Here is a 63306-nt window from a genome sequence, read left to right on the forward strand (position 1 = left end):
GTTGGGCTGCGATGCGCATGACGCCGTCGCGTCGCCGACTGAGCCGGTCGCGTTAACGTCGTATGACGTGCGGCACCACCATGCCGCTGGCTTCTTTGACATTAAGACAGATGCTACCAGACAGAACGCTACGACGGTCTTCATGGAATGGATCAGGGCGGACATGCGCCATTGGAAACGTCCGCACCCGCCAATCTCTTCAATGATCTTGTCTGCACCTACTACACCGCTTTTACCCTCCATGACTATCGATATAATGTGATATTGATACTTGGCAATGAAAAATATAATTGTTCACTAATAGATTTACTAGTTTAACAAAATACTATAGACCTATGCATATTCAAAGTTGAAAGAGATGGATGCCTCATCCGTGAACACCGGCGCGATAGGATTTAAAGTATGGTCCGTGGATCTAAATATTTATACTACAAAATGTATTCAATGACATGCGTTGACTTATATAAGTGTATTTGGTATATCACGTTTTACCCTTACGTATTGAAGCCACATACACGTGCATCTGTAGTACAATTTCGTACAAAAAGTCGTAACCTAAAGGCTTCCACATACGCATCAACTGTCAGTCAATGTAACTAAATGTTGAACCACGTTGTTTGAATTTAAAATATTTAAAACATGTTTTTCGTGCACGTTTTTATCTCCACGCTTTTTGAAAAGCATGGGGATATTGTGGTTATCTCCGCCGTCTATCCGTCCGTCCTGGCCACTATTATCTCTTACACTATTAGCACTAGAACCTTGAAACTTACACACATGGTAGCTATGGGCATATGTGAGACGGTGCACTATTCGGAATTTTGATCTGACCCCTGAGTCAAAAGTTATGGGGGTTGGGGCGGGGCCTGGTCAGAGATTTTTACACATTTTTTTAGGTTATTTTACTATAATTTCTCCATTTCTACACTGATTGTCTTTAAATTGATACTGAACCTCTCTTATGACAATACGGTCAATCTCAACTATGCATGGCCCATTACCAACCCTGGGGCGCCCGCCCACATAGGCCACGCCCACCCAAAATTGCCTTTTACTATAATTTCTTTATTTCTACACCGATTCACTTCAAATTGATACTGAACCTCTCTTATGACAATACGGTCAATCTCAGCTATGCATGGCCCCATTACCAACACTAGGGCGCCCCGCCCACATAGGCCACGCCCACCCAAAATTGCCTTTTACTATAAGTTCTTCATTTCTACACCGATTCATTTCAAATTGATACTGAACCTCTCTTATGACAATACCATTAATCTCAACTATGCATGGCCCCATTACCAACCCTGGGGCGCCCCGCCCACACAGGTCACGCCCACCCAAAATTGCCTTTTACTATAATTTCTTCATTTCTACACCGATTCACTTCAAATTGATACTGAACCTCTTTTATGACAATACAGTAAATCTCAACTATGCATGGCTCCATTACCAACCCTGGGGCGCCCCGCCCACGTAGGCCACGCCCACCCTAAATTGCCTTTTACTATAATTTCTTCATTTACACACCGATTTACTTCAAATTGATACTGGACCTCTCTTATGACAATACGGCCAATCTCAACTATGTATGGCCCCATTACCAGCGCTGGGGGCGTCCGCCCACATAGGCCACGCCCACCCAAAATTGCCTTTTACTATAATTTCTTCATTTCTACACCGATATACTTCTAATTGATACTGAACTTCTCTTATGACAATACGGTCAATCTCAACTATACATGACCCCATTACCAACCCTGGGGCGCCCCTGGGTCAAACATGCGGCGTGGTTATTCACGTCGGCCTCTGCCGCGCCATTTCTAGTTTGATACAGAGGTCGGACTTCTTCAGCGGTTCATCTCTTAGTTCACTTCACGGATGATAAAATATTAAAATTGTTAATTTAAACTGGTTGGTTTCTTGTTACAGATATATTATATATATATAAGTGAAAATAATGTTTTTACTAAAACAATGCAAACGTATGTCCATATAAGATAAGTATTAAGGTTTGATGAGAAATTTTACATTTAAGAACTTTGACCAAACAAGAGCCTTTACCTTTAGAGATATAACCATGTTTAAAAAATCAAATATTACTTTTTTTTAACTCTTTTTATATAAATTGTTAACTTTTATGTACAATTTTACTCTCCACATATATCAATCGTTTCGCGCTGCATATAATGGATTTTTAAAGCACGGTAAATATTCAGTATTACTGTTTCTCACAAATATCATAAGTACAACGAAATTTTGCGAATCTGAAACTTTTTTCACCCCATTCATTAACGAACACTCAAAAAGAGTGGGCGGGCTGTTATCTTACTCGTAGGCCTAACGATGGCTAGCGCCCCGTTAGGCTTCGGGAAACAGTGGGGCAGTGATGCGGAAGACGCCGCCGCGTCGTCCATTGGGCCCGTATGGAGGTCGGAACCACCAGGCTGCAGGCTACTTGGGCATGGTGTCTGAGGCGGCCACACCGAACGCTATGACGGTGGTCTTGGAATGGATGCGCGATTGGAAAAACGTCCGCGCCCGCCTATCTCCTTCAATGATCATTTTTGCACTTGTAACTCAACCTTTACTTTACATGAGTCTCGATATAAGCTTATTTTTATATTAAGGAATTTTCATTAAATATTCAGTTGAATGTATGCATGTTTATATCGCAAAATACCATTACTGTATGAATACTCGAAAGATGACATAGACGTATGCTTCATCCTTATACATTAGCGCGATACGTAAGTATAATTCGTGGGTTTGCATATTAATATTACTATTATATTATATTAAATTCATATATATTCAAATATATGCATACGTGTCTTGAAATTAAATCATATTGAAGTATGAATATTTTCTCCTATTGGCCTCATCATTTTCTTATCGATAGTTTGTTAGATTTCCCAAATGAGTGTTCTCAAATGGCTGTACGGGGCCTGCGTCCAGATCCGTAAGGATTATAAACATATTCTTAATCACGTGTATTCCATATGAAAATGCGATATTATTTACATACACTTATATGTAGTGACGTTGCTTATTAAATAAGTGGTTTTGCAGCTCGTACGATAAACGTCCGCTATAATTTCAAAGAAAGATATGTACCTCCAATGTTTCAGAAACAAATTTAACAATGTTGGTATTTATACGTTTTATTTTAATATATATGAAAAACATTTACTTTACGGGGTATGTAAAACTTGTCGGTGCTTGAAACGACAGCAGCACATAGCAAGATCTCAGCTGTAAAACGGTTCGTTATTAAATAAAATGGGCCGTGCTCTGTGAAAAGAGGGCTTAATGCATGTGCGTTAAGTGTCGTCCCAGATTAGCCTGTGCAGTCCGCATAGACTAATCATGGACGATACTTTCCGCTTTTATGATATTTTATTCTTAAAGAAAGTCTCTTCTAAGCAAAAATCCAGTTTAGACGGAAAGTGTCGTCCCTGATAGGCTACTCTGGGACGACACTTAACGAACATGCATTTACCCCCCCCCCCCCCCCTTTTTCACAGAGCATGGGCCAAAATGTTATTAACTTCAAAAGTCTTCAGCAATACAATTGGATGTGTAAACTGCTAAATGCAATATGGGTTTACGTCCGTGTTTCATCCGAACCTTTTTGATTCTCTAGGCAATATTATGGAATGCATCTTAAATATATTGTGGCGTAGTCACTTCAAACGAGGCTAAGACATTGTCAACTTTCCCCACAACTTTTTGGTTAATAAATGTTGTTGTGAAAAACCCAATGTCATTACTTAACCTAAACGTAGAATTCAAATAGTTTTAACGACAGTGCTCCTTCTACAATCCGCGCAAATTTCTGTTATCTTTATTTATTGAAAACATTATATGCATTTATAATCGGAACATATTAAATTTCAATTAAAAGTTTTATTGAATGAAAGATGTCACCTGATGCTCGCGTAGTCAGTCTTTTACGCTCTGCACTTGTCATAAAACAGGTTGCCTAGATACTATGACACCTGAAATGCCAGGCGCAAAAGTGTTTAAATATTTCTGCAAAGAATATACTTCGAAAAAAGTGTTTGAGTTAATTAATCACTTATATAATTGTCGGATTTGCAATGAATTAAATAACTTAATAAAGATACTGTAAAATTGATCTACGAGCTCGCGAATTACGATTATTCTCAAGTTTTCATGATTAAGATCGATTTGAAAAATTATGGCGATATAAAGACTGTTAAAATGCAAATATAAGCAGTAATTATGTATCAGAAGCGAATGAAAGCAATTAAAGCAGTCAACTGAAATGAACTCTTGCATGTTTATGAATTCATTAATGTTGAAAGGTTATAAAGGGTGACTTCTGATAATAGTTTGCTTGACGGGTGATCTTCAACCCAGGGTAACAAGAGTACACGTAAACTACAAGGGAATGCGTGTACATCGGTGGTGCATTAGTCGAGTGGTAACACTCTGGTCTACGTACCATTCCAGAGGTCCCCGGTTCAATCCCTGGCCGGGGCACTGGAAATTTCAGTAATGCTTCAAGTGCTTCCCACCCAACTAGAGATGTACGGGTATGAAACCCAGGTAATTCTCGCGTGTATCGGTGCTACACACTGAGCACGTAAAAGAACCAAGGGATCTATTCACAAAGAGCTAGGGTATCGCACCCGGATTCCTTGTATCACAATGCTGTCTCTTCTGCTTGCTGTCTCTTCAGCAAAACGAAAGGACCCCATTGGAAATAAGTGCTTGCACTTTCATGGGTTATCCTTGACTGCAAGGTCAAAAGAAATGTTTCTACTACTAAGATGCAAAAAGTGGCATACTTACGTGTACCCCGGATACCGAAAATATACTAAAACTTACCCGGGAATTCTAGATAACGCTAAATTGGTCGTTGTCTTGAAAAAAAAAGTATGTTCATATAATATATACATCGATATTTTGTAAAATGGCCTCTATACTATCGAAACTCATACTCAGAAAAGTATGTTGAGGCAGATTTTGTTCAAAGAAAATTTGTTTCGTATTCCGTAGCACGTTTTACGACATCAGTTTTTTGGCGGGAATAAAATTCAGTTAGAGTCTAAATTTGACGGGTACGTTTCGCTGTATTATGCGTACCCGGGGTACATTTAAGCATACTTAAGAGTACCCGCTGTACATTTAAGTATGACCCGAGCCGACAATGATCAATCGAGCATTACTAAGAGGATAATACACGGCTGTGCCGGGCCGGGCCGGGCAGTGATAATCGGCCCGCAGGGAGCATAACGGCCCGAGGGCCGTTTGCGACCTGGGGCCGATTATCACTGCCCGGCCCGGCTCAGCCGTGTATTAACGTCTATAATATATATCTTACTTTTATACCACATTATAGTTGGGCACAGGTTTTGACTCATACTATCATTCTATTTTGGTCCTTCACTAATATTTATGAAGAACCAGCTTTCCGTACTTTTATTTTCATTCAATTGTTTACGCAATTTACTGTATTACGTATCTCATGTGACGTACTTCAATGACGAAACTAGCTAGACGATTTGGATTTAAGGACAACAATTCGGACCTGGAGGGTTTTTATTTAACAGTTAAATATTTTTTAAGCATCGAACGATTCCAAAACGTATTTCGGATTGTTTTTTTGTCGTGCATAATTGGGAACCTCGAAGGAAATAGAATGATTGTAATCGCTTCGACATTCGATTTCGTAAATCGTGTTTTTCTTGACAGTTAGATAGATATTTGTATTATCCAAATTGTGTGCTACGTGTCATAATAACTTTGTTCGATTCTTTCGTCGAGTTTTGGCTTAATGTTATTGATCATCGTTGACTAAGACGTCACGCGCACACATTCTGAGGGTCGACAAGCCCTAGGGCCGAATATTTATAATGACCCCGCAACGGGCATGAAAAACATGAAAAAACGGGCATGAAAAACATGCCATTATAATGACCCCACATAATGGCATGAACAACTGTACAAATTTGTTACTATATATAGTAAGGTATGTATTATAAACATATACACACAGACCGGGTTAAATTCATCACGAACTTGAACTTTTACATATATATTTATTTGAATAAAATGCTAAATTAAACGTATAGAATCTACTAGTGTGTTATACATATTGCAATAACGAGATAAACGTTATTTAATATGAGTTAACAAAATTTACATATCTTTAATGAACTAACTCAAATATGCGTTATATTTACAGCGTGTTGCACATATAGCATTTAATAAGAGATATCAGACAAAAAGATTATGGCTAATACTATTTTTATGCCCCCCCCCCTTCGAAGAAGAGGGAGTATATTGTTTTGCACATGTCGGTCCGTCCGTATGTCCGTCCGTATGTTCGTCCGTCCGTCCACCAGATGGTTTCCGGATGATAACTCAAGAACGCTTAGGCCTAGGATCATGAAACTTCATAGGTACATTGACCATAACTAGCAGATGACCCCTATTGATTTTGAGGTCACTAGGTCAAAGATCAAGGTCACAGTGACTCGTTCTTGGATGCAGTTCAGGACCACATTTGCAGATTATATTATGTACTGGTGTCGTGGGGTCTATCTACCTAGGCTAGCGCTTTCCCAAAATTTATTTGAGCCAACCACTTTTTTATGCCCCCCTTCGAAGAAGAGGGGGTGTATTGTTTTGCTCATGTCGGTCCGTCTGTCCTACCACAAGATGGTTTCCGGATGATAACTCAAGAACGCTTAGGTCTAGGATCATGAAACTTCAAAGGTACATTGATCATGACTGTCAGATGACCCCTATTGATTTTCAGGTCACTAGGTCAAAGGTCAAGTTCACAATGACTCGAAATAGTAAAATGGTTTCCGGATGATAACTCAATAATGCTTAGGCCTAGGATCATGAAACTTCATAAGGACATTGATCATGACTGGCAGATGACCCCTATTGATTTTCAGGTCACTAGGTCAAAGGTCAATGTCACAGTGAATCGAAATAGTAAAATGGTTTCCGGATGATAACTCGAGAATGCTTACGCCTAGGATCATGAAACTTCATAGAACATTGATCATGACTGGCAGATGACCCCTATTGATTTTCAGGTCACTAGGTCAAAGGTCAAGGTCACAGTGACTCGAAACAGTAAAATGGTTTCCGGATTATGACTCAAGAATGCTTACGCCTAGGATCATGAAACTTCATAGGAACATTGATCATTACTGGCAGATGACCGCTATTAATTTTGAGGTCACCAGGTCAAAGGTCAAGGTCACAGTGACTCGAAATGGTAAAATTGTTTCCGGATGATAACTCAAGAATGCTTACACCTAGGATCATAAAACTTCATAGGTTCATTAATCATGATTGGCAGATGACCGCTTGTAATTTTCAGGTCACTAGGTCAAAGGTCAAGGTAACAGTGACTCGAAACAGTAAAATGGTTTCCTGATGATAACTCAAGAATAATTAGGCCTAGGATCATGAAACTTCATAGGTACATTGATCATGACTGGCAGATGACCCCTATTGATTTTCAGGTCACTAGGTCAAGGTCACAGTGACAAAAAATATCTTCACACAATGGCTGCCACTACAACTGACAGCCCATATGGGGTGCATGCATGTTTTACAAACAGCCCTTGTTATGACAATTTTCTTTTTGAAAAGACTGTTCATAGGTCCTGGAAGCAACCACAAACAGAAACATTCGTTTGGTTGTGAACTCGTGTAAAACATGTACATCAGAGAGGATGCAATCTGGGGTAAAATATGTATATCAGCGTGGATGCAATCTAGGGTAAAACCTGAATATTGATCTTGTTATAAAACCAAATCAAATTATGCGTAGATTGCTTTGCCAAGTCATGTTTGTTAGCGTGCATTCAATCAGTCGAGTGCAAAAACTGGCGAAACCATTAATTCCGTGCAAGCGTTCTTGAAAGTGTACTTTGCTGAGAATATAAATTGGTTAATATTTGCGCTGGTAATAAATTCGCGCAATTGCAAGAGCGCAAATGGCGCGAAAGTTTTAACTGTGCGAAAATGCGTCATTCCACAATAACATTAATGTCATTGTACATCGAATCGTATGTGCTACAACAATACATTTTATATATGTTTTATCGCAAATTCAAATTGCTAGATACGTATGATCTATAGTTTAAGTTCCACATCATATGTGATAAAAATGGAATCAAAGTCATTTTCATACGTGCGTACTTTGCAGTTGCTGTGTCGTCCCGAATGACCGAATAAAAATAAAACTTCTGCAGCTATAAAAATATTATTATCTTCTACAACTTTATCTTTATTTATTTCAGATTGTTTTAAAAAATACAACTTTAATTAAAATGTAATTCTTGTTATTATTTTGTTGCGTAACATGAACATAATAGCGAAGGTAAATTATGGTAATGAACATTGTGTTGTGTTGCCCCTGGTTGCCATATTTTTCAAAGGATCAGAATTGTGTTCGATTTCGGCACAGTTATTATAAGAACCCACGTTCTGACCGAATTTCAGGACGATTGAATCAAAATGATTCCACCACAGTCAAACAATCGAAACTGCCCGCCACCTAGTGAGCCTATTTTTCGACGGAATTGAACCATTTTCGTAATCGGCTGAGATACAATACGAACTAATTTTCTGACAAAGTTTCATCAAGTTTAGACTTAAAATGTGACTTCTAGAATGTTAACAAGTTTTTTAAAAGTAGATCTAGTGACCTTGTTTTCGAACATGCGTTACTCCATTTTGAAATTCGTCGAGATATAATTGGGGCAATATTCTGACCTAGATAAATGAAATTTCGCATGTTTTGTCTATTAACACGAACCCCGCTATCAACAGGGGGGTTGAGATGCATGCACTGCCCCTTATTATCTTAACATCACTTAGAGCAGGAGGTTGAGATGCACTAAGTCCCATACTGCGATTAACACCGTTAACCACATAATCACAATGCTGTTAAAATGCATTCATCCCACAGTGCGCATAATACCATTGAACCCACCAAAACCAGGGACTTATACCCGATAGAAGGGTGGTTAGGGTGGGCCGTATGTTGACAGAATGGGACCAAAATTGGTATTCAAAATTTTGTCATGGATTAATGAAAGACGCATCTACGTGGATCTAGTATGAATATTTGGACCCGTGTACATGCGCCTTGCGTGATTCTGTGACACAATTTCGAATTCGCATTCAGGGAGTCGGCCAGAGTACATGTATATACACGCACACACATTGTTATACTTCCTAAAACCTGTTGAATGAAGAAGGATAGCCTGGGTGGTTTCTTAATCTGTATGTTATTTTTCTTGTTTACGCACAGGCATTGTTATATTGCGGCAAATGTGTTGGGCCCTTTGCACTATTTAAACAGAATGTAAAACGCACACCATATAAATCCACCGATAAGCGCTAAGATTTAAAAACAAAATTGGTGAGTTTTTTTACAGTGATGCATAGTGTGATTGATATTGGAATTCAAACTTTGATCATGTGTTCGGTTTACTTAGACGGAACAGAGTATAGTGAACCATATGAGTGAATCAGTGTGCAGAAGTTCGAAACGGAGTATCAGTTGCATTGCATGTACGTAGTGCATAGGGACCTCGTACTCAACTCTCAGTGGGACAACATTGGCTCGGATATACGGAACTGCTGCAGTTGGCAACAACAGCGGAATGCAAAGTCCTGTCAAAGGTCTACCTTAGCAGTGCTTCTGACGCTTCTGAATGCGGTATTCACAAATGTGCCGGTGTGTGTTTTACCGAACATTCTGACAGAAAGCATCATTTGGGTCAAATCGGGACTAATACTAATGGTCACGAAATCATACGAAATGCATTTACTTGGGTCCGTCTCAGCATCTTGCATAAATCCGTGACAAACATTTCTAATGCGAATATCTGTCCAATGCAAGCTACCGGTATCCACCATGTACACAGAATGGGGCCAATATTTGGATTTGAACTTTTTGGTCATAGGACTTTGAAGATGCATTTACTATGGTCTGATAAGCATAGGCGTACCAAAGTAAGTTAATCTTGCATGATATCGAGACCAAACGTTTGAATTCTTTTATCGGTCTTATATTGCGTAGTGTATTATGGCCTATAGGGGTCTCACACGGTAGCCAACAAAGAACTGAAGAAAGAAACAAGAGATCTGTTTGTCAGAAACACAATGCCCCCTACTGCGCCGCTTTGATTTATTGTTTTTTATCATTTGGCAGGTACAAATAATTATCTCCCTTTGAAGCTTATTACTTCCCTTGGATTTGTTTTTTTTTACCTTTGACCTTGAAGGATGACCTTGACCTTTCACCACTCAAAATGTGCAGCTCCATGAGATACACATGCATGCCAAATATCAAGTTGCTGTTGCAACATAAGTCAAAGACCTATAGAATACTGTATTCTATAGGTCTGTGCATAAGTCAACGGCCCATCTCAGCCATTCTATCCTTAAACTGTATGCTAATTTGTACATTGTACATGCTTTACATAAAGTCTAGCCCACATTCTTAACCGAGTCAAAATTGAGACGGGCACGGAATCATGCAAGATGCATAATACTCGGGTCGAGTATGTATATTGTAAGCTACCTTACATGTAAGATACAATTGCTCATCTCTATGCGCTCAATTGTTGTTTGAGATTGAGTCCAGCAACAAACTCTAAGTAAGACGGAGACCGTTTAACATTTTACATACTAGTAATGCATCTTTATTCAGACAAGCATTAAACATTATAGAGTACAATAATATCTCTAAACTGTTAGAGTTGACTTAAAAAGGATGGGCGTTTGGTGAACAGTTGCTCTGCTTTAAGGTTGTCAATATCATAAGATAGTACTGATGAAATACTAAAAACGTTCGTTTTACTTAAATACCAGTAGTTAGAAGTTAATGTAACAAACAAATTCTGATTATTACTTTTAATTCGTGAAATGAAAATGTTTTATGAAGTATAACTGTTTGTTTTTTACCTCTTGGAAGGGTTTTCAATTGATCGAACAGTGATGTTTGTTGTAAGCAACTGTTGCCAAAACTGTGCGGAGAACCTCCTTATATACCCTTCGGATGCTGCAGATTTGGCTGCAGCCAAAGATTCAGCTGCAGCCAATCACAATCCTGCAGCATCCTGCACCATATATAGAAGTAATGCGGCTACATGTAAACAAGAATATTCTTCTAATTATAATAAATCGACAATAATCATAAATATCACATCTTAATCAAAGAAGGCAATAAGTTTGATGACTTGAAACAATAGACACCTTTAAATATGCATGTATAACAATACAATATTGAATGCTGCAGCATGAAAACTTAAGAAATTCTTACGAAGTCAGCGTCTCAAAGGGTGTCACCAATTCACCCCCAAGAAAATTCACCCCCAGAATTTGATTTCCTTGGACAATTCACCCCCAAAGACAATTCACCCCCAAGACATTTCGTCCCCATATTTTTATATGAGATTTTATTGTCATTTGCTTTTGTCATATTTGAAAATACGTTGTGAGCAGATGTTTTGGGTTTATAATTTTGATTTTGCAGCACAATTTTGACGTGAAAATAATAAATGTAGTATATAATGAAAGATGACATTGTGATTTTTGTCAAATGCAATTCAACCAATGTATTTTTCAATAAACTGTGTTACAACATATACAATTAAAATAAATTAAGTATTTTGTATAACATTTGTGCATTTGTTTTAAATAATATTATTAGGTTACTATTTTATTATTAGTACTTTTTCAAATAATGAAGTCGATTCATTAGTTTCATTGAATTCTTAGAATTTTACATTATCATAATTACTTATTTATTCATGTTAGATATGATAATTAATTTAATAAAATGCAATGGTTTAATTTATAAGAAAGCCTTTATTAAAGAAAGGAAATTTAATCTGGTTGGGAGCGTGCCATTAATGGGTATTACAATCAAGCATTCACACCCCTGATGAGGCTTTATCAGAGTGTCAAAACAGATTAATCAAAGTGTCAAAACAGATAAACAAAGACAGTTACACACATTGACAAATAATTATGTTGGGCTGGGCAATTCTAATACCTGGTAATACCTGTATTTAAAAAAATGCCATTTTTGTTCACCTGATATTTTGATTATTATTTTTATGTAAAGGGGCCTTTTCACGTTTTGGTAAATTGACAAAATTGAAAAATGTTCTGAAATGTATTTTTTACAAAAATTGTACTCAATTCAAGTCCACTTCAATCATACAGTATGTTAACTCATTCCATACTACAGCCTCATCTACGTCTCTGCTCTAAGCAACCCCTATCAGTAATAGCCATTTCTACCACTAGATAATCAAAGTGCTGACAGTACTGGTGTGACGATGCTTTTGAAGAGGATGGATATAAAACATCAATTTAAGTCTATCTATATCACCACAATTGTGTATGTTGATACGAACATTTGGGTACGATAAAAAATTTGGGTACGAAAATTTTGGGTATGAAAAAAAATTTGGTAGGAAAAAAATTTGCGTACGAAACATTTTTGGTACGAAAAAAAGTTTAGGGGTACGGGGAAGTAGTACCCGTGGGTAACTTGACCCATTTAGCGAAACTGGGAGGCGGGTCACATTCTTGTTCATTAAGTATGGCAATACCTTCATGATGATTCTCGAAAGTAGGTATGAGCCCATAGCCGGACCATGTGAACTCAATCGTATGAGCACTTGACTATCCGAGTTCGCCCACGAACATATGGATAAGTTAACCAATAGCAAATTGACCTTATACATGTATATGCTGAAATCTAACAATCGAACGAAATATCAAACATGGTATGTACACTTAGGTGGTTGTGTAATTTCTGTTAGAATATCGTATTCAATATGTAAATTTTAAATGATTGCGACCGCATTTGAGTTAGTTTGCCTTGTTTGAGTCTATACGCGCCTAGGCTGCACCCAGTCTGTGTATTTGTGTTTTTCCAAGGTAATGAGTTACCTCCGCGCTGAGGCTGCATAATGTTGGGACCCGGAGTGTGTCATGCACTCCTACCTAATAAGATTAGATTGACGACAGTTGGGACGAATTTTGAATAATAGCAGCAATTTCCAGCTATTTGTTTTGTACTGAAATACTTTTTAATTTTTTATATGGTCAAATGCTGCGGGGGGGATGAGATTATCCGGAAAAAAAAACACCTGTCCGGAATGGTGACCACAAAATAGACAAAATATAACATTGCGCCGGGAGCGGGAATCGAACCGGTGTCGTAAAGGTGAAAAAGCGAACGTCCTTACCACTGCGCTAGCGGGGTGGACAATTACGCAAGCAAATGTTGTTATATCTATATATATCATAGCAGTGCAGCGTTTACAATTTGCAGGTTCGAAATTGTTCGCATTCTTTAGTTTTGTGATCACGTAAAAAGTTAATATTACATGTTTTATTCGCAATTTATTTACTAAATCGAGAACAAATATCAAACAAAATAGAGAAAATATATAGTTGTTTCATTGGTCCATAAAAATAAAATGGTTGTAAAATTACTAATTTTAAATTAACGTTCTGATACACTTATTGAATCTGTTTCCCAAAAATATGCTGTTCTATTAATATTTACCTTTATCAGCACGAACGACAACTCTGCTATGAGAATGTTATCAATGAAAATCAACGAGCAATCTCCTACGCAGTGGCGAATGCCAATGGAAGTAACTGAAAAATAGAGTTATCTCAATCGGACTGGCTCGGTCTTTTACATAGGTTCCCATTGTGAAGATTTTTTTTACTGGTTATCAAACCTTAGACGACGCTGTTCCAGCATCGTCAAAAAGTACCCTCATCAGCTCTGAATGCCTGACCGATTATATGTTTATTGTTACCTTTAGTGGTGTGAAAAAGGTTGTTTTAGGTGTTGTTACTTTGTAGAGTGATTATGTGACAAATATTTTATTATTATATTTCCCATTTAAAAATAAATAAAGTAATATTATGAAAATTTCGAAATCTTGCATAACTTATTAAATAAAAAACATTATTTGAATTATTTCCAAATAATCTATCCAATACCATTATTACTTATTTATACACTTTTTACAAATATAAACTGTTTTAATTAATTAAAACATTATTAAATAAGACAAAAACAGATAATAAATTATTTAATGTCATAAAAACAATAATAAGATATTGTTAATAATAAAAACAAACATCAATAGATAAAAAGCACACTTATGTTTCAATTGCAAGTAATTTTATGGAAAAAAAGAAAGACATTCTGAGAACATCTTTATATGCTTTTATTAGAACTTTATACAAAATAAATAGAATACAAATAACTTTTCTTAGAAAACAGTTATTCGTAATTACTAAATCCTAAACAAACAGAAAAAGAAAAAATATCTGGGGGTGAATTGTCCAGGGAGCAGGGGTGAATTGCCTAGGGGGTGAATTGTCTTTAGGGGGTGAATTGTCTTGGGGGTGAATTGTCTCGCTTCCGTCTCAAATAGTTCCCTGCAAACTATTATGTTTTAACAATTAATATAAATGAACAGTTTGCAAGTTATAATAAATATAATCTTTTTATACAAATAGAGGAGTGAATATTATAATTGTACTGCTTATTTTAAAGTCAAATGCATGCATAACACTCCACCATATTCTTACGTATGACGTCACCAATATACATTGCTGCAACGATTTTGACAGTGCAGGAATTTCGAATATGTTGGATTATTCTCACAACAAACAACATATAATGGACTAAACACAGATAAATACAAATACATAAATATATTAGATCTTGGAGAGCATTATCTTGCTAAATGCAGTGCACTGTATAGACAAAATGTGAACAACAATAATGTGCACCGGTATTTGGATGAGGAATGAATTCGGATGATAATACATGAAGTATACATTACAATATACAGACCCGAGTAAAGGCATCTTGCACGATTTACTAACATTTAGAATCCATATTTCGGTCATTTTCTGTGTACATAGTGCATAAGAGCCCACATGGTTTATATGATGTACGGTAGCTGTATGCGCTACGGTGAATGCAATGACACCTTGTTAACCATTCAAACGTTAAGGGTTCTCAAGCAGCATTCTAATGTGCGTTTGCATTTACTATAAATTCTTGAAGTCAGCCACAATTGGGTCAAAATTAGGACTTTTGATCGTGGAATCATGCAAGGCGCATTTACTGAGAACTGTAATCATCATCATTATTATTCCTTGACTGCCTATTGCTGACCCAGATATCTGACATAGAGGTGAATCCAGGCCCCCAGGTAAAAGAAAATAAAAATACCTCGAGATATCCTTGTGGTATTTGTGATACAGAGGTTACTTGGGAACATCAAGGTATTGCCTGTGACCAATGTTACGTCTGGTATCATGCTCATTGTCAAGGGATAGGAGATACAACTGTTACAGGTCAATAATTGAATCTTTTATAAATAAAATGTATAAATGCTTGAAATGATTTTGTTTTACTTTACATCACCTAATTTATACAGTTCAGGTCCGTCCGTCAAGTTCATCGTATTCGTAGATGTACGTAGGCGTAGGTTGACATATACAGTATCAGGTAAACTAACATCTATATTTATCTTCACCTGTCCATCTGTCCACTCTCCTTTGTTATGCTAATTCCCCTCTAGCGCTGACCAATCGTATGTATATAACATCAATCGTTGATGCTATGCCTTGTTGATGTTGTATACATACGATGAACGGCATTCTTTGATATTCATTAAATATTTAGTATTTAAATATATATTTGCAGGTAAATTGCTTTAGTAACATTGTTTTATGTTTATGTATGTTTTTAGCCATTTTCATATTGTATTTTATGTAACATGTAAGTAAGATTGAATTACCTGTGCGACCTGTATTCAAGTATTCATAACATCCATCGTCGCCATTGTTAGTTATGTTTACGTTGTTTACATTGTCGTCAAGTATGGATATAACATCAATCGTTGATGCTATGCCTTGTTGATGTTGTATACATACGATGAACGGCATTCTTTGATATTCATTAAATATATAGTATTTAAATATATATTTGCAGTTAGTTGTATTTTACCTGCCGTCAGACCAGCCTAAAAGAACCACGTACTGTAACACAACTTACGTCTGCCTTTCCGACTCTCGTTTTATCTGGCACTGTACTAAATGTGGCAGCTCAAACTTTTCGCAATCCCCTATCTGAATCCCTAAATAGCCTGAGTGTAAATACCATATATTCTCCTCTGCATTCCCTTAGCTCAGAAGAAAGCTCTAAAACTAGCGGTCATATGCTTGACACTAGCCATCCAAGCCCTAGAACAAGGCCAGTTGCCACATCAACACCCAATGCTAAGAATAAAAAGGTTAAACCCCCTAGGCCTCCTAAAACTTAAACCTTTGGAACGCCTCACCATCTTAAATATAAACTACCGCTCCGTCAAAAATAGATCCAAGAACTGCAACAGGTAATCTCCCAGACCAAGCCAGACATCCTGTGTCTCACAGAAACATGGCTTAAACCCGAAATAAATTCCTCGGAAATCTTTCCGGATCATCTTAACTTTAATGTGTACAGGGATGACAGGTTAAACAGCCAAGGAGGAGAGACCCTGTTAGCTATCTCCCGCTCCATCACCAGCCAGGAACAACCCGACCTTAACTCTAATAGTAATGCAATCTGGGCAAAGATCTCCCTTAAAGGTATCAGAGACATATATATCTCTTCCTTTTACAAACCTCACGAGAACGGTGAGGAGTCGCTTAATGAGTTATGGTCAAGGGTAAGAAAGATTCCCAGGAATAGCTCAATCTGGATCTTGGGTGACTTCGACATGCCCAGTATAAATTGGACAATAGAATCCATTATAGAAGGCTGCAGGCATATGAATATCCATATCGCCCTTCTGAAAAATCTATTAGACCTAAATCTCCAACAAATGGTCACTTCCCCCACTAGAGGCAATAACACCCTAGATCTTTTCTTCACAAATACGCCCGGTCAAGTCCATAGCACCACTACATTGCCCCCACTGGGCTCATCAGATCACGACATTGTATTTCATGAGATGAAGGTTAATAGAGGCCGTCCCCTACAAACTGTCAGAGAAGTCGAAAGTTATAGGAAAGCTGATTGGTCAAGCCTCAAAAATGACTTTAATAAATACGCAAAATCCTTTCTAGCCTGTTGTTACTCTGACCTGAAATCTGCTTGGTTGTCCTTTAAGAATGAGCTTACGCGTCTTAGCTCCATCCATATCCCATCAAAACAAACTAAGGTACGTCGTGACCTGCCCTGGATAAATCCTTCCATCATACGCCAAATTAGAAAACGTAACCCCGTAATCGACTGTACTCCAAACTTAAGAAGTCAACAACCAACTCACCTGACCTACTACAGAAATTTAAGAAGCTTAGAGGCCAAATCCAAAAGCAAATTAGAAACTCCTACTGGTTGTATTTAGACAAGGTTATTTTCTCAAATGACTCACAACCAGGGGTAAATAAGAAATTTTATTCTTTCGTCAAGTCAAATAAAACAGAAAATTGTGCAGTAGCCCCCCTCAAGAGTGATGGTAAAACTTTTACAGATCCAAAGACTAAGGCAAACATATTAAACAAACAGTTTGAGTCAGTCTTCTCTCGCCCACAGCCACTAAGTCTCTCTCAGTCCTGTAAACAAATACTCACCGCACAAAATCATCCAAAGATGCAAAATATCACTATCACCGAGGATGGAGTTCAAAAACTCCTTAAAGGTTTAAACCCCAGTAAAGCCTCAGGACCCGACCAGATCTCCCCAAGGTTATTAAAGCAACTTTACCATCAAATAGCCCCTGTCCTGACCCATATCTTAAGAATTTCTCTGAAATCAGGTATTGTCCCCAATGACTGGAAGCATGCAGTCATCGCTCCAGTGTACAAGAAGGGCCCTAAATGTAAACCCTGTAACTACAGACCTATTTCCCTAACCTGTATTGCCTCTAAGCTTATGGAGCACATACTAGTCTCAAATATCATGTTTTATTATGATGAACATGATAGAACATCATATCTTAAGTGCATTCCAACACGGTTTCAGGTCAAAACACAGCTGTGAAACCCAGCTCATTAGTTTTTCCCAGGACAGGGGTTTTTTTTACTAAGAAAGTGACGCCGATATTCGGCGTCTTCCCCTACCAGAATTTTTCCCCTTAAAATACAATTTCCCCACCAAAAATATCATTTTTCACCAAAATATAATATTTTCTCTCAAAGAAATGTTTATTTTTTCCTTGGGGCATTCGACAATTATCCAATGTGCACCATGTACAACGAATTCGCGCTCTCCTCTCTCCAGACGAACACACAACATCTGGGAATCCCAGTTATTCTAAATATAGCTCTTAAATAACGTCATGTAAACTGGGCAACTAATCGATATAATCATGTGACTATTTTACTGGATACCACTCTTGCGCGAGAAGGGTGTTTCGTCAATTAATTACCGGAAACCAGTCGAATTTTCATCCGGGCTATGTGCAAGCCGAGGTATAAACGTGAAAACAGAAAAAAATGTCTCACAATTAGCGTTCTTACACAAACAAAATAAAACATTCGAACTCGGAAGATACTGAACGCATCGAGGCATTTTTTAAGAAAGAATCATCGAAAACCGTTATAACCCAGCAGGATTCCGAGGTAATCAACATCGAACATTGTGAAAGTGAAAGTAGACAATCGGCAGCTGCCGCTCCTTTCCCTTCCAATACTGTAGCAAATCAAGATCGTCAACCCATTCATCATGAAATTGAAATCACAAAATTGACATCGTCCCCCGGCCCCAGTACAAAAATATAGTTGAAAACATTTCCCATTATTAGATCTACACCTGCAACTTTATTAAGGACTTTTGACTTTAATACCTGTTAAATGTGTTTAAGAACAAAAAGGACAGAGACAAGTCTCTTTTGATGAGTTATAGACATAGTCATTGAAATGAACAGTTTTTATTTTTTCCCCTAATATCTCTCGTTCGCACTCTTTTTTTCCCCTTTCACCCAGCGTCCAGCGTCTTCCCCTTTCTCTAAAAAAAACCCCTGCAGGAAGTCTATGACAATCTTGAACAAGGTCAACAAACTGATATAGTTATGGACTTCAGCAAAGCTTTTGATAAAGTCGATCACCCAAGATGCACAAACCCTCCAAAATGATCTCTTAAATCTTGAAAACTGGGAATCCGATTGGTCCATGGAATTTAACTCCGACAAATGTGAAATTCTTAGAATCAGCCGCAAGAAACATCCTGTCCTTTTTCCATACAAACTTCATGGCATAGAACTTAAGACCACAGAGGCTGCAAAATATTTAGGTGTCACCATAAGTAACGACCTGTCATGGACCAATCACATAAACAATATAACATCTAAGGCCAGCAATTCACTCAGACTCATCAAAAGAAATATCAAAACTTCAAATAAACAAGATGCGTTTGTGAAACACAATGTCCCCCTATATGACGTTTGACTTTGAAGGATGACCTTGAACTTGTGAAGGATGACCTTGACCTTTCACCACTCAAAATGTGCAGCTCCACGAGATACACATGCATGCCAAAAATCAAGTTGCTATATTCAATATTGCAAAAGTATTCATAAAATAAGCGATTTGGGCCACATATATTTGACCTCTGACCTTGAAGGATGACCTTGACCTTGACATTTCACCACTCAAAATGTGCAGCTCCATGAGATGCATGTGCATGCCAAATATCAAGTTGCTATCTTCAATATTGCAAAAGTATTCATAAAATAAGCGATTTGGGCCACATATATTTGACCTCTGACCTTGAAGGATGACCTTCACCTTTCACCACTCAAAATGTGCGGCTCCATGAGATACACATGCATGCCAAATATCAAGTTGCTATCTTCAATATTGCAAAAGTAATCATAAAATGAGCGATTTTGGCCATATATATTTGACCTCTGACCTTGAAGGATGACCTTGACCTTTCACCACTCAAAATGTGCAGCTTCATAAGATACACATGCATGCCAAATATGAAGTTGCTATCTTCAATATAGCAAAAGTTATTGCAAAATGTTTAAGTTGGCGCAAACAGACAGACCAACAGACAGACCAACAGACAGGGCAAAAACAATATGTCCCCCACTACTATAGTGGGGGACATAAAAAGTTAAAGAGACTGCCTACAAAACGTATGTAAGGCCCCAGTTAGAATACTGCTCCACGGTTGGGCATCCTTGGCAAAATATCTAATCTACAAAATCGAACAAGTCCAATGATCAGCTGCCAGGTATGTCTGTAATGACTACAATTTCACCAGTAGTGTCTCCCAAATGCTGAATAATAACCAATGGCAAACTTTAGAACAGCGTCGAAACATCAGTAATGTCATCCTATTATACAAAATCCAAAATAATCTTGTGTGGGTTGACCATCACCACCTGACACTCACCAGAAACCTGAACTACCTTGTACCATACTCAAGGACACAGTATCACTCCAATTCATTTTTCCCACGTAGTATTCGTCTGTGGAATAGGCCTGCCTGTGTCCTTACAAGCTAGTCCCAGTTTAGGTATCTCTACTGGGCAGCTGCATCCTTTCCACCAGTTCTAAGTCTACTCTGATTTTAACCTTTCATCTTAGTCTTGTAGCTTCTTTTATCTTTTTATCTGCACTTAACATACTATTAACAGCTATTTTCTGACAACGCGCCTGCTTCTGATAATCATTCATACGATTGTATAGCAGTATCATGAAGATGTAGAACTGCCTGCACTTAACGGATGCAAGTGTATGCGTTTTGCATGAATCCATGTCCATAGGTTGGATTCCCCTTAAAGGTAACATTCAGGCTGTCGGCATGCAAAATGTTCACTACTCAGAATGGGACTGATAGTTGAATGTTAACTTTTGGTCACCAAATCAGCAACAATTCTTTAATGGTCATCTGGCACAATTCAAATGCGTGTGATGATGTTTTACCATACATTGTGGCCGACAGCCTCAATGGGATTCGAACATTTGGCAAGGAAATACTGCAATATGCAATCAATCGGATTTGTGACTGATAAAAATAATGGCAATATCAGTCTCATTGTGTATACGAAGTTCATGGGGATCTCACACGGTGGCCAAACGAGAACAGCATTGGATGAAGCTATGCATACCAGACCCAAGTTCATGTTGAATGAATCCGTGATCAACAAGAGATGTGTTTGCCAGAAACACAATGTCCCCTATTGCGCCGCTTTGAAGGCATATATTTGACCTTTGACTTTGAAGGATGACCTTGACCTTTCAAAACGTGCAGCTCCATGAGATACACATGCATTCCAAATATCAAGTTGCTATCTTCAATATTTCAAAAGTTATGGGCATAGTTAAAGTTTTCGGACAGACAGACAGTTCAACTGCTATATGCCACCCTACCGGGGGCATAAAAAGTTCAAATCTCAATATGTCTACGTCTACATGTTACTCCCCAGCAATCAATTCTGACTAACTCGGAGGCGCAGTCAAGAAAACTTTCAAAATGTGCAGCTCCATGAGATACACATGCATGTCAAATATCAAGTTGCTATCTTCAATATTTCAAAAGTTATGGGCAATGTTAAAGTTTTCGGACAGATGGACAGTTCAAATGCTATATGCCACCCTACCGGGGGCATAAAAAGTTCAAATCTCAATATGTCTACGTCTACATGTTACTCCTGAGCAATCAATTCTTACTAACTGGGAGGCGCAGTCAAGAAAACTGTGTTAAAATGAAAATCAATAGGGGTCATCTTCGAGTCATGATCAATGTACCTATGAAGTTTCATGATCCTAGCCATAAGCGTTCTTGAGTTATCATCGGGAAACCATTTTACTATTTCGGGTCACCGTGACCTTGACCTTTGACCTAGTGACCTGAAAATTAATAGGGGTTATCTGCCAGTCATGATCAATGTACCTATGAAGTTTCATGATCATAGGCATAAGCGTTCTTCAGTTATCATCCGGAAACCATTTTACTATTTCGGGTCACCGTGACCTTGACCTTTGACCTGAAAATAAATAGGGGTCATCTGCCAGTCATGATCAATGTACCTATGAAGTTTCATGATCCTAGCCATAAGCGTTCTTGAGTTATCATCCGGAAACCATTGTACTATTTCCGGTCACCGTGACCTTGACATTTGACCTAGTGACCTGAAAATCAATAAGGGTCATCTGCGAGTCATGATCAATGTACCTATGAAGTTTCATGATCCTAGGCATAAGCGTTCTTGAGTTATCATCAGGAAACCATTTTACTATTTCGGGTCACCGTGACCTTGACCTTTGACCTAGTGACCTGAAAATAAATAGGGGTCATCTGCAAGTCATGATCAATCTACCTATCAAGTTTCATGATCCTAGGCATAAGCGTTCTTGAGTTATCATCCAAAAACCATTTTACTATTTCGGGTCACCATGACCTTGACCTTTGACCTAGTGACCTCAAAATCAATAGGGGTCATCTGCGAGTCATGATCAATGTACCTATGAAGTTTCATGATCCTAGGCCCAAGCGTTCTTGAGTTATCATCTGACAACCACCTGGTGGACAGACCGACCGACCAACATGAGCAAAGCAATAAACCCCCTCTTCTTCGAAGGGGGGCATAAAAATAAGATATTAGTGCAGGCATAAATATCAAAGTGTGCAAGATTAAAAACATAGGGTGGCTAGAATGTAACTGTCACCAGCCTATCTTTGAAGATATCAAGGCTGGGACTGGACCAGTTCCATTTAGGCCGGCAGCTGAAAATAGACTGACTGATAATGACCTGCGCATCACATCATAATCAAATAACCAGGATTTGCATATTCAATGTAAACTTTAGAAACAAAGCATGTGAAATCTCGGAAATCTTCCAAATAAACGTAAAATACTTACCGGTAACTGCTACCGTGATTGTGTTGGTAATGTTGACAATTTAAACAACAAAACATGATTTTTACGTTTTATTTACATTCATGATCAAAGAGAAGAGGAAGCTATGAATGACAACACTTTTATAACAGTGAATACATTATAGCCTATTTTAGATGGTTGTTTAAGAGTAAACAAAATGTGGGAAAAAAATGAATCGACACAGGCACCATGACTTGACAGAAACACAAATTGAAAGACAAATTTACCTGTTGAAAGTTTGCGTTTTTTTTAATGGATCATTATTACCCCCAAAATTTAACATTTTGCAGATATATATATAGATGGATATTTATGGTTTCTAACTTATTTACTACAAGGTTATTTTAAATCACAAATCATAACACATAATGGTAATTGTGAGAATGAAGAAAACAATTATAAAGGATGTCAAAAAATAGGATCTTCTCAGTCTCAACAAATACATAAAACAGTAAGTAAACAACAACTACAGTCATTCCCAACAAATATTACATATAAAATTAATGTTTATAAGATTTTGTATGAGAAGTATGAAGTTAATGTATATCACTCCAAGAAAATATGATGACCAGACCTAATCTAGCTTTTCATACAACATTTATTTCCCATGTCTTCAAATATCAATGTATTTTCCTTGCAAATAAGAGACTAAACCACAAAATATTGAAGCACAATGCAAATTCAGTGTTGTATGTTTGTCTCTATATAGGCAGTGCTTTGTGAAAAAGGGATTTAATGCATGTGCCTAAAGTGTCGTCCCTGATTAGCCCATACAGGATACACAGGGACGACACTTTCCACTTTTATGGTTTATTTTGATTACAGAAAGTCTCCTATTAGCAAAAATCAAGTTGAGGACTGCACAGGCTAATCTGGGACGACACTTTACACACATGCATTAACCCTCTGTTCACAGCCCAATTATATTTCAGGTGGAGAGAATTCTGCGTTTATGTGGTCATATCCTTAAATATTTTAGAATGAGCACGATATAATGTTTATATCCACACATCCCAACAAACATTTAGAACACACACTGATTTCAGGGTTTTATTTCACCTGTCGCTTGTAAGGCGCAGATTTCAGTATTATTGTCAAACTTTTACACTACTATTGTTTGTTGCTGACATTTCTCCATTTATTCGGTATATCCTTTAGACTGGAGTTTGGCTATAATCCTCTCCAGCTGTCGCTTGGCCTCGCAAAGTGGGAAATTGGACATCTCATAGTATTGTGGAGCTATCTGTATCAACCTGCAACAAAGTGGGAAATTGGACATCTCATAGTATTGTGAGGCTATCTGTATCAACCTGCAACAAAGTGGGAAATTGGACATCTCGTAGTACTGTGGAGCTATCTGTATCAACCTGCAACAAAGTGGGAAATTGGACATCTCATAGTACTGTGGAGCTATCTGTATCAACCTGCAACAAAGTGGGAAATTGGACATCTCATAGTATTGTGGGGCTATCTGTATCAACCTGCAACAAAGTGGGAAATTGGACATCTCATAGTATTGTGGGGCTATCTGTATCAACCTGCAACAAAGTGGGAAATTGGACATCTCGTAGTACTGTGGAGCTATCTGTATCAACCTGCAACAAAGTGGGAAATTGGACATCTCATAGTATTGTGGAGCTATCTGTATCAACCTGCAACAAAGTGGGAAATTGGTCATCTCGTAGTATTGTGGAGCTATCTGTATCAACCTGCAACAAAGTGGGAAATTGGACATCTCGTAGTATTGTGGAGCTATCTGTATCAACCTGCAACAAACATTATACTGTATATCATCATTATCTTTGATGTCAACTGGAATGATGAATGGAAGTTTATTGCATCTAAATAATAATCTTTGTTAAACATGAAAATCCTCAAAAGAGTTCTGCTAATCTATACTCATAAATGACTTAACATTGTATACTGTATCATGATCTATGGATCTGTCATACAAATCACCAGAATTATGGCAAATGTGTTCTTTCCACAGAAAAAACTCATGGTAGGCAAAACAATTGATGTAATTTCAGTAAGTATGAAAATGACACCAATTACTTGTTCTGTCCAGGTAGTGAACATGTAGTGATGCACTTTTAAGGCCATGTTAATATTAAAGTCACTCTGATTTGAAGGTTGGTCAAACCACTGATAACTTTTGTTTAATTTCAAGAAATCCGGCATAATGATACAAAATTGAAAATTTGCACAGGCCCAGTTCAAAATTTTCTAACACTGCAGTTAACCAATCTATCAAACATGATTGAAAATCCATTGATACACTAAGCAGTTGTGAAATCACTGTTTTGTGGAGATATCTCACAATGATATCTGTACAGTATTTGACTGACATTGACCAAAGATATGGTTGGAACTCCAATAGCAAATGGTCAGCAAAATGAAATTTGGCCATTAAAGAAGTAAACCAAAATTTACGACAGAAACCTTAAGAATACAAATCAAAATCTACCACAGAAATCTGAATAAAACCAATCAAAATATACCACAAATATCTCCTAAAAAATACCATTCTGGTTTCACGTCCGTCACAGTTCGTATGTAGTTCTTTGTGGTGAGCACAAACTCGTTATAGAGCACCCACTCGGGCTTGTGGTCGAGACAGGTGGAAGGGTGCAGCTGCACTATCTGGTTGTCCTTCACTGTCAGGTAGTGGCCAGTTCGCTCCAGGTGGGCAATCTACACAACACATTGCATAAGCCTCGCTTGCAAAAAACCTGCTTGATGCGTATGCGTAGTGTCATCCCAGATAAGAGATGACTATTAACCAACATCACAGATGTGACGTATAACCCCACATGCAGCATTGACACAGACTATTTATGGCCGGGACAATATCATTTATGGCCATTTTTGACCTTTGAACTAAAAGTGTGACCTTGATGTTGCAGATACCAACGTAATTCTTTAGTATGACACGCCTTGCAATGATGGTGAACAAATTTGCCAAATGATTTTAAAATCTCACAATGAACAATATAGTTAAGGCTCAGACAAGCTCATTTATGGTCATCTTTGACCTTTGAACTCAAAGTGTGACCTTGACCTTTGAGATATTGACGTAATTCTTTCGCACGACACACTGTCCAATGATGGTGAACAAATGTGCAAAATGATTAAAAAATTTCACAATGCACGACATAGTTATGGCCCGGACAAGGTTATTTATTGTCATTTTTGAACTCAAGTGTGACCTTGACCTTGGAGATATTGGCGTAATTCTTTCGCGCGACACACCGTCTGTCCAATGATGGTGAACAAATGTGCCAAATGATTTTAAAATCTCACAATGAACGACATAGTTATGGCCCGGACAAGCTCATTTATTGCCATTTTCAAACTTTGAACTAAAAGTGTGACCTTCACCTTGGAGATATCCACATAATTTTTTCGCGCGACACACCGTCCAATGATGGTGAACAAATTTGCCGAATAATTTTAAAGTCTCACAATGAAAGACATAGTAATGGCCCGGACAAGCTCCTTTATTGCCATTTTTGACCTTTTAACTCAAAGAATGACCTTGATCTTAGAGATATCGACGTAATTCTTTCTCGCGACACACAATCCCATAATGGTGAACAAATGTGCCAAATAATTTTAAAGTCTCACCATAAACAACAAAGATATGGCCCAGACAAGCATTTGACCTTTGAACTTAAAGTGCGACCTTGACCTTGGAGATATCGACGTAATTCTTTCACGCAACGTACCGTCCAATGATGGTGTACAAATGTACCAAGTCATTTTAAAATCTAACGATACATGACTTAGTTATGGTCTGGACAAACTTTCGGTCAAAAATGCACTAAGTGACCCAGTGACCTAGTTTTTGACCCGTCATGACCCATATTAAAACCTGACCTAGACATCATCTGGATACAACTTCTGACCAAGTTTGGCTAAGATCGGATGAAATTTTCAGGACAGACAGACCGACAGACAAAGTGACTCCTGTATAGCCCTCATTACCAGTAATTGGGGTATAATTAGGCCCTATTTTCCCACATCCCGGCTCAATTCTATGTCATCGCATGGGATCAAGGCCTTTTTTTATTCTATAGCAGTGCACAAATTTAGCAACAACTTCTAAGAAAATGTCCTTAGATTCATGCAATTATCCAGCCAACTAATAAAAAATTGGCTTAATATCCCAAATCAAAATTCTATGATTTCTATGTCAAAAACCTTCCACAAAAAAAGTAAAAATGTGAAAAGGCATTTTGGGTTTAGTGCAGACGACATCCGTGTTTCATTCATTGTAAGGATAACAGGTGCCACCAATAAATCATTGGCTTGGCACTGAAGTGGGAGAAGTTATTTTACGGATCACTGTATATATTTTTGTTGTCAGAATATCTTGCATAGTGGTGTTTTTTTGTGTAAATTAGTGTAAATAAGTACTGCATTTGTGCCTATTACATTTACTACAACATTTATTTCCAATAATGCAAAGCTAATTCTTTTAATTTATAACTGATCACAGGGACTGGGCAATAATAAAAGATCACAGGGACTGGGCAAATACGCGAACCGGTGGTTTTGTATAAAAACAAATCTTCTTTGTTCCAATATCCAAGAAACCGCCTAGTTACTAATAAAGGCGCTATAGAGCGCGAAGCGCGACACGTATTATTAATTGTAATAATGAGTCTTGATAAAGGAAGCAGCCGCTTATCAATGAGGAGCACCATCACAGCACCCTAGTCTCATTACTATCAAGTCCTCCTACGTTGTTTTTTTTAAGAACCACATATAGAAGGCCGCAGGCCTAACCCGTATCATGCCAGTGGTATGGACCCATTTGTATGGACCTTTAACCAGGCTCAATATCCAGCATTTAAACTTTCCGGTTTACATTTAAACCGACTATTAATAGCTTATTAATATCTTAGTAAGAACATGGTTTTTTCAAGCGGTACTGTAGTGTAGTGGTTACACGCTCGCTTCACATGTGAGAGACCCAAGGTTCGAGCCCCAGTAGAATCAAATTATTTATTTGTGTTCTATGTTAACTTTTTGTTTTGATGTAGACATTTTAGTTTAAATATATGCTGTTTTATTGTAACCAATTTTTGTTTTTATTATGCCCATGAAATACATGTGTGAGAGGGTGGGGGGGGGGGGGGGGGGGGGTTCGTAAACACATTAAAACTTTTACAGTGTTTTGAGAAAAATATGAAATTATGCTTACAAGATGAAGCAGATTTTTTAAAACCTACACAGTTCTGTTCCATTAATGAAAACTGCACACGGATGCCAGTCAAAACAAGAGCACCGCCTTGCGGGTGCAGACCGCTCATCTCTTTTCTTTTTAAAGGTGAAGGGACTCTCATTTTCAATCACAAAGGAGGGAGGGGTGGAGTGAAGAGGGGTGTATAGTGTGGGGGCGTGGACATTTATTACATTATCTTCCAAAAATGTGAAATAAAATGAAAAAAAAAATCGGGAGAGGGGTTGGACGGTATTTCAAACATAAAATAATAAAAATAAATATTTGTGTTTTTCAACCGTTTCAAAAAAAAAAAATTGGGGGTGGGGTGGGGGTGGGGTATAGTAAAGTGTGAGGGTATGTTGGTCATTTGTGAGATGATCTTAAAAAAAAAAAAATAGGGGGGGGGGGGGAATTCGGGGGGGGGGGGGGGGGGTATTTTTGGGTGTGATGGTTGGAAGTATTTCAAATATATAATAATAAAAATAAATATTTGTTTTTTAACCGTTTAAAAAAAAAACAATTTGGGGGGGTGGGAAGGGGTGGGGGGTATAGGATAGTGTGAGGGTGGTGGTGGTCATTTGTGAGATGATCTTAAAAAAAAAAAAAAATTGGGGGAGATTCGGGGGGGGGGGGGGGGGGGGGGTTGGAGGGCACGGGGGATGGTTTGGGTGGAGTCTATTGTGGTATGTCAGGTAAGAGTAGTTTTGTCAAAGTATCAATCAAATCTAATCATAAATAAAGAAGTTATGGCATTTTTAGCAAAATTTAATAATTTGACCTTGAGAGTCAAGGTCATTCAAAGGTCAAGGTAAAATTCAACTTGCCAGGTACAGTAACCTCATGATAGCATGAAAGTATTTGAAGTTTGAAAGCAATAGCCTTGATACTTTGGAAGTGATGTGGATCGAAACACAAAATTTGACCATATATTCAAAGTTACTAAGTCAAAAAAGGGCCATAATTCAGTAAAAATGACAACCAGAGTTATGCAACTTGTCCTTTTACTGTACCCTTATGATAGTTTGCGAGGGTTCCAAGTATGAAAGCAATATCTATGATAGTTTAGGGGTAAAGTGGACCAAAACACAAAACTTAACAAAATTTTCAATTTTCTAAGTATAAAGGGCCCATAATTCCGTCCAAATGCCAGTCAGAGTTACATAACTTTGCCTGCACAGTCCCCTAATAATAGTTAATAAGTGTTGCAAGTATGGAAGCAATAGCTTTGATACTGTAGGAATAAAGTGGACCTAAACACAAAACTTAACCAAATTTTCAATTTTGTAAGTATAAAAAGGGCACATAATTCTGTCAAAATACCAGTCAGAGTTACATTACTTTGCCTGCACAGTCCCCTTATGATAGTTAGTAAGTGTTGCAAGTATGAAAGCAAAAGCTTTGATACTTAAGGAATAAAATGGACCTAAACACAAAACTTAACCAAAATTTTCAATTTTCTAAGTATAAAAAGGGCACATAATTCTGTTAACATGCAAGCCAGAGTTATCTAACTTTGCCTGCCCAGTCCCCTCATGATAGTAAGTAAGTGTACCAAGTTTGAATGCAATAGCATTGATACTTCCTGAGAAAAGTGGACCTAAACGCAAAACTTAACCGGACGCCGACGCCAAGGTGATGACAATAGCTCATAATTTTTTTTCAAAAAAAAGATGAGCTAAAAAGGAAACCAATGTAAACAAGAAACCGTCGGAGACGGGTGATGCTCCCCAAAGGTTTATGTTGTCACAAATTGTGACTCACAATATTGCACTATATATTCAGATAAAAGGAAAGGTCTTGAGGGGCATAACTCTCTAAATAAATCATCTAACCAGAACCCACTAATAACATGCGCATCTCCTCAAGGTAGTTAAGCTTCCCATAAAGCTTCATTGAAGTCCAGTCAGAAGTTGGGGAGAAATAGCCCGGACAAGAATTGCACTCTATGTACAGTTTATAGAAAATTTCAAAGGGCCATAACTCTGTGAAAAATCATCCAACCAAAACCTGCTGATAATTTGCACATCTCCTGTTGGTAGTGAAGCTTCCCATAAAGTTTCATTGAATTGCCGTGATAAGTTGCTGAGAAATAGCTCGGACAAGAATTGCACTATATGTACAATGGAAAATTTCAAAGGGCCATAACTCTGTGAAAAATCATCCGACCATAACCCACTGATAATATGCACATCTCCCTGTTGGTAGTGAAGCTCCTCATAAAATTTCATTGAATTCCCGTAATAAGTTGCTGAGAAATAGCTCGGACAAGAATTGCAATATATATGTAAAATGGAAAATTTCAAAGGGCCATAACTCTGTGAAAAATCATCCGACCATAACAGGCTGATGTGCACATCTCCTCTTGCTAGTGAAGCTTCCCATAAAGTTTAATTGAATTCCGGTCATTAGTTGCTGAGAAATAGCCCAGACAAGAATTGCACTCTATGTACAGTTAATGGAAAATTTCAAAGGGCCATTACTCTGTGAAAAAAATCATCCGCCCAAAACTGGCTGATAATATGCACATCTCCTCTTGGTAGTGAAGCTTCCTATAAAGTTTCATTGAATTCCGGTCATTAGTTGCTGAGAAATAGCCCGGACAACATTGTACACGGACAGACACACGGACACACGGACAGACAAAGCGGCTACTATATGCTCCCCCCAAAAATATTTTTGGGGGAGCATAATAAAATCAACTATGAAATATTTGGGGGTTACAACACAAAATCATAGATAATGGTTATTTGGGGGTTATAACACAACATCATAGACTAGAGCTTTGTCACAGACGTGACGTATACCACCACGCGCCGCATTGACACAGACTATTGTGCATGCTGTCTTCACACAAAAAAGAGAAGCTTATTTATGGCGATTTTAAAGAATTATTATGCCATTATTATTTATGGCCATTTTTTTCTATTGAACTCAAAGTGTGACCTAGACCTTGGAGATATCGACCTTATTCTTTCGCACGACACACCCTCCAATGATGGTGAACAAATGATTTTAAAATCTCACAATTAACAACATAGATATGGCCCAGACAAGCTCATTTATGGCTTTTTTTACCTTTGAACTCAAAGTGTGACCTTGACCTTGTAGATATCAACGTACTTTTTTCGCGCAACACACTGTCCAATGATGGTGAACAAATGTGCCAAATCGTTGCAAAAATCTCACAATGAACGACATGGTTATGGCCCAGACAAGCTCATTTATGGCCATTTTTGTCCTTTGAACTCAATGTGTGACCTTGACCTTGGAGATATCGATGTAATTCTTTTACGCAACACACAGTCCCATGATGGTGAATAAATGTGCCAAATAATTTTAAAGTCTCACCATAAACAACAAAGTTATTGCCAGGACAAGCTCATGTATGGCCATTTTTGACCTTTGAACTCAAAGTGTGACCTTGACCTTGGAGATATCGATGTTATTTTTTTGCATGACACACCATCCAATGATGGTGAACACATCTGCAAAACGATTTTAAAATCTCACAATAAATGACAGAGTTATGGCTCGGACAAGCTCATTTATGGACATTTTTTACCTTTGAACTCAAGGTGTGACCTTATATCGACGTAATTCTTTCGCGCGACACACCGTCCAATGATGGTGAACAATTGTGCCGTATGATTTTTAAATCTCACCATGAACAACTTAGTTATTGACAAGCTTTCTGGACAGACCGACAGACCGACAAAGTGAATCCTATATAGCCCCCATTACCATTGGTAATGGGGGTATAATAATGGTTATTTGGGGGTTATAACACAAAATCATAGATAATGGTTATACCAGTATCTTTTTCTATTTTGTTTAAAATAATCGGCAAATATATCAATATTTACAGTAGAAAAAAAATCGTTCCATGTAACTTCATTGAGTGCCTTTTACACTGAAATTCTCAACGCCCTTTGATGCTTTGCATCAATACTTATCTTGTATGGTAACTGCTATATGGTAGGGTATCTGCGTAGGGATAGTTTTTAAGTGAATTTAACTGTCAGTTTGCACGGTTTTTAAAGGAACCTTATCATTTTTTGATAAATTCACAGAATTGAAAAAAATTGTTTAAGATTTAAAAAATTTCGTTGTAGTCATGGTTTTTGCTAGGAAACAGTTATACTAAATTATCCATTATATGCATCTTGTGTCGATTTAAAAACTAATAAATAATAAAGAGTTACAAATGCAAAACACATGTATAATCTGAAGAAAAGTTCTGTTGTTATTGTCATATTTTGTGACATAATGCGGATTGCTTATTTTAGAAATAAAATGCAAACAGTGTTTCATCAGCCAGACGGCAAAATGGTTTAAGCGCTAGACTTTTACTCCAAGGGTCAGTGGTTTGAGCCCAGGTGTGGATAACTTTTTTTTCTTTCTTTAATTTGATTTTTTTTGCTCTTTAATTCCAACATTAACATTTTTCAATATAAAGCATTAGATGACTTCAGAACATTCCAAAATCTTTGAAAAGGTCCTTTTAGTACAATGTGTTAAATTATCCTAAAGTACTGTTTTATCCAATTTACAAACTGCCAAAGCATTACCTGCATGAAGAATCCGCACACAAGAGCCTTGCGTATATTGATGTAGTAGTCTCGGCTGGTGAAGTCCGTGCTGCTCCTCTTCAGGTTGAAGCGGTCCATGATGCGCGCCAGCTGCTGTCTCACGTTGTCTGCGCTCTTAAGCGAGCGGAAGTTGATGAAGTTGTCGTAGCACCACTGCGGGTCTTCTTGATCTACAGTGTGTTTCATACTATGTGATACAGTTTCAAACCTTTGTCGCTTTTTCAATCAAAGAGCTACTGTGAAACCATTATTAATCGTCAGGCATTAATTTTCGTGTATATCGTCAGTCGACTGATTGACGAATTCAAGATCCTAACGAACAATTATGTCCCATATTTGAACAAATTAAGATTGAATTACCTAAGGCGTGAGGCAATAAAATCCAATAAAATCCACGTATACATACTCCGTCTGTTTCGTAATCAAGATAAATCCAGATTTCACACAAAAGGGTGTTGATTATACAGTGTACTTAACTGACACGTGATATTGTTCTAAAACGCGAGTGCAGTACAGCTGTATCGACTGCGTTGACTTCGTTTAGGTAGAGTAGTAATGATTAGCGCTAATTGTTAACAACTTTATTACCCATTGTGTGTATTGCGTTTTTCAGTGTTGTTGCAGATTATACAGCCTCCACGCAGCAGATCCGGATCAACGACAATAAACGATATTTAAAGATGATGATGCGTGATCAACACCTGACTGATATACATTCTTTGCATTGATTACAATAAATACAGAACATATTGATTTGTGTTTGGTTGTTTGCGTTTAACTACAATACAGGTGTAAAAATAGCTTGTGCTTTGTTTATAGGCTATCGATATTTTTAATCATTGACAGCTTTTACAAGTTTTACGATACATGTTTCAAATCATTGTTACTTGTAGCAATTGAAAACGTAACAGGTAAACAGAAATTAGCAATCATGACGATTAGTTCCATCCAAACGTAGGGTATTTGTTTCAGAAATTCACTCTTATTTTTGCGCGATTTTCAGGAAATCCCCGGAAAGCACGTTTTTCCAATGACTGAGTATGACGCAATAAAACATTGCTTTGTATCCTATAGCATTCAATCTTATTTAAACTCACTTGTGTCCATTGGTTGTTGAAATTAAATCTGAACTGTGCCTTATGAAACCGCTGTCCCATAATGCACTGTTAATTTTACACGTCCGAAAATTATTGTACTTAAAGTGATCAAATATTTACGATGCAAAACTCTTGAAACTTTATAGACAACTGACCAAATAGTTTGCAAACACTAATTTTAACCAATAATCTTCGCACCTTCTCTAATTTGGGCTGATAAAGGTAAGATTGTTATTAGTTTGGCCATGATAATAAATGAATAAGACTAATTGGCAACTGGCTTCACTCTTTCAAACACTCGTTAACGGTTATTCGGTCCCACTTATCTGCTATTCTTAATAATGATACACTAATAGGGACCATTTACTGATCACCTGACAACAAAAGACTAGTATATTGACATGTGACAAACAGGCCCCAACTCCTGCAAGTGGCTCTAAGTGTCCTCCCTCTTTCCCCACTACGATTTATCACAACCGCAATATATATTGGACATGTTTTACAAACAAATCGGATATTGACTGAAGATTTATTTTATTTTTTCAAAGTCAGGAATTGGCGAATTTAAGTGCTGACGAAAACGTCATTTTTATAAAAATGACGAAGTTTTGCGCTGGCGAAAATAAATGGTTTCACAGTAATACAAAGGCAAAGGTATCAGATTAAAGGTAAATGATCACATGATGACAAAATGCATACAAAAAATATTATATATTTATATGTCTAAGAAATCTGAACAAATAACATAGAAAAGATAAGTATTGTTTTACCAAGAATATTTACAAATGTTAAAATATGAGTTGTAAAGACATCTTTGACTTGCTAGAAATCATTACTAATATATATATTATAACTATTATCATACTTATTCAAAGGGAATATTTTATGTAACAGACTTGATGGCTGTGTAGTAAAGGCTTACAATTTTTAATTAATGGTTGAAGCACTTGAGTGATAATCAGGTTGAAGCACTGGAGTGATAAGCAGTTTTTTTTGTTCTTTCTTAAATGTTATTCTTGTTTTATACTGGATTTCTTAAGTTCAATTGTTTACATATATCACTTTAATGAATTTATTAAAAATCTGCGAAAAATGCAAAAACCTGTCAACAAGTCCTTTAAACTATACACAAGTACAAAACATTATTATGTTATTTTTTTTTAGCAATGAAATGCCAAGTATTTTTAGATCAGGCTGACATTTTAAAAATTACAAGACTGGGTAGCCAAACTTTAACTTTCCTTCGAAAAAACTATTTCATTTATTAAGATAATGGCACAAAAAAATTAACAACTAACTCTTGATTCTTAAGAAAAGGTAGCCCAACAATTATATTTCATTAATCGGAAATAAATATAATTTGATACTTAGTTAAAGCTTTAGAAGGTGGCCATAACATAGTTGGTATGGTGTCTGCCTAGCGTCCAAGAGTTCACGGGTTTGATCCCAACTGCATGAGCATTCTTCAGTTACCCAAGAAACCAAGTACTAGTACTATCCATTAAACAGAATCAAGAGGTTTGCAAAAAGCCTTAGGCTTTCGATGCCATTGAACTAAAATAAAACGTTTAAAGGAGAACTCACTTTGCTTGAAGGCGTGGTAGACGTTCAACAGCGTAAGATGGTCTCCGTCTATGTGCGCAAACCTCATCTTACACTCGTCAGCAACCTTTCTCAGTTCCGTCGGGCGCACAAAGCACTGCGGGACTAAGCACAAGTGAAGGGTCGCGGGCCCAATATGGACCCATTCCCCGCTCCATTAGATCTCATATCATATGAAAACTAAAACACACTAACCTATCAGACAGTGAACTTCGACAGCAAACAGTGAATTAAGAAAAATTACTTATAAAGCTGATACCGATTCATGTAAGGCTCTAAAAAGTTATAAGCTATACAAATTTCATAATTTTATTACATGGCGAGTCTTATTGCGAAAACAATAATATTTTTTTATTGTAAACATTTTCACTTAAAATTTTCTTCTATGCCACTGTCAGATTGTTTAACGAAATGTTTCTATAACAATCATACAAAACATCAACCAATTTACCTGCTTATCACAACAAAAAAGCAATGCAAACACAATTAAAACAATGTCAATACAACTTATAAGTTTTAATTGCATTTTTACACTTACAGAGCACAAAATACACTTAGCTATATAAATATTTTTATAATAATTAAGCATCAATTATAAAAAAAAATTATTAATCACCTTTTATATCTTTTAAACAATTGTTACTTAATTTTTATATGAATATATATTATAAAGTATAAAGTTATTAAATATATTCACAATATTAGTAAACAAACACAACTGTGCCCTAATTCTATCAACATGTCAACAGAAAACCATAGCAATACCTGACAGCATGGCAGTTATGGACAAGATCTCGTTGGAGCAACTGAAGTCCGTGCTGGCAATGACCATCTTGGCAAGCTGGGGGTCCAGAGGGAACTCAGCCATCATGGAGCCCAGCTCGGTGAGGTCACCATTGTCGTCAAGGGCCGCTAGGTAGTTCAGCAACTCTAGGGCTCTCATTAGGGTCTCAGGAGCTGGAAAATGGCACATTGGGTTCTGGGACAAATAGGCTTCATGCATGCACAGAATAATCTGCAACAACATTCAACGCACATGCCTCAAACCCAGTTTATCAAAAACAGGGCTACTTTGATGACATTAACTCAATCATTATTGATAATGGCTCTGAGTGGTCACTTTTGGTGTAAAGGGCAGCAATTCCTAGGCTTGCATCAGGGTACTTCCCGATTGGATAAACTTAGACCTTTTCAAAATGACTATTAAATACAGAACATGATTGGAGCCAGCAACTGATACTACATATTTATTAACCCGTTCTCTCTCAGAAGCAAACTGAAAATGCCAATGGCTATGTGCAAACAGCAGAAAACCAGAACAGCCTGCGAGTAACTCGCAGTCTGATCAGGTTTTATGCTGTTTGCTGCTTATTAATAACAAGGGGAAGGAAATAAAGTGTCTAAAACTTGAATTGAGTAAGAAAGGTCTTTAATTAAATGTTACTTTCTAAGAGACTAAAAATGCGTAAAAATACGTATCTAAGTGGCAAAGGGTTAATTCCTTCAAATAAATATTCAGCACTCTACATACAAAAACTTCAAATTAATAAATTAAATAGCCCAAACTTATCACATTTTTTTGTCTCTAACATCCAATTTAATTAAAACATCAATCATACCTGGCGGGTCCATGAAATCAAAATGCACGAGATCATCAATTCCCAGTTTCTTCAGCTGTAGCACAACGGAGCCAAGATTGGAACGAAGGATTTCAGGGTATGTGTTCTCCTGCATTTCTTGCTTGAAAGCCTTCTCCGTGTAGAGACGGAAACATTTCCCAGGCTTGGTACGACCGGCGCGACCTGCCCGTTGTTGGGCACTGGCCTTACTGATGGCTGTGACGAGGAGGGACTCGACACGAATCCTGGGATTGTACACCTGGAACGGTATCACCAAAATGGAGCTTGTTTTTTCATTTGTATCAATAGCAATGGCCAAAATGGCTACATTTTTTTCTTTATTAATAACAAAATAAAAACAAATTTGCCAGCAACAGTCAAATTTAGCAAAAGGAATTTTTTAACAAGGGGGAAGCCCTTAGCTTATGTGCACTTCACTTCTTATTAGTTTAAGTATTCAGTTGGATCTTACAGATTTCTAAAACCTTTCAGGTTGCATGCAGATTTTAAAGACAAGAAATGCAATAAAACCTTAAAATTAACATGGAAAATGTCCAGGTGCTTGTTACTAGCCTTGCCAGGAATGTCTCTTTACAACAGTCCAAACAGATATAACCAAGCAATAATGTGAAGCCGAAATAATTTTAAACCAATCACAGCTTGTGTACATTCATACCACTTGTACACTGATGTACTTACATAATTTCATGTTACAGGCCCCTGCGATCTTAGACCTATTAACCTCAAAATCAACAGGCTTCTTCTCCTCCACATCATACCAACTTCCATATCAGGGTTTTTTATCTTATTTTGGGGAAAGGGTCTGGCCTTTTTTGAGGGGAAAAATAATCGTGCGAAATGCTGGATTCTGGGGAAACAATTCATGCGAAACGCCGGATTTTGGGGAAAATAAGGAAAGTCTTAAATAATCAATTTAACATACTTTGCTGTTTTTAAAACAAATTCAAGGCAACAGATAATTTAATTATGCAATATGTTATATTTTCTACACTGGATCAGGTTAACTTATGTATTTAAAGTGTTTTTTTCTTTTTAATTTTTTGTTTTTTTAGGGGAAAAAAACGAAGTCTGTGGAAAATTTACCTGCTAATGGGAAAAAAAATCCGAGGGGAAAGGGCTGTTTTTCGGCGGGTCCCAAAGAAGGAAAAAAAGCCCTGCATATTGTAGGTAAAAGTATTCCCTTGATTCAATGAAATGAATAGTCAACAGACCAACAAACTGTCAGGTGCAAAGCAATATAGCCCACCTTCTTTGAAACAAGAGATGTGTTTGTCAGAAACACAATGCCCCCAATTCGCCACTTTGATTTTTTTTTGGACCTTTGACCTTGAAGGATGACCTTGACCTTTCACCACTCAAAATGTGCAGCTCCATGAGATACACATGCATGCCAAATATCAAGTTGCTACGTTCAATATTGCATAAGTTATGAAGAAGATTAAAGATATGAAAAAAAATTGACCTTTGACCTTGAAGGATGATCTTGACCTTCCAACACTCAAAATGTGCAGCTCCATGAGATACACATGCATGCCAAATATCAAGTTGCTATCTTCAATATTGCAAAAGTTATGAAGAAGATTAAAGTTTTGAAAAAAAATGACCTTTGACCTTGAAGGATGACCTTGACCTTTCACTACTCAAAATGTGCAGCTCCATGAGATACACATGCATGCCAAATATCAAGTTGCTATCTTCAATATTGCAAAAGTAATGAAGAAGATTAAAGTTTAGAAAAATATTTGACCTTTGACCTTGACCTTACACCACTCAAAATGTGCAGCTTCATGAGATACACATGCATGACAAATATCAAGTTGCTACGTTCAATATTGCATAAGTTATGAAGAAGGTTAAAGTTTTGGGACACACACACACACGGACACATACAATGACAGACAGGCCAAAAACAATATATCCCCCATCTTTCGATCCGGGGGCATAAAAAGGCATAATGATCAGTTTCTAAGCAATATCTTAAAAAAAAAGATTTGAAAAATATACCCAATATGCAATCTTTCACCCAATATGCAATCTTTCCATTCATTTTACCTTCTGTTTGGCAAAGCCAGGATCAATCACAAACACAACTCCATCGATGGTAAGGGAGGTCTCTGCAATGTTTGTCGACACGACCACCTTCCGACCAATCGCCCCGCTGGCTTTATTAGGGGGTGGAGGCTCAAAGATGCGCTGTTGAAGGTTAGGGGGCAGTGTGGAGTAGAGGGGTATGCACTTCATGTCGCCCACATCGGGGCCCAGGTTTTCAACTTCTCTTGCAATCCTCTTGCAGGCTTCATCAATTTCCTGTATAAAAGCAATTAATAGTCATTGATGATATGGATTTCATTCTGGGAAAATTGGGCTTAATGAATGTGTGTAAAGTGTCGTCCCAGATGAGCATGTGTAGTCGACATGTGCTAATCTGGGACAACACTTTCTTCTTTTTATGTAATTTTTGTTTTAAGGAATTATCTTCTGAGCAAAGACTCAGTTAAGGACTTTAAGTAGAAAGTGTTGTTCCTGATTAGTCTGTGCAGACTGCACATTGGGACTGAGAAGACACTTTAAACATATGCATTAAACCCTGTTTTCCCAAAGGGAATGTCATATGATAAGTAATTAAGTATACGTATTTTCACTAATTTGTGGTCCCTTGGAAAGTTATATTTAAGACCTTTCTTACTAGATTCAAGTTTTAAAGGCCGAGTTTCAAACCTTAGATACTGATGAAAAGCAAACAACATAAAACCTGAACAGACAGAGTTACTCGCAGGCTGTTTTGGTTTTATGCTGTTTGGACATAGCCATTTTCAATTTGCTTCTAAGTGGGAAAGGGATGAGGAATTGAAATACTATTTGACTTGCTAACGATAAACCCTCGGTATCGAGCCTCGGTGTAAAGCCATGTCCCTGCCTCAATGTTTAATCAATGTTCCAGCTAAGAACCAGTTCAAAGCCTGGTCACAGGTAAGTCCACTGGTATATCATTTATATCTTATGCTCTGTTCAAACTAAGTGTGCATGTGTCAAGCCCAGTCACTGATAAGCCCGTACATAGATATCCAATGTTTTCTGCTTACGAATGGATACAATAACAAGAGCACCGCATAACTGGTGCCACGCTCAGCTGCGAAAGCTTGTCAGAATTTATTTTTTTAAGAGGTCACAGTGACCTTGACCTTTGACCTAGTGACCCAAATGGGTGTGGCGTGTAGAACTCATCAAGGTGCATCTACATATTAAGTTTCAAAGTTGTAGGTGGAAGCACTTTGATTTTAGAGCCAATGTAAAGGTTTTAGCACGACGCCTGCGGACCGCTGACGGCGAGCAGGCTATGACAATACCTAGGGTTTTCTCCGAAAACAGCCTCGTTAAAAATCACTTTATCAACACCATGCTGAATGTGTTTAACGTACTAAGTGACCCTGTGACCTAGTTTTTTATCTGGCATGGTCCATATTCGAACTTGGCCTTAAGATCATCTTGATTAAACTTCTGACCAACTTTGGTGAAGATCGGATGAAAACTACTTGAATTATAGAGCGGACACCTACTTGAATTATAGAGCGGACACCATGTTTAATGTTAAAAAATGCACTAAGTGACCCCGTGACCTAGTTTTTGGCCCAGCTTGGCCCATGTTCAAATTTGGCGTAGAGATCATCTTGAAACTTCTGACCAAGTTTGGTGAAGATATTGGATAAAAACTACTTGAATTAGAGAGCGGCACATGCTGAATGTTTAAAACGCACTAAGTGACCCAATGACCTAGTTTTTGACCCGGCATGCGCCATATTCAAACTTCACCTAGACATCATCTAGATACAACTTCTGACCAAGTTTGGTGAAGAATGGATGAAAACTACTTGAATCAGAGAGCGGACACCATGCTCAATGTTTAAAACGCACTTAGTGACCCCGTGACCTAGTTGTTGACCTGCCATGACCCATGTTTTAACTTAGCCTAGACATCATCTAGATACAACTTCTGGGCAAGTTTGGTGAAACTCAGAAGAAACTACTTGAATTTAGAGAGCGGACACCATGCTAAATGTTTAAACACACTAAGTTACCCCTTGACCAAGTTTTTGACCCGGTATGACCCATATTCGAACTTGACCTAGACATCATCTTGATACAACATCTGACCAAGTTTGGTGAAGATCGGATAAAAACAACTTGAATTAGAAAGGGGACACTAAATGCGGACCGACGGACAGACAGACAGACCGACCGACAGACAAGCTCACTCCTATATACCCCCTAAACTTCGTTTGTGGTGGTATAATAAAAACACCTAAACACAATATAGCCAGACACTTGATTAGAATTGTTTTTACAAATGCATTGAAAAATTTGTACCTGAGCGGGAAATGGGTAAAATTTGAACTGTAAAGCTGCTTACCTCCTGTCCCGTGAGAAAGAGCAGGATGTCACCGTCTATCTCCTCACACATGTGTATCTGCAGCACAGTCCTGATGGCCGCCTCCAGGTAGTCCCTCTCGGGCTCAGGGGTGTAGAATATCTCCACGGGATGGGTTCGCCCGGGAACGCTCATCAGCGGGGCGTTGTCGAAGTAGTTCTGATCATTAAGAAATATAGTTCTGAATATTCAGAAAAGTAGTTCTGCTCATAGAGAAAAGTTGTTCTGATCATAGAGAAAAGTAGTTTTGATTATAGAGAAAAGAAGTTCTGATCAAAGAGAAAAGAAGATATGATCATCGAGAGAACACCAGACATTAATATTGAGCACAAATATAGCTTGTTTTTCTGGGTAGAGAATACTAAAGGGTTGTTGGCTTATTACATTTATTTCTTTTAGATATGCATACAGCCTACATTTATTTCTTTTAGATATGCATACAACATGTACTTAATTGAGGATATTTGTGTACTTTCAGGGTAATAAATTCAATGTTGAGCATCAATATGGCTTGTTATTTTATGTATTTTGTACATCAACATTAGCCAATTGACCAAGAAACCCAAATGTCTTACCAAATGTCTTACCTGGAACTTGCCAGCATCCAGTGTGGCACTCATGATGTCTTACCTGGAACTTGCCAGCATCCAGAGTGGCACTCATGATGTCTTACCTGGAACTTGCCAGCATCCAGAGTGGCACTCATTGTCTTACCTGGAACTTGCCAGCATCCAGAGTGGCACTCATGTCTTACCTGGAACTTGCCAGCATCCAGAGTGGCACTCATGATGTCTTACCTGGAACTTGCCAGCATCCAGAGTGGCACTCATGTCTTACATGGAACTTGCCAGCATCCAGTGTGGCACTCATGATGTCTTACCTGGAACTTGCCAGCATCCAGAGTGGCACTCATTGTCTTACCTGGAACTTGCCAGCATCCAGTGTGGCACTCATGATGTCTAACCTGGAACTTGCCAGCATCCAGAGTGGCACTCATGTCTTACCTGGAACTTGCCAGCATCCAGAGTGGCACTCATGTCTTACCTGGAACTTGCCAGCATCCAGTGTGGCACTCATGATGTCTAACCTGGAACTTGCCAGCATCCAGTGTGGCACTCATGTCTTACCTGGAACTTGCCAGCATCCAGTGTGGCACTCATGTCTTACCTGGAACTTGCCAGCATCCAGTGTGGCACTCATGTCTTACCTGGAACTTGCCAGCATCCAGTGTGGCACTCATGTCTTACCTGGAACTTGCCAGCATCCAGTGTGGCACTCATGTCTTACCTGGAACTTGCCAGCATCCAGAGTGGCACTCATGATGTCTTACCTGGAACTTGCCAGCATCCAGTGTGGCACTCATGTCTTACCTGGAACTTGCCAGCATCCAGTGTGGCACTCATGTCTTACCTGGAACTTGCCAGCATCCAGTGTGGCACTCATGTCTTACCTGGAACTTGCCAGCATCCAGTGTGGCACTCATTATTATGATCTTAAGATCCGTCCTTTGCTTGGCCACCTCTTTCAGCAAGCCCATCAGAATGTCAGTAGCGAGCGTCCGTTCGTGGGCTTCGTCGAGCAGTACCACACCATAGTTCTCTAGCAGAGGGTCTGACATGGCCTCACGTAGCAACATACCGTCAGTCATGTACCTGGGGAGAGAAAGCATGAGGAGGTTGTTGGCTGATTACATTATTTCTGTTAGAAATGAATTAATTATCTTACAATAAATACAAGAATACCTTTAATCGTCAATTCCGATAATCATAACTGGTGCAAACATCACATGTTTCAATTGTGATACCCATTTTGAGGCATTACAGTTTGGTCTTAGACAACATGCAGGCCTTTAAACAAATGCTAAACAAGCAAATTCGTAGAATTGATATCCCCCGCCAATATGCTTCTGGACACAACAGTGTTATATTTGACACTAAAAAAAAACATTTTTTCAAGATACAAAGGGCCATAACTCCGTTATTTACAGATGGTGTACAATGCCATTGGGCGTGCATCATCCATATATATACTCATACCAAGTTTCAATGAAATCCGCCAAAGCACTTCCAAGATATGGCTCCGGACAGACGGAAAGACGGCCAACGCCAAAACAATATCCCTCCGCCGATGGCGGGGGATAATAAAACCACAGTTTGATTGTCATCTGGACTCACTTCAGTATGGTCTTGGTCGATGTGCAGTCCTCAAAGCGGATGCTATAGCCCACCTCCTGTCCCAGCCCCACGTCCATTTCCTCGGACACACGCTGCGCCACTGACATGGCTGCCACCCTGCGGGGCTGGGTACAGGCCACGCCCTTCTTCTGGTAGCGCACTCTCACCCAGTCCAGGCACCATTGAGGGATCTGCAGTTCAGTTAACCCTTTACAACTTATAAATGCATTTTGACACATTTGAAGTCCTTTAGAAAAATTAAAATCATTTAAAGCCCTCTCTTAATATATTTAAGTTGGAAAGGCTTTATTTCCAACTCTACGATAATGATGAGTAGCAAACAGCATAAAAAATGAACAGACTGCAAGCTATTCACAGGCTGTTCTGGTTTTATGCTGGTTGCTTAAGCCATTTTCACTTTGCTTCTGATGGGGAAAGGGTTAATAGTCACTTATTGGGTGCTAACTTTTAAAAGTATTTTTTTTACACTTTTTCTGGTAGATCACTCTTACCCAGCCCAGATACAATTGATGAATCCAAATTTCAGTTAATACCTACTAAATGTGTGGCTGCATGGTTAGATATTAACTGAAGTCACTGAGTAAATTTAAATTCTGGTGCTATTCACAATTCTTGCAACAATTCATTTCACTTAATGTGCAATTAGGTATTTTATTAACAATCATAGCCATATGGATAAATATAAACTGGAGACTTATTACAATTTGATAACCGATTTCCATTAAAAAGTGTCTAATTGAAGGTAACATGAAAATCTTATCAATGATCATTAAAACAAGAGCTGTCACCATAGGATGACTTATGCCCCCTATAAACGCTTGATAGAAGTTATGAGCTTTTTTCGAAACCTAAACACATTTCGAAACCTAAACGCGGACCCTAAGTTCAAGGTCAAGGTCACAGGGGTAAAAATTTGTGTGCGTATGGAAAGGCCTTGTCCGAATACACATGCATACCAAATATGAAGGTTATATCTCAAGGGACATATCAGTAATGAGCATGTTTCAAAACCTTAACGCAGATTTCAAAACCTAAACGCGGACCCTTACTTCAAGGTCAAGGTCACAGGGGTCAAAATTTTTGTGCGTATGGAAAGACCTTGTCCATATACACATGCATGCCAAATATGAAGGTTATATCTCAAGGGACATAGAAGTTATGAGCATTTTTCGAAACCTAAACGCAGATTTCGAAACCTAAACGCGGACCCTTAGTTCAAGGTCAAGGTCACAGGGGTAAAATATTTTGTGCGTATGGAAAGGCCTTGTCCATATACACACTCATACCAAATATGAAGGTTATATCTCAAGGGACATAGAAGTTATGAGCATTTTTCAAAACCTAAACGCAAAGTGTGACGGAAAGACGGACAGACAGACGGACAGTCCGATCTCTATATGCCCCCTTTTCTTCAAAAGGAGGCAAAAAAATATATTATCTATGCATTTATTCTTTAGGTAAAGAAATCCCATAATTTCGTTTCAAATCCAGACCTGTTTACCCTACCGATTGCTTCTCAGTAGTTTGGAGGGCATCTCTCAGTAGTTTTTGGCTGTTGTCAGTAGTTTTAACTGTTCAATCATTTAGAGCATTAAAACAGCATGACTGGGTCACACATCAGTTAAACGGTACATAAAGCATTAGATGAATTTAGTTTCTATAAATTGTATCTGTTAATCACGTTATACTTTTATTATTTAGTGGATGTGCACACTACCTTTCTAAACAACACTATAACAAAAGGTTTCATCTGTGTTTAGTTTTATAGTCCCACGGTTGTCAAAGGATCACTCTATCTCAATGATAGTAATAACCTTTTATAATTGTTGAAGAACTGTCTCAAATGAGTAGTTGATGAGATCAAATTGACTATTCCTCTTACATGTGTCAGCTTTCTCTGATTGGAAACAAGTTCAAACCATTACCACAACATACATTTTGACACCATTTTTGAGAGGCATTAAGATACCAAATTAATTGGTAGCAAAAAAAGACTTGGTACGACATGCACTTTGAAAATAGAGATCGAAGCTGTAGTTGGTTTCATATAGCTTATAAACAATTGTAAATAGAGCTGTACCTCATAAAATGAACTGTATGCATGCTTTTTAAACTATAACCTACTTTGAGCGATTTCTGAATCGGGCAATATAACTTTCAGTGTTTCAGTCAAGGCCGTTGATAGAGACAAGTTGATCTGTGCAATAAACTTGCACATAATAACCTCCGCATTGGTATTTTCAAGTCCTTCTCGAAGCTAGATCCTCGCATCATAGTGAAAATGTCTTTATTTGAAGATTTGATCTTCTTCCAATTCATGTGGCCCTGCGAGTCAATGTGTCTCTTAGTCATTATTGCCTCCATGACTCATGAGCACACGAAGTCAATGTTACATGTTGAACAGTGAACGTTCATTTTTCCTTTTAAGGACGGCCCGAAGCATGGCCAGTATTCTCTATAACTTTCTTTGTACTTTTGAGAGTTTGTTTAAGCAACTTCTTATTTTGAATGTCAATATCGGCGTTTGATTTTGTACCGCGCCGTTTGGAAGAACTCGCCATGTTTAAAATTCCAACATCCGGGTCACTGATATTCTGCATTGTCCCCGGAAGGCTTGAAATTTAACTATTTTTACTACGCAAGCGCCAAAATGATTATGATTGATAAATTACCCGCCATGACCGAAAATAAGCGAAAGTACGATTAAAAACCGAAATTTGACCATTTTAATGGACAGATCCGTAGTTTTTCAGTACAAATCCGTAGTGCGTAGTTAAGCCAAAGAATCCGTAGTAACTACGGCGAATCCGTAGAAGTAAACAGGTCTGCAAATCCACTAAAAAAAAAAATTCAAACAAATATCACAATTGACATACCTGTGTAGTTTTCCCAGAGCCTGTTTCACCAACAAGGACCAGGGTCTGATGTTTGTTTAAAATCTCAATAAACTTTTCCTTATACTCCCATACGGGCAGAGTTTTTCGTTTGACCAACAGTTGTAAGTATCTTGGAGTGTGCGGCAAACCTGTATGAAATGAACGCAAAAAAATCTTGTATTTTTAATCTTATATGAATAGTATATGTATGTGTCCCGCAAATGAAAGTGAAATATAACAAGAGCATCGCATAGCAGGTGCCAACGCTCAGCTGTGGGTGCAATTTTGAATAAATGAAACTTGCAAACTTGTCACCAATTATATCCGTTTAAAGGTCTGGGTAACATTGATCTGTAACGGATGTATTAATTTTAATATGTTGCAAAATTATTACACAGAAAATCATGGAGACAACAATAAACATGGCAATACTATGAATCCAGATATTCGAATATTTAGCATATTGATCTAATTTAAGACCGTTCCCCCAGGATTTTTTAATACAAAGCGTCTAAGCAATGCGAATGGTGCTTGATACAGAAGGGGAGCGCCCTATTGGCATGTTTAACAAGATGTGTTTGTGAAACACAATGTCCCCCTATATGACGTTTGACCTACAAGGATGACCTTGACCCTTCACCACTCAAAATGTGCAGCTCCATGAGATACACATGCATGTCAAATATAAAATTGCTAGCTTCAATATTGCAGAAGTTACATTACATGAGCAATTTTGACCCATATATTTGACCTTGAAGGATGACCTAGACCTTGACCTTTCACCACTCAAAATGTGCTGCTCCATGAGATACACATGCATGCCAAATATCAAGTTGCTATCTTCAATATTGCAAAAGTATTCATAAAATAAGCGATTTGGGCCACATATATTTGACCTCTGACCTTGAAGGATGACCTTGACCTTTCGCCACTCAAAATGTGCAGCTCCATGAGATACACATGCATGCCAAATATCAAGTTGCTATATTCAATATAGCAAAAGTTATTGCAAAATGTTAAAGTTGGCGCAAACCAACCAACAGACCAACCAACCAACAGACAGGGCAAAAAAAATATGTCCCCCACTACTACAGTGGGGGGCATAAAAAGGAAAATCTACAATACTTAAGAGCTATGTACTCAATAACAACACTTCCCTCTTTATCCTTATTTTTCTTCTACATATTTCACAAAATTTAAAATACTTAAGTCTGTCACATGAGAGTTACTTGCAGACTGTTCTGGTTTTATGCTGTTTGCACATAGTCATTTTCACTTTGCTTCTGATTGGGAAAGGGTTAACTTAAAATGAAGTTATTGAACGGAAACCACTAATCAGAGAGTAAACAAGAGATTGCCAAGCAATATGGTCCCCTACAGGTGAAACTCCACCCTTGTCAGTATTTTTTTTTACATTTGTTGCCATAGCAACCACAATTTTTGACGCAGGAACAAAAATGAATTGACGTGCATAATCTCCATATTGCCATCTGTCCATGTTTCAAGTTTCATGAAAAAATATGATGAACTTTTTAAGTTATCGCAGGATCCAGAAAAGTGTGACGGACTGACAGACTGACAGACAGACTGACACACGGAGCGTAAACCATAAGTCCCCTCCGGTTTCACTGGTAGGGGACAATTATGCTTCATGCAATTTGGCTGCTTATCAAACTTGGTTGAGTTGATATGCCCACAAACATTAACACAAAGTTTCAAGATAATCCGATGTAAACTCTTGAGTAAGAGAGAGGACAAGCAACTTAGGCTAGAAGGCTATTTAAGAGCCATAATTCATAATTGCTTCATGCATCTGGCTGGTTATTAAACTTGGCCATGATATTATGCCCATAACACTTTCCAAGTTTTCTTATGATCCAAGTTAAAATATCTCCTCAATACCACTGACTTGACGCAGATTTCTCATAATACACACAATTTTTTTTATTTTTCTTATACTGGCGTATAATAATTTGTATATTAAAAATTCTGAATACTCTGCAAAAATCAACAAAGTCTCACACTAACTTAAAGATATATCATAATAAAGAATCATGCTTATGAAATTATTATTTTGCATTACTACATACCTGTGAAAGTATATTTTGGAAATTACATATCTGTGAAATTAATTATTGTTTCACACCTGCGTAATGATAACATTTGATGTCTCATATCTGTTAACAGATTTCTATAATTCATACCTGTGAAAGGATTTATCTGCAGTTGGGGCTTAGGAATGTTGAACTGTTCGAATATTGACTGTGCCTTCTCTGGTTTCTTCTCATGGGGGGAACGGGACCTTTCACGCTTGTAATCCCCATCTTCCCTACAATGTCAAAGTAACAATAAATTTTGATTCTATTAAAGCTTGCAGACATGCTCCTTTTTTCTCATTTCCATTTGTACAATATGAAATCTAGCCATCAGTTTTTTCCCCATTTTGGGAATGGGGCCTGGTCCGTTTGGATTCGGAAATTTTGTGTACTTTTGCATAAAATTGGGAAATTAATGTTGTTGCTTTTATGCTAACAAATACTTTACAATTGATAATACATATGTGTTTTGTGTCACAATATATTCCATGTGAATTTCACACGACAATATCCAAACATTTACGAGCAAATGTGAGATTGACTTTGGGCAGCGTCTGAAGCATGACATAGTTCTCATGAGCTGCCTAAGGCCAACATTTTTTTAGAAATTGGTTAACGGGAGCGCCGACCGTATTTTATGTCAAAATGTAATAAAAATAAAAGTATCGTTCTCCAATTTTATTTTCACAACGTCCGCCGACAGTGTTTTAGTCCTGCATGAAAAAATAAAACTTTCGAAGACAACAATCAAAATTTATATTCGCAAGCGTTTTATCGCATCCGATTTTATATAATATTACTATCGGTACATTTTATTGGCTGTTTAAATTAGAATAAACCAATCGTAATCGAGTTTACGTAAAAGCTTCGTTTAGGCATGCAAAATGGCGTGCTCTAAAGTGTTCGTTGACGACAATAACAATGACCAGCGTCAACGGAATTATTTAAGAAAGAAATTATTGAGAATGATAAGGTTAAGTCACACATTATGAATATAACATTATCCATGTCAGTGGCGAATGTTGTGGCTGAGATGTTTGTCAACGGAGATGAGATAGTTCTCGTCAAAAACGCATTTGTAGAAAATCTGACACAGACTGACAAAACTATCACGTTCGGTGTCTTAAAGGATTTCGGGTTCGTCTGTTTTCGTACATTTTGCTCTGGTATTAATAATAAAATGAATGTAGTACGTCTATGGTTTTGTCTTTTTTGAAAAATATATCTTTTCACCTGTCAATTTTTTATTCTTACAATAGCAAACAAAGAGTACATTCAACAAAAATTAAGATTAAAAAGAAATGTTATTGAAAAAAGCATTTATATAAATAACACTGTTTCTATTGCTTCTAATGACTAACTGTTATCATAAATAAGATATAAATTACAAATAAGATATATATTACAAAAGTAACATAAAAAGTTGGTTTATAAAAATAAAAAAAATCGACAAGTTTAAACTTTTATTTTTATTTTTTTTGTAGACTCTGTGGTTTTTGTTCTTTTATTTTTATTTCGAGCCCCTACCCTATTTTTCTAAAAAAAAATCCCGTAAACCAATTTATAAAAAAATGTTGGCCTAAAGCCACTCTTGCGTTTGCCCCTGAATGTTCAGATATAGAAGTGGGAAATTAACATTAAATTTATTGTCACACAAACAATAAAAAGGAGCATTTTGTTTCTCGTTTTACCAGACCACATCTAGTGTTGAAATTTTGACTATTGCCATAAAGAACACTGAATTTTTATATTTGTTAACTTTATTTGTCTAAATATTGTAGGAAATATTATTTGATTTTGAGTGTTAATCGTCTTCTCTTAATATCCACCAATGCGAAGATGTAGGACCTCAGACATTGCTGATAAAAATGGCTCAGGTCCTGTATAATTTCCTAAATAGATGGTCCTTTGTCCCATACATAGAACGGAATAAACCTTATTAAATTCACATATAAAGATATAGCGAAATGTATGTATACATTATAAATTAAAAATAAAATTGAACATTTACTTCAAAATAGAACAATCCAGTTCTTAGGAACTGTCAGCACATTATACTATAATGGACTATATTTAATTGAGTATGCTAGTGACTTAACCGTGAAACTGTCACAGCCAAATTCAAACGTGAACAACTGAAATAACGTTGTAAACTTTGATAAAGCCCGTTTGGGCGAAATATTAATAAAAGAGTGTTTTTACTATGAAATATGTATATCTTTATCCCTACTGGATATAAAACTGAGTAACGTTTATAAGTCAATTCTTCTAAATGTCACATATATTCGCGATGTAGGTATCACAGAAACGTGCTGAGAAATGTAGCTACGTATGTTTTGCCATACAGTTTGTATATGTATTAATTTGCACGACAAGAAAACAGTTCTCGAATATGTCTCTTTTACATAAAATATCATTTAAAACCTTTTTCTATAGGAATCCCCGACGTCAATGCGGTGTCGCTTCGACATTTTATAAGGTCAGACAACACTATGGGTCCGAATGGGTCAGAACGGTCATATTTTCGGACAACAAAAGTAAATGTTTAAAAAAATGAACAAACAACGATAAAATTAAGACGATTTATTACATATACTATCAAAGATTTTATATTTGCACAGGTTCGGAATTATTAAACAATATTATATTGTTACGATCATCGTTGGTTGGAGAATATAAACAACCTATCTAAAATCAAAACAAACGTTGTTTAGTACCGAGCTCCACATGACAGGAACATAATGAACGACCTCAATGCGACGTTCTACTAAAGTTAATGTATTCGTTGTTGAACGTTCTCAATTTTGCGCAGCCTTTTAAAAACCCTTTACTAAACTTAAAGGTACCTTTTTCACAGATTTTGGTATGTATTGAAGTTTGTCATTATATGCTTTATATTGATTAATGTAAATATTGGATCGAAAAATCTCCAGTAAAAACAGGATACAAATTTACAAAGAAAAAAAGTAACTCAACTGAGCTCGAACCACTGATCCCTGAAGTAAAAGTCTATCGCTTAGACCACTCGGTAATCCGTGCTCATACAATGAGTGGTGAATTTTTACTTGATATAGGCAAACCTCGTTGTATCACAAAATATAAGGACAACAATTTGAGAAGTCCTTAAATCGAAACCACAAAATAAATATAATATCCTCAACAGACAATTCCAAGATGCCTCTTAAGTTATTCCTAACAAATGTCTCAGCCCTTATCTATCCATGCCAGACATGAACATCACAGAAAATGTAATTACTTAACAATAACGAAACTTTTATATCCATTAAGCCTCAGGCCCAGATAAAATACGCTGCAGAGTACTAAAGGAATGCAGTACAGGAATATCCCCAATCTTGACTTTTATCTTTAAACAGTCCCTGTCCCTTGAAAAAATCCCATCTGATTGGAAGCATTCAAATGTATGCCCAGTCTATAAAAAGGAGACAACCATAATGCTATAAATTACAGAACAATACCACTTACATGCATTTGCTGTAAAATACTTGTCATCGCTAGCTCTATCAATCCCCCCCCCCTGGATATAAATAATATTTTATATGACCTCCATCACGGGTTTAGACCTTCCCGTTCTAGTGAAACAAAACAGATAACATTCCTACACAACTTAACACAATAAAATAATCAAGATATACAAACTAACATAATTATTGTGGATTTTGCTAAAGCATTCGATATAATACCCCACCAGCACCTCTTATACAAACTAAAATACATGGAATTGCATGCAATTCAAATGCTTTCTTCTGAATATATATATGTGACTTCCTAACAAAAAGAACCCAAACTGTTTAACTGGAGAGAACCATGTCAGACAAGGTACCTTTAACCTCAGGAGTCCCATAGGGCACTGTCTTGGGGCCCATCTTATTTCTTATCTATATAAATGACTTTGCTGATTAAATAAAACATTGCACACTAAGACTTTTTTGCAGATGATAGCATCATCTACAAAAATCTCAACAATCTCTCAGACGCCCAGAACCGCGTGGGTGCGCTTGTGCGTAGGCGGCATGCTCTGCGCTCTGGGAACTGGAACGAGATACAGCCTTCCACGACTGACCGACGGACGTAAGCAACTGACAAACTCCTCCTCTTCCGCTCCAGACAAATGCACAACAATCACACACAACAAACTTTACATAAACATCTACATATAATCACCACAAGACCCAGAACACACCCACATAACACCCACATACACATCACTCACAAACAAACCACTCCACACAACATACCTATATAACACTCACATACACATCATTTACATACAAAACACTACACATGATCCACATCACATCATCAGCATACAGTACAGGGCACATTAAGGTCTCATTGGCCAGCGTGCCTGAACTTTACTAAAAATAAAAATTATTTGGCGAATACCCGGACATCCGGGGTAAATTTGACCTATCTGGCCCCAAATTAATCTATATCTCGTGAAAGCTCACAGGTGCAGGTCCATCCAAAATTACCCCGTGAAGGGGCTCGCATGGACCTGTAAATAAACTCTGAACAACACACACACACACACACACACACACACACTTGTAAAACCTTCCAACCGGGGAAATGTGTTCTAAACCTACCAACCGGGGACCACCATTTCCACATATTCTAGAAAGCTGAAAGTGATAAAGAACAGACAAGTTTCGAACCTAAAATACGATTTTGACATAAAAATTATGATAAATAGGGTAATAAATCAAAGAAAATTTTACATGCACACCGGGGAATTATGTGCGTACCAAATGAGGAACTGCGATGTGTGCCAACTGGGGAACGGTGTATACCAACAGGGGTACTAAGTGCGTACCAACTGTGGAACTTCAATGTATACCAACAGGGTAATGGTGTATACCAACAGGGGAACTTAGAGCGTTCCAACTGTGGCACTTCAATGTGTTCCAACTGGGGAACGGTGTATACCAACAGGGGTACTATGTGCGTACCAACCGTGGAACTTTATTGTGTGCCAACAGGGGAATTGTGTTAACCAAGAGAGGAACTTAAGCGCGCTATCACTGTAGAACTTCAATAATGTCCAACGGGGAACTTGCGTTTACCAACAGGGGTAATTGTGTGTAATCATGGTACCGTTGTTAATAGGACAATGGCGTGCACGTTCATGGATAATATTTAAGTTAGTACAAAAATTGAAAAGAATATGTATGAAACAATATTTAAATTAAATATGTTTATTATATGACCTTATATAAGTTCTACAAAAATGCCTCATTTGATTGACTCAAATATTATTCACATCAAAATAAGCATAAGAGACATAACGCAAATCAAACAATACATTTATGACTTTATTAGCTATAAGCCGACTACAAGCATGCAAGTGCTGCATTATACCATAACAATCATGGTGCAATTAATCAACAAATGAATACAATTCGTTCTTAAAACTAAAAAATAATGTTATTTTTTTTCAGGCCACGCTATTTGTTAAACCGAATGAAGGAGAGGGGGAGGCGGCTTATTTGTTTAATTCCTTGTTTCCATCAGAAAAAAATATTCACGATTTTCACGTACTATGAAGTTTTTTATCCTAAAAGTAGAACTGTCCATATGCATGTAGATTGAGTAGTGTAAATTTACTTTGTCCTTACTCTGACATTATAAAATAACTCATGCATTTAATCCCCTGAAACAGGTAAACATCAGATAATTCATTCACACGCATGGCAACTTCCACTTCACTTAAATTGTCTTAAATACATTAATTGCATTTTCAAAAATAATAAAATCTGTAACTTTAAACAATCATGAACGTTTCACAACGAATGTGGCGAGGCCTGAGAAACAAAATAGTTTAGTAAACTAGCAAAACGACTTGATAACAATGCATTTTGATGCGCCAGTGACTTAGTCTACGGCGGTAGGTCAATCTGAATAATGATCAGTATTTATTGTTATAATATATGATTTCCAATTCTACAACTGTGATACCATTACACATGTGCTGTATTAAAATAATACAGTATGTATGCACTTGTTTGAGTAGAGAATGCCAAAAACGGGTTAACGTTAATAATGAACTTACATTTAATTCTACCTGTCAAAATAACAGCTTATATTTTAAGGAAAATAGTCACTGGCAATCGCTTAGTTTTCCCTTGCAAACCAAACACCTTTTTTCAAGATTTGAATTCACGTATTTTGTTCAAACTACCTTTATGTAAACCAACTTATGTACCTAATTTTTGCATAAAATATAATAGAAAGAGTGTGTTTTAAGCACTGAAAATTTATGCCGATGTGTCAACCATATGTTATTATTTGAAAACCATATAAAAGTTATAATTAATGTTGTTATACACGTATAAGCACCGCTGACTTTGACAGCATTATCATTATATAAAAACACTAAAAATTAAATATGTACCAAAGCAAACACTTATCAAACATGTTATTACATATTATTTTAAATCACTTACATTATAGTATATATTCTTACTGGGGAGTGCACATGTGGATCAATTATTAGACCCTTGTTGGTGCCAACTTAAAAATAATATGTACCAACAGGAAAATAATAACAGTGTGACTCAATTCTAAATAGACCGCACCAAATCGAACAAGATCAATTTCGCATACATGTCAAAACAGTTAATTACATTCCAGCTGGCAGATAACATGGTTAACATAATGATTAATCACTTAAAACAACCGACATTATAGCATAATATCGCAAAGTGTATAAACATGATTAATTATTAGCTTTGTGCATGCATTTACATATCACATATAAATATATGTTTCAAATATGTTTTGCTCTAGGTAATCTACAGCTTGTTCAAGTGTGTGCATATGTAGAGTATTCGAAAAAACAAGTAAATAGCTTGTGTTAGAATGCATAAAAGAGGTCAGTCGCAAACGCGATACATTGTTTTAACAATATCTTAGCCTGGGAAATGGGTATGTGAATTGATAGTTAATGTGAATATCTACACGCAAAACAAATGCACAAAAGTCTGTGTAGGAAATTATTGTAATATTTAACAACTATTTAATCAATTCTAGTGCGATATTTACGCAATAATTTACATATTGGTAAATTTTTACTTTAAAATAACTATTAAGTACTCAGCTGCAAGTCAGGCACCTGTCATTCAAAACAAATTTTGTAAAATTGACAAAATATTCATTTGTATTCTTCACATTGAAGCAGTAATTTAGCAGTAGTTTTTTATGTTATTTACATTTATCTTATTATGTTATGCTTGAACAAAATGTTTGTTTCCATTTATCCGACTGAATTTTTTTATCCTTCTCTGAACGTTTAGCCTTCTAGATTGATTTGTTATCATGTTTGCTATATTCATTCATATTGACCAAGTTTGGGGTAAAAAAATAACTTGTATAGTGAATAAATCGTAGAAACTCGTAATAGAAAGTACAAAGAAACACACCGAACTATATACCAATCCTAATTTGTTCGGCGATATGATTATGAACAAATTTCGTTTTTGACTGAACCGTATTAATAAAACATTCAAATACAATAAGCACACATATATCGTTTTCGAAAAGAGTATATAGAACAAGAAAACACACAAAACACATGTGGCACCTTCATCCTTTAACGTATTCTCCTAAACGTGCATTATATGTGTAATATTTTTTTAAGTTAAAAGTCCCCGTCGCTTTTTTGTTTCAATTAAATTTCTGCAAAAGTCTTTGACATTTTTCCAACTTCTGTTGTGAAGGTCATTCTCACTTTCAATACATGCAAGTATTTCTTTTTTCCCTGGTAATTTACCCATTATCAAAAAACGATCTAAGTGTCTGTGAACAGCTCCTTTTTCGTTTTCACTCCATTTCTTTTTGGCTGCTTGTTTTGTTCTCCTGGTATTTGAAGTACCCTTTTCTGTACATGGATAATAAAACACCATATGACGTCGCTAACTGCCATGTGTAAGATATTCATAAAAAATATATATACTTCAGTACAATTTTTCATAGCAAAATTACGACAAAAGCGCCCAGGTACTTACGGCACCAGATAATGACATCGATGTCACACGACAAATTTTGAAACATTATTTTGCCTAATGAATCAAACAATTACATGTAAGCAAATCATGTTCTAAGAAACATAAGAAACCTGGAGTGACATAACTTAAATGCATTCACATGTGTATGCATACCTTTGTCTGTTATTTTTGGTTGACTGGTGCTGGGAAGCAGAGTTTCAATGTCTTCAGTATTTTCATTTTCTGATGATTCAGACGAATATTGTTAATCTGTCGTGTAAATCACAAGATCAAAAATTATATATAGTTTATAATATAACAATGATGGAAACAACCGAAGCACACCAAATAAATATGCAGTTAGTGCATTGAAATTGAAAAATTAGAAGTAGCCAATGTAAACCTTACTGAGCACAAAATGAGTGTAGACTTTACATTCCACCTTACTTGGTCGTCTATGATAAAAAAGAATTGCCTTGCATAACACAAGTATATTTCAGAAAATGTTTGTAATTCTTATTATCACTTCAGGTTATCAAGTTCGGTAATGAGCCCATTATTAACATTATACAAGTTGACTGTATGAATTTAACACTGAAAATGCGACATACCTTCAATACATTCGTCGTCATCATCAATATCGTCTAGCGAATTGACAGAATTTCTGGTAATTTGTCCACTTTCCATCATCATGAGCAGCTTGCTGACTTTGGCAACCTTCATGGTTCCATCTGGTAATCTGTAGAATTCTCTATGTACCCGAATGTCGTGACCAAGAAATTTAGCTAGAATGTCTAATTCATTTTCAGACAAGTTAAAAAGCTGAGTCATTGTGGCAATATGTTTCCTTAACTTTGTAGAACGAAGCCTTTCCGGATGTTCAGCTCCACAGTCAATTGCAATTGAACGTAATACATCTGTCCCACGATGATGCAGATTTTGTTGGGAAAAGATATTTACTATTGAAACAGTTTGTTAGAGAATTTCTGCTGCGTATGAGGAGGTCGATATTTTCTTTCATCTGTCTTGGAAACAGTACTGCAGCTATTCGACCTCGTTTTGCAATAATCTCTGTACGGTAAAAATAACGACACAGGTCTTTTTCCAGTTTTGTTAAACATCCATCTAATTCTCCATCGTCATTGGTCAATTTGTTTTTTGAATATTCTTCAACTGTCATTTTTGACACCTCGCCTGCTCGTCTTCGATTAAACAGAATAGTTTGGCACAAGCAGATTTCAGACAACTTATGCCATGCTTGCCTTTTCTCGCAATCACTTGCTGATCCTTGTAAGGTATTTGCATGTGTTTCTGCTTCATGTCGTAAGTATTCAGACATTACTTTGACATCATTTGCCAATGGCAACAGTCCTTTCTGACTGTTCTGCTTAGCCTCGTGAAGTGTTCTTAAGGCATTGGAAGACACGTCATCCGTCCAATTAATTTCAAATAGTTTGGAAAGCTCCTCAGCCCTTGTTTGCAGATCCCGATTGTTTGTTTCGATTCCTTTTGAAATTAGAATTTTTAGACATTTCTGAAGCGTTGTTCCAATCTTTAAGGCTAATGATGGTGTAGCATAAGTATTGGTGTTTCCGTCGAAGCCTGCAACGTTTTTGCAAGATTGTGTAATAAATTTGAAAGCATCTGGATACATGAAATTCTCCAAAGACTTTTCAACATTGCCTGAACAAGATCGCATGTCTTTCAGCAATCTACCAACTTCTCTTAACTTCTGTCTAATATAATTGTGTTGCTCTTCATCATGGCCCCTTTTTGTACAGAGATTTTCACCGAATGCAAGGATTGTATTATCACTTTTTACTAAGCGACTTATTTCGTCGTTTCTCATGGACTCGATTACTCGTCTTAAAATAGTGCTTTCATCTTTTGATTTTGGTAATAGCAGGCTGCTCTCTAAAGCGAGTCGTTTTCTTTATCACGCTGCATTTGTAAACTTACATTTTTTATTGTGCCTCCACAGGATTTTCTTCGGGTAATACCCGTAACAGTAAGGACAAGGTCCATACTCGTCTGCAGCTACGCGTTGATTGTGACGTTGTCTGTATGACACAAACAGCTGTCCTTGGCAATCTCGCAATACTTTAACACTATGGAGATGATTCCCAACGTTCCTTATTTTTTCATACATTTTTTTATTTTCTGCTGAATTTTCCGTATTTAATAGATCTTTTACATCTTGCTCATCTTTATGCTGCGAAAGCAAATGTTTTTTTAGTTTTGTTTGAGCCTTTTCGCAAAACATGCAATAAAATTTATTATCGTAATGTCTGTATTCACTGTTATTTGTTTGAGCGATGGTGATTTTGTTTTTGTGTGCCTCTGCAGATGAATCGTCACGTTCCCGAGATTGCACGGATTAAACAGGAGGTAGTGTTGACGCTGTCGTCTTTAGAAATCTTTGAATGTTTGGTATTAGGTCAACAGCTACCGACTCATCTGACGATGCATCGCCTTCTTCCGGAATATAATCTTTGTCATTGTCACTATCCTGTAAAATACATTTGTTTTCCTTTGTGTGAGATCATATACATAATATATAAATATGACAACATCATAATTTGTTGTTCGTGAACTACATCCATAAAAATATGTAAGTGTAACATAACACTTACCAGAATGCATGTCTTAATTACAGTTTGAAACTAGAGCTTGAAAACAAAATCTGAACTATTTGTAGTCTTAGATAAAAAGTTTAAATGTGTGTACTGTATTGCAATCACCAAATCGTAATAAGTTTACGTACATCGATATCCGATGATTCACTGTTCAACATATTTTCTGCTGCATCTTGTAAATTGTACTCTTGTGCAGTGTCGCTATGTGCTTTAGTTTCGGTACTCTGCAACACAATTCAATGAGACATTAATAGAGTAAGATTCATACATCCACGTTACTTAGTGTCAGTTGAAATTGCAATTCTTTATTAGCAGCATTTTCAATTGATATCATCACTCATGTGGCTTTTGATTATGATGTAGAAAATCTAAGTGACATGAGATTTTTGTGTAAATGTTTGCAACCGATGGTATAATACAAGTTTAATTCACCTTCGTCCAAAATAGTTTACTTTTGCTTATCTTACATCACATGTTTTATTTTTTGCCGTTCACTGTCATTGGGGAAGATTTGAAACAGATTGATAGCTTGTTTTGTCGACATAATAACAAACTGAAAAACACCCATAAAACATTTTTAAAGGTTGCATTTAAATGATCAATTTCAACAAAACGGTTTCAAATTTAACATATCTTTGATTATTCATCTTGAATGTATCAAGCTTTTTTAAAGATTGGCTAAATACACCGACGTAGCATATCTTAACATATACCAGGTTGTTCCAAACATGTTATCAAAGTTCGAAAAAGTATACAAGGAATATTTTTTACTGATACTAATACGACAAAATGTATGCACGGTTAAATGAAAGGTATTGTACTTCTCTGGACAAATGTGTTGAAAGAAAAAAGAACTGGTGAACGGACTGTGGTTCACGGTAAATCCTGTATGTATTGTGCGGTGGTTGGTGTAAAATGAACTATCTTTTCTTACCCATGTCAGAATGTATCGTATAGCAAAATAACGAGTAGACGCTATTGTTTTTTTGTCGTTAATATAAAATATCAACCAATGTCCATATGTAACACGCAAGTTAAATTTCCTAATGTCTCAGAGTTTCATACACAGTAATTGGCAGCGTATAAGTCTTACACTGAATATTAAAATTAATGATATAAAACTTCTTGGATAAGCGATAATTAACGTTTTTGTGATTATGATGAAGTCGATGTTTATAAACTACAGTGGTTAATACACATGCGCACCAGTTTCATTGACAGGTGTACATTTTAAATTCTTTTTGTATATGAAGATTTTGAAAGACAAGTAGTTCAAAGTCACTACAACTGGTAAACAATATTTTATTCTTTTAAAATTCGCATAACGTGTGCTATAATATAATGACCATTGACGAACGTGTTATGTTAAGCCCAAATACCAATTAGCATCACCCGGAATAAATATTGGCACAATATAATTTAAGGCAAAATTACGCCCATTTCACTGAAGACTAAACCAAACCAGAAAATACGCCTAAGTAGCTTCAACATAGTGAAATATTACAAACCGTCTCATCGACTTCTTCCGTGTGTACGGATGTTGTTTGTCATGGTTCCTGGCTGTCCGTATATCTAGTAGTCATTGTGTTGCCTATTTAAAACAACAATAAAAAATGGTATTACACATAAACTAGTCAGTGTTAAAGATTTCGTTAGTTATGAAACCATTAAGTACAACGCATTGACATTAATTCCTTGTACACCATTTACAATAATTTCATGATGTTCATAATATGTATTTAGGCATGTGTAGTAATAACAAAATCATTATGAAACATACCCTTTTTTGTTCCGTGCATTTCTGAAAATGCAAAAAACAAATACATAATATCAGACAGAACGCATTTCAAGTAGAGCTTGACGACGTTCAATGATAAAACATTTTAATTCACAGCTAAAAGGTATTTAACCAGAAAATACGCCTTAGTAAGGCAAATTTACGCCCATTTCACTGAAGACAAAACCAACCAGAACATACGCCTTAGTAGCTTCGACCTTGCGAAATATTACAAACCGTCTCATTGACTTCTTCCGTGTGTATGGATGTTGTTTGTCCTGGTTCCTGGCTGTCCGTAGATCTAGTAGTCATTGGGTTGCCTATTCAAAACAACAATAAAAATTGGTATTACACATAATCTAGTCAGTGTAAGAAAGTTCGTTAGTTATGAAACCATTGGGAACAACGCATTTGTATTAATGCATGTGTAGTGATAACAAAATCACTGTGAAACATACCCATTTTTTGCTTCGTGCATTTCTGAAAATTCAAATAACAAATACACATTATCAGACAGACCGCATTAAAGTAGAGCTTGACGACGTTCAATGATTAAACATTTTAATTCACGGCAACAAGATATATGAATATCTCTATTTAAAATGAATAACTCATGAATGAACATGAATGTAATCATACAACTGATTGGCTATGTTTATAAAAATAATAATTCAAAAGACATTTAAAGCTAATTTAAAATGTGATATTTGATAAATATCAGTGATAAATCCATCACAGATGACATCTTTACAATAGAATGTACCTTTCTCCATGGAAGTGTTGGTACTCCATAATCATATCGGAGTTCCTCGCCAATTGCAATGTCTCTGTCGGCGAAAGTGCATAGATGGGGAGTTTGGTTGACTTCAACTATTTTCATTACACAATTTTGTTTTGCGTCTCCATTTTCGGCATCATTTATCATTCGACCCTCATGAAATATATCGTTGGTAGCGTCAATGCTGAATAAGACATTTAAATAAACACTTCTGATGCTTTATACTAAAATAACGCGCATGCCATATTTAATTATTATGGTGAAAAAAATAAAGATAATTCTTCTTCTAATGGCGTGATTTAAACGTTTGATGTGCAAAATGAAGAAAATTTGTAGTTACCAGCAAGATTTGTCTCTGTATTTAAAAAAGTACATGAAGCTGCCTTGACCCTCCTTTTCATACTCCTTTTCTAATTGCCGTGCATGTTTTACTCGTGTTATCAGATCCCCTTTGTATTCGAGAAGAAAGTCTCCTTTTTTAAAAGGCTTAGTGGCAAAGACTCCTTCGCCTGAAATATTTATATTTGTAGACATTTTATATTAATAATCATTTTGGTCATATAATTGAAGGCTAGATATAGGCGCCAATAGTTTTTTATTAATAAATAATCAATTAATCTTTATGCTTCTTCCATACTTCTGCCCAGTATTAAGTAACCCAATAGTCCATGTTTGTTTTCTTCTTTTTAATGGAAAGGGGCTACGATATTCTTATATAATTTCTAAACGACCTTAAATATAACCATATACAAAAATAGTTGTACCTATGACATCATTGACGGTTTTTACTTCAAAACCTGGTGGATCAACGTAATTCTGGCAGTACGTTCTTGCGAGATCAAGGGGACTTGGACCCTTTTGGCTACTAAATGTTAAAATGGAAATGTCGATGAGAAAACAACAAGAGCTGTCAAAAGACAGTGCGCTCGACTATTCAAGTGCTTGACAGTGTAAAGTAAGCCATCATGGGGAAATTGTTCATATTCAATAAGGTCAAGGTACTATAGTCATATTCTAACTGAAAGAGGACCATAATTGAAACATATTGATCGCTTATGTTTTAAAGAAGTGGTACATTATAGACGATTCTGAGTTCAGGTATGTTTTCCACAATCTATTGAACATTTATAAAGACATAAAACAAACTAATCAGATTGTATTTCAAGTTTGATAGCAATAGCTTGGGTGGGATGGTTGGACGGTCTTAAAAAAAATGTTTATTTTAACATGTTTAAAAAATGAGGAAAAACAAAAAATTTTTTTTTGGGAGGGGGGGGGATTTCTAGGGTGGGGCATGTGGGATGGTTTGGGTGAAGTCCATTGTGGTTTATCAGATAAGTGTTGTTTTGTCAGAGTATGAATCAAATCTGATCCTAAATAAAGAAGTTATGGCAATTTAAGCAAAATTTATT

The 63306-nt window shown here is 36.9% G+C and overlaps 2 protein-coding genes across 5 annotated transcripts in view; both read right to left on the bottom strand.

Moving 5' to 3' along the window:
• Nucleotides 1–382, bottom strand: part of LOC127871077 (solute carrier family 22 member 6-A-like) — a 6958-nt gene extending 6576 nt beyond the window's left edge. The window contains exon 1 of the mRNA XM_052413728.1: nucleotides 1–382. This exon is cut by the window's left edge and continues 96 nt beyond it. Coding sequence (XP_052269688.1) covers nucleotides 1–243 — 243 coding nt within the window. The 5' untranslated portion in view covers nucleotides 244–382.
• Nucleotides 383–22986: 22604 nt separating this feature from the next.
• Nucleotides 22987–51193, bottom strand: LOC127871079 (putative pre-mRNA-splicing factor ATP-dependent RNA helicase PRP1). 4 transcript variants are annotated; one of them, XM_052413729.1, is made up of 15 exons: nucleotides 51125–51193; nucleotides 48809–48933; nucleotides 46605–46753; nucleotides 43708–43898; nucleotides 42984–43185; nucleotides 41516–41692; nucleotides 39160–39414; nucleotides 37087–37345; nucleotides 36233–36424; nucleotides 35450–35572; nucleotides 32748–32938; nucleotides 25474–25643; nucleotides 24602–24658; nucleotides 24431–24544; nucleotides 22987–24202 (listed from the first exon to the last, which is right to left on the bottom strand). In XM_052413729.1, exons 1-15 carry the CDS (start codon nucleotides 51169–51171, stop codon nucleotides 24088–24090), a joined length of 2367 nt encoding a protein of 788 aa, XP_052269689.1. In that variant the 5' UTR covers nucleotides 51172–51193; the 3' UTR covers nucleotides 22987–24087. The 4 variants fall into 4 exon arrangements, with proteins under 4 accessions (XP_052269689.1, XP_052269692.1, XP_052269690.1 ...); XM_052413732.1 differs by lacking the exons at nucleotides 24431–24544; nucleotides 24602–24658 and adding an exon at nucleotides 24374–24430; XM_052413730.1 differs by lacking the exon at nucleotides 24602–24658 and having other exon boundaries at nucleotides 24431–24487.
• Nucleotides 51194–63306: the final 12113 nt, after the last annotated feature.

Source organism: Dreissena polymorpha, chromosome 3, assembly GCF_020536995.1.
Source record: "Dreissena polymorpha isolate Duluth1 chromosome 3, UMN_Dpol_1.0, whole genome shotgun sequence".
Taxonomy (NCBI): domain Eukaryota; kingdom Metazoa; phylum Mollusca; class Bivalvia; order Myida; family Dreissenidae; genus Dreissena; species Dreissena polymorpha.

Coding starts and splice junctions, on each gene's coding strand:
- LOC127871079 (XM_052413729.1), bottom strand. CDS start 51,171: ATGTCGAAGCGACACCGCATTGACGTCGGGGATTCCTATAGAAAAAG. Junction 48,934..51,124: donor GGGGATTCCTATAGAAAAAG/GTTTTAAATGAT, acceptor TTGACATTGTAG/GGAAGATGGGGATTACAAGC. Junction 41,693..42,983: donor TGGATGCTGGCAAGTTCCAG/GTAAGACATGAG, acceptor CTTAATGATCAG/AACTACTTCGACAACGCCCC.